This window comes from Prionailurus bengalensis, chromosome A1 (assembly GCF_016509475.1).
Source record: "Prionailurus bengalensis isolate Pbe53 chromosome A1, Fcat_Pben_1.1_paternal_pri, whole genome shotgun sequence".
NCBI lineage: Eukaryota > Metazoa > Chordata > Mammalia > Carnivora > Felidae > Prionailurus > Prionailurus bengalensis.
Window position 1 is genome coordinate 94,683,574 of NC_057343.1, and position 72,089 is coordinate 94,755,662.

Below are 72,089 nucleotides of genomic sequence, written 5' to 3' on the forward strand. Positions count from 1 at the left end.
TCCAACTCAAACTTCATGTATTAACAACTTGGAGTACAAATTTATAGAAGAAAATTGTTCTCATCCAGCCGCCGAAAGCTCAAAATCAAAAGCTCTTTTCTGCTTGGAATCTCACAAGAAGATTCAAGGTTCAAGATTCAGGGACGTCAGGTTCAAGGGCAATGTCTGTGATTCTCTGGTGTTAGTTCATTCCTGTTAGTCTTTGGCTTAAGGATGTCGATTTTCAGATGCTATGGTTTCATTTCGTCAAGTGCTCCGCAGCTTTCTGAAATTTCCTCCATGACCTTCTGACCTTCCTGCAAATTCAGAGGGACGGTCACATCCTGGGACAGCCCAGCAGCAGGTGGCATAAGACCAGGCTACGCAAGACTGTGCTGAGGAGGAAGGACACAGACGCAGCACTGGCCGCCCAGGGACAACAACACTAAACCCCACCTTGCCCTCAGTGCACACCCTGCTCACATGACGTGGGCCAGCCCCACCCCAGTTGTGGGTCAACAGACTTTGCCTAAAGTCAGAAACAGCCAGACTCAACAGTGAACTGTGACCAGTGGTTTCTTCACCTGCACCACGACGATGCCACTGAACTGGATGTTTATACGGACCCACCCTACATCCTCAACACCTCGGATCCCAACTCCCATTTCTCCACAAGTCTGTGAAAAGCACTTTGACCCCTCTCTTGTGGGGTCCTCCGCTGGGGAGATAGCTTGGCAAAATGTCCTCTGCATGTGAATTTAGCATTTACTACTTGAAGATGAAGTGACTGGGCTTGGTCAGGCTCTGGAACCATGCCCACCCTCAGCAACCAGCCTTGGGGGTTAGGAGCGGGCCTCAGCTCACGAGAAGACGCAAGGAAGGTTTCCGAAACTCCTGTTAGCTAGTTGTACGGATCCCTTCCCTATACATGAAGTGGGGGGTGGGGGTGCTTGATGAGAGGTTAGGGTGCCTTCCAAGGCTCACCCAGTGCTTTAGGATCTGTGAAAATGAAGGACTGAAGTGGGAAATGGCTCTGATTGGCACTGGAAGGGAGTAAGCCCAGCCAGCAGCCTTAAATTCAGGGTAGAAATAGTGTCAGGACAGGAAGTAGCAAGGCAGAGGAGTGTAGGAATTGATCCCCCTCTTCTGCTAGAGGCTGGCATCCCCTGGGCCATCCATTCCCCTGAACTGGCTTCAGGACTGGCACTCCCAGACTCAGCTTTCCTGCTCTCCTCATTGATGGCCCTATTCCCCCCAAGTTGCCAGAACCCGTACCAGCTGGTCCACAGCCACCGCGGCCATGAACAGCTCACACTCCTTTCCCATCAGCGGCTGTCCTCAGTTTCCAGTGCCTGGATGGGAACCATACTGTACAGGGAGACAAGACTCACTTTCTGTCTTTCTCTTTAAAACCTGTTCCCTACAAGTTGCAAGGGTCCCAAAAGTCGGGTTGTGGCTAATGGCATTTGCCCTCTCTCCCCTTTCATGTTACAGACTAAACACGTGTAGCAACAACAAAGCTGTCGTAGTGCAGTTATGCGGGAGGTACTTCCTGTGGGCTTCAAGGGCTTTATTTCATTTAATCCTCACAATGATCCTACCAGGGAGATATTACTATCTTAATTTTTGGATGAGAACACGGAGATCCAGGAAGGTTAGGGGTCTTGCTTAAAATCATTAATATATACAGGGCAGGGGTGGGGTTCACATCCAAGTGGTCTGACTCCACAGCTTGAGGGAAGGGAAGCTGGGATGGCGTCCACTGGGGTGCAGGTAAGGAAAAACTTTAAAATATAATAAAACCAACTAGAAGTCGGATGGGTTTTTTTTTTTTTAAGTTAAAAAAAGTTTACTTATTTTGAGAGAGAGCACAAGCAGGGGAGGGGCAAGGCAGGGGGTGGAAGGAGAGAATCCTAAGCAGGCTTCACACTCAGCACAGAGCCTGATGCAGGGCTAGATCCCATGACCCTGGGATCATGACCCGAGCCTAAATCAAGAGCCGGACACTTAACCAACTGAGCCACCCAGGCACCTCAGAACTTTTTAAGGTGGAGTAATATTCCACTGTACTCAAGAACTTGGGTTTTTAAAGACACCTTGGAGACACCGTACCTTAAGGGACTGTCTTAAGTTCAAGAAGTTTACCTTACGGTGTAGGTCACGGGCATTGGGTTTTCTGTGTCTTACAGCTGAAACAATTCTAATTGGCCTATAAGGTACAATTCAGGTTCTTCTGTGAAGCTCCAGGGTGGGCAATGAGGCCCAGAGAGTCCTTAAACGGAAGCCCTCCAGCATGTGGCAAAATGTTACGGAATTTTTGCATGCGCCTGCGTGTGCGTAAATCTAACCTATATTTACATACACACACGCACGAATGTACAACTAAGGGCACATCTTTCATTCTTTTCATTCTCCCTTTCGCTATTTCGATGACTTTTTTTTTTTAAGTTTATTTTGAGAGTGTGCGCTCCCATGCCAGTGGGGGAGGGGCAGAGATAGAGGGAGAGACTCCCAAGCAAGCTGTGTGCACGGGGCTTGATCCCACAACTTCGAGATCATGACCTGAGTCAAAATCAAGAGTTGGGTGCCTAACTGACTGAGCCAGCCAGGTGCCCAGTAATTCTTTTTACAGCTGTTAATTTCAACAGTTATTCAGTACTTAACATTCTCCTTCATCATAAAAAATATATGTAACTCCAAACTGAATGAGACATGGTACCTGGTGCTCTGAGGAGCACAGATTGATGGCTCTCTTCAAAACACTTTTCCACAATCCTCCCTGGAGTTGGAAATAATCAAGTGTAGTCATGGGTAAAAAATAAAAGCATTTATTTAAAAAACGCCATCCAGCATCAGGAGCTCCAACTTTGGTAATAAGCATGAAGGGTGGGTGGTTAATGGTTTTTTTAGTGGATGAAATTGATGATACACGAGGCTGCATGGTTAAAAATCCATATATATATATATATATATTATTAAACTGAAAAAGTGAGTAAGCAAGCTACTATGAAAGAAAGGGGCCTCAAGTAAAGAAAACAGCACCGTGCAATGAAGACAATCTCTTCCTCAATAAGTACTAGCAAAGCAGGTTTGACTTCCTTGCAGGATTATGGGAAAAGCTCCTCATGGAACATTCAGTCATGGCTACGAAGAGGTGGAAACAGAAAGATGTGGGCAGACCCCTTGTACTCATAAGAGATACAGGGAAGTGAGGATAAGGAGAAAGAAAAATCGAGCAGAATGTCTTTGCTCAACGGTCCCCATAAAAAATGTATTTTAAAAGAATCTGAGCAAGCGTGGATTGTCATTCTTTGGTGACCATAAAAGTGTTAACAGATAGCATTAGAAATCAATTATGCTGTCAACACATCAGAATAGCCTTTCACTGTAAGTGTATCTAAAGCCTCCTGCAAATTATTGCACATTGCATAACAAAATTGTGTTGTTGGTTTTTTGTTTTTTTGGTTTTTTTTTGCTTGTTCGCTTTTCTGGTTCCTAGTTGTTCACATTCTGGGAGAGGACAAAGGCCTTTAGAGAGCCATCAATTCAACGCTTTCATTTCACATATAAAGGAGGGTAAGGTCACACTCGGCCTCAGTGGCAGAGACTGGACTAGAATCAGGTGGGGTGCCTTCCCCGTTACGACATGACGTGATTCGCACTCCACCCTGTCCCCAGTCTGTACCCGATGGCTCTTGTTCAGATGGCTACTCTGAACACCCAGCTGAGAAATACTTCCTGGGTAGAGCACTGTGATAGGAATTTCTTTTTTTATTACTTTTAATGTTTACTTATTTTTGAGAGAGAGACAGCACGAGCAGGGGAAGGGCAGAGAGAGACAGACAGACAGATAGCGTATCCGAAGTAGGCTCTGTGCTGTCAGCACACGGGGCTCAACCCACAAACCATGAGATCATGACCTGAGCCGAAGTCGGACGTTCAACCGACTGAGCCACCCAGGCTCCCCAACAGGAATTTTTAAAGGCTGCCTTAAGAGAGATTAAGGAGAACATCTGGCAGAGGACACTCCAGGGGACATGGAGACACGGCTCCCTGGAGTCCCCAACCAGGATGCCATCGAATGGCGTTACTAGTCAGTGGTAGGCACTGTGTCCAAATACACAAATTCCAGCAGAAAGAAAAAATACATTTGATTGGATTCTTTTAAAAAGGCCACCGTTCTCATATCTGCTTTTAATTTCCTATTTATCACGACTCAACATTCTAAATGTTCTCGAGGGGCTCTCTATCCTTCTGGGTGGCGATACCAGTAAGGCTGGGCTGCAACATTTCTGAGAGGTGCCTCAAGAGTGAGGGTGCTCACATCGCCCGGGGACGCCTTCTTCTGCGTGTCCTTGGAGAACAAAATGCAGGCGTTACCGTATTTTTACAGTGTCTACCCTGTGAGTTTGGGTTCAAGGGTTGCTGCAAGGAATGTGAATTAAGGATAATCCTCTGTGATGTTCATGAACTAGGAGAACTGCGATGGGAATGTTCTTAAAACTCTGACGATCTCTGGTTTATCGAAACAACGTTGCAAAGGACCTCAAGTCTGCACAGGGTCCAGCAGAAACTTGGCTTTCTTGGTGCTCCTAGGTTTCTGGAAGAGCCAGGTTCTCTTTTATTTAAATTCTTGCCAGGAATGTGCTTTCTCAAGGGAAGGCGAATCATTTGCTCTAGAAAACAAGAGCCAGCCGTGGGTGGGGAGCTCCATCTCAGGCGATCGATTGCCTCTGCAGGGTAGTTCTGGTCTCTTTCCATATAGATTGTTGTATCTTATACACAGACTCCTGGAAAATTCTTTCCACTTGTGTAGGAAAGCCACGGCTTTCTTCCTCTAGGGCATTGATGGTTCGCAGAGCAAAGGGAGTCCTTTCTCGGGGCAGGGGATTATTCAGGGGCCGCAGGGGTATGACGGAGTTGTACTTGTGCTGCCTGTTCACGGAGTTCATGAGGGACGTGTAGAACTGGAATTTACACCAGGTGTCTCTTAAAAAGTTTTCGGTCAACAGTAGGATGGTCCAGGCAGACCCGTTTACAGCGTCGTCTAGGTTCTGCAGGTGCTGTCTGCCGCACGGCATCTCGGCGAAGATTATTCCGGGTTTGATGCCAAAGTCATTTTGTAGCAGATTCTGGACTCTGAGGGCCTCGTCTGTGTCATCTTCTGCGTGCAGTATCACAAACTTGAGGAACACCTCCTCTTCATCTTCTTCGGGCACCTCTTCTGTGGCCTCAGTGCCCTCCCGCTCTCCAGAGGGCGTCAGGGCACCGTGGCTATGCTCGGCAATGTCACACAGGGAGATGTCGTCGGATTTCTTGGAATCTGCCTCATGAGGTCTCTGACTCATATCCACACTGGGACTTTTACCCCAGGGCAGAGAGAGAGGGCAGGGGTCTATTTTAGACTTCCCGACACCCATTATCAACATCCAGGTCAGGAGAGGAGGGCTTCACTTCTTCCTCAACATCTCTTTTCATCTAAAGAGAGAAGAAACAACAAAGCAGACGAAAGGTTGTAAAGGTGATCAAAACACAAAAAATGGAAACTATGTTCTTCATTCTACCAGAAAACCTGAAAAAGATCACAACACGTGGACCCTGAGAAAGAAATGCCAATCAGCTCTTGGGGCAAGGAGACCCCCTGTCTTTGATGAGCGTCACGAGGGCCGCCACAGGTTAAGCCAAGGGCAAGTTCAATAGTCAGTTTATGTAACAGGAGACATTTGGAAATCTTAAACGGTTTTACGTTCGCACTGTAAACCTCCAGAATAAAGTCAATGGCTTTGGTGTTTTACTGAGATGGTACCATACCACTCTACCCGTATGGAGTTTAAATCCAACTTCTTCATTATCCACTTACTGTGTAAACTAGAAACAGAGAAGTGGAAAGCAACAGAATACTCAAATATTAAATATAAAGCTTATTTTTGCATCAAATACAAATACAAAACAGAACACAAATTTCCCAAAGATCACTAGCCAGCAGCTCTAACCCGGCACAAAGAGATCAGAAACGTCAAATGAAGTGATGGCTAAGGTTCACCGGCTGGGAACTTCTCTGTCTGGGGTCAGGCATTGGTGTTGGGGCCGGCGGGGAAATTGCAGTAAGGTTGTGAAAAGTAAGGAATACCTTTTTCTAGCTAATCCTGGGAATACTTTGAAAACTCCATGTTCATCTAGGGAAAAATTAACATCTCAGTTTGGCGTGGGATATGGAAACAAAGCCTAGTGATTTTCTCCAGTGAAATCAACAAAGAATCATTACAGTCTCATCCTCATTCTGTTGTTTTAAAAATTCTAAATTCAGAGTGGAAGAATTAGATCAGCTGTGAAAAGAAAAGTACTTCACGTGAGTCTAGTTTAAACAAATCTTCCGATAACATTGGCAATGTGGTGAACAGGACTCCCAAACAGGCAGTTTCAAGGATTCTTTTATCAAAAGATAGAAAATTTATAACAGATAAATAGAGGTTCCATATTTTCAAATAGGGGCCCAGAGGCTCTATTACAGAGGTTTTTTTTTTAATATATATTTTTAGGGGTGCCTGGGTGGCTCAGTCGGTTAAGTGTTCGACTTCGGCTCAGGTCATGATCTCACAGTCCGTGAGTTCGAGCCCCACGTCAGGCTCTGTGCTGGCTGCTCAGAGCCTGGAGCCTGTTTCAGATTCTGTGTCTCCCTCTCTCTCTGCCCCTCCCCTGTTCACGCTCTGTCTCTCTCTGTCTCAAAAATAAATAAACATTAAAAAAAATAATACATATTTTTAAGTGTATTTATTTTGAGAGAGAGAGACCAACCCAAGCAGGCTCTGTACTGTCAGCACAGAGCCTGACGTGGGGCTTGATCTCAGCAACCATGAGATCGTGACCTGAGATGAAATCAAGAGTCGGCCGCTTAACCGAGTGAGCCACCCAGGTGCCCCTCTATTCCAAAGCTTTTCAATGTATTGTTCATGAACAAAGACCAGAGTTCAAATCAAGAAAGCAATTAGGTTTATAATTATAATGACATAAATAACATATACCAAGATAATTTAGGTTTAGAAAAAAAAACATTCAGCAAAAATGGTGGAAAACTGTTATGGGAAGAAAAGATAAGGGAAAACAGAAAAATTTTTCATGTACTTAGAGAAAGGGTTTGCTACTGTCTCTGAAGAGTGAGGGAATTGAGGGAATTGCTAGCTACAGCTTCTCCTTTATTTTGTCTACACTTTAGCTTCTACTCAGCAGTATGTTATGGCAGCTACCAAGAGGTACTCTACGGCATAACTCCAAAACGCTACACGCATCCATCCCAAATAGCAAAACCACATGAATTTGGAATCTCTTCGCTGGTTAGAATTAACTGCTAACTTTGTTGTTGTGTAATGAAAAACAAAAGGTGTTTCCCTGCAAAGTTGCAGCAAAAAGCTTCTCCTGTATAAAAAAAACAAATTGTTGAGTGACGTACATAATTGTTGAATTACTATATTGAGTATATATATCATCAATACAGTCTGAAACTGACTGAAACTGACACAAGACTGTATGTTAACTACACTGCAATTTCATTCAGAGAGAGATCAAGCTCTCGGGAGGGGCAGAGGGAGAGGGAGAGAGAGAATCCCAAGGAGGGTCTGCACTGTCAGCACACAGCCAGACACGGGGCTTGAACTCAAGAACTGTGAGATCACGACCTGACCGAAACCAAGAGTCAGATGCTTAACTGCCACCCAGGTGCCCCATTACACTACAATTTCAAAAAACTGTTAACCATTTAGAAGAATCTACTTATGGTGTCAATTAAAATGAGCTTCACTAGGGGCGCCTGGGTGGTGCAGTCAGTTAAGCGTCCGACTTCAGCCAGGTTACGATCTCGTGGTCCGTGAGTTCGAGCCCCGCGTCAGGCTCTGGGCTGATGGCTCAGAGCCTGGAGCCTGTTTCCGATTCTGTGTCTCCCTCTCTCTCTCTGCCCCTCCCCCGTTCATGCTCTGTCTCTCTCTGTCCCAAAAATAAATAAACGTTGAAAAAAAAAATTAAAAAAAAAAATAAAATGAGCTTCACTTATGTTCACTGAGATAAGTTTGTGAAACCAACTTAACACCGTTATCTTAATCACTAGTGGCTGCAGAGAAGTGCACTTGGAGGAACAGAAGAGATATTCATAAAATGCTTCTAAAATAAGTAGGGTAAAATGGTATGCCAAGCCAGAGTCAAAAAAATCTCTTGGCATAAAGAAAAGTAAGTAACACAAGAACTGACTTTATATCTTAGTTTTCTTAAACATTGGTCAGCAGAAAAGAGGAAAGCCTCCAGAAATCTATGATGGCGCTGTTTCAACATCCAAGCCCTCCTACCCAGCCCCACCCTAAGCAGCCCAGAGAGAAGAAAGCGAGGGACACTGTCTGGAAAACTTCACTGGGACCTTCTAATCTGGAGGGTGGGTGTAAGGAGAAAGCCCAGGAGGGGAGATGGGAGACCTGCCTTTCCTACCACCCAGTGATTCCTAGACAGGCAAATGGTCTCCATCCAGGACTGTGGTTCTCAAGGAAGAAGGAAGGAACATGACTGTGCTCTTGCCAAGCCAACAAACTCCACCTATAAGAGGGCTTTCCCACAACACAAGGCAGGTGTGGGATAAAGAACCCAGGGAAGCCTTTGTAGGTCCCCTTCCCATCGGCTACAGACAGATACAGGGTGAAAACATTTTCTTCCCCTCAGTGAAACAGAAGGCGAATGAAGGCAGCCGTGGGGGAGAAGCACACGAAATCACTGGTCACAGGAAGAAAAATGCCCGTGTGTACACTTTTTCATTTGTGCTTTTTTAAAGAAAAGGTAGTAGCTGAAATACATGACGACTCTGAGGACGTTTTTATAGTGAAAAGTCTCACTTTCATCCTTGTCTTCCCCATCCATCCTGTTCCCCCCATGGCCTCCTACTGGTGACCACTTTTATTAGTTTCTCCGGTACCCTTCCATTGTTTCTTTGTTGTTATTGTTGTTGTTGTTTTTAATTTTACTTTTTAAAATTTACACCCAAGTTAGTTAGCATATACTGCAACAATGATTTCAGGAGTAGATTCCTTTGTGCCCCTTACCCAGTTAGCCCACCCCCCCCCAACAACCCTTCTAGTAACCCTCAGTTTGTTCTTCATATCTATGAGTCTCTTCTGTTTTGTCCCCCTCCCTGTTTTTAGATTATTTTTGTTTCCCTTCCCTTATGTTCATCTGTTTTGTCTCTTAAAGTCCTCATCTGAGTGAAGTCATATGATTTTTGTCTTTCTCTGACTGACTAATTTCAGTTAGCATCATACCCTCCAGTTCCAGTCACGTAGTTGCAAATGGCAAGATCTCCTTCTTTTTGATTGCCAAGTAATACTCCATTGCATGTATATACCACATCTTCTTTATCCATTCATCCATCGATGGACATTTGGGCTCTTTCCATACTTTGGCTATTGTGGATAGTGCTGCTCTAAACATGGGGGTGCATGTGTCCCTTCGAAACAGCATACCTGTATCCCTTGGATAAATACCTACTAGTGCAATTGCTGGGTCGTAGAGTAGTTCTATTTTTAGTTTTTTGAGGAACCTCCATCCTGTTTTCCAGAGTGGCTGCACCAGTTTGCATTCCCACATTATTTCTCTATGAATATATATCCTTTTTCTCTTTCCTTTTCACAAAAAAGTGTCATCACTTATGCATATGTATGTATAACACACACACACACACACACACACACACACACACACACTGAAAAACAGCAGCAGAGACATGTAGCACATAATTTCTCACTCTTGTTTACAACAAAATTTTCGACCATGTGTATATACCATAATCGTTCTCTGTTCTTGGATATGCAAGTTGTTTCCAGTTGGCTCCTATTATGGACAATGCTGCAGAGAACAGCTCTGAATAAAAGCCATTTCATAATGTGTGCAAGTTCATCTGCAGAATCATTTCCCCAAATGGGATTTCTCTGTCAAAGGACAAATGCATTTGTAATAAGAATAGGTTTGGCCGAATTACTCTAATATGGAAACTTCTGTGTGTCTGCTTTTAACCTGATAGAATGACATCCCTACCCCCACCCTTAGTCCCATGAAAGATCCAAGATCAAAGCTACAGTTACCATTGACAACAGCCCAACTGGGCTCATTACATCCCCTCAGGGCAACAATTATGTGGAAAAACTCAACCCTTCAGAATGGAAGGGAAGCTGAGGTTCTGAAGGGGAGATCAGGGGGTCCTAGATAAGAAGGAAGGAAGGTCCAGAGTATACCCACCTAGTACCCAGCAAAAGAGGGTCCCAAAAGGATCCTCCACATTAAACAGGAGTACAGTGAAAAGGACAAAATGACAAATATGCGTTCTTGGCAAGTAGGCATACAGATCTACAGAAAGTGAAAAAGAATATAAAGACAGCAGGCAAAAGATAAAAAATTCCAGGGCGCCTGGGTGGCTCAGTCGGTTAAGCCTCTGACTTCAGCTCAGGTCATGACCTCACAGTCCGTGAGTTCGAGCCCCACATCGGGCTCTGTGCTGACAGCTCAGAGCCTGGAGCCTGCTTCGGATTCTGTGACTCCTTCTCTCTGCCCTTCCACCTCTCATGCTCTGTCTTTCTCTCAAAAATAAATAAACATTAAAAGGCAAAAAATTCCATTTTCATGAAGACGAGGTGCTCTGGACGGGCGCCTAGGTGGCTCAGTTGGTTAAGCATCCAATTTTGGCTCAAGTCATGATCTCATGGTTCATGGGTTCAAGCCCTGCATCAGGCTCTGCACTGACAGTGTGGAGCCTGCTTGGGATTCTCTCTCTCTCCCTCCCTCTCTCTCTGCCCCTCCCCCCTCCTCTCTCTCTCTCAAAATAAATAAACTAAAAAAAAAAAAAAAAAAGACTATGTGCTCTTGAATCTGCCTAAATGTAAATCCCAACACCCTGCTATAAAAAAAGCCATGTGACTTTAGTACAAGTTACTTGATAACTCTGTGCTTTAATTTCATCATGTGCAGAGTGGTGATAATCACAGTACCCACCTTTAGGGTTTCTATGAAGATCACAATGGCTGAGCACAGCACTCCTTACGTGTTAGTGGCCATTATGGTTATGACATACATAACAAAGAAGCTGAAGGAACATTTCATTTACACAACCAGGGCTTACGCTCTGGGGCAGGGCTACTCCAAGAGCAGTCCATGGACAAGCTGGCCATCTCTGAAATGTCTGGTGCCAGTCCACCCCAAGATGGGGACACCGTGCCAGGATGTAAATCAACCACATCAGGTAGGTATGCTTTTCAGTTCAGCTAACATTTTTTCATAGCAAGACATTTTCAATGCAGAGAGCCACACGGTTTACCTTCAGTGCCTGCTTCTTCTATTACGAGACCAGCGTTCTGAATAGTGCTGCCCCAGGAGACGCTAAAGAGAAGGGTAACCAACGAAACAAAAGTATCGAAGCTGAGAGAACAGAATTCCCTGAAAAGAGAGACTGCAGACAAATCAAGGGTCTGACACCATTACAAAAAAACAGAAAAAAGGCGGCAAATGGAATAAACAGGATCAAAACCAAATCAGTTAAACGTGGTGGAAAGGTGTGAAGAAAAAAAAATCCAAGAATGCAGAATGGAAAAAAGACCATTGACAGTAAAGCAATAGGAAAAAAGATATAGCTATGGAGATTTGAAAAAGAAAAAAAAAAAGCAAATGGAATGAAAACCAATGCATCTGAAATAGAAAATTCGATGAATGTCAACACAAAATTCGAAGATGTAACAGATTCACCAGCCTCAATCAAACGCTCAGCCTTACTGAGCCCAATCAGACATTATGTGCCTTCCGATGTAATTCCATATGATGTACACAGCATAATGCATGAAGCAGTCTTGCCAAAAACGTTGAGCCCGACTCTAGCCAAGTCTTTGGATATAATTACCAGTTTACAGAAATAAGGAGGATGTGAAAAATGTCCACCAAGAGGGGAATGGAGAAAAAATTGTTTCATGCCCATTATCACAGAATACCAGTCAGCAACATGTAGGGAAGAACTACTGATAAACGCACGGATGCGGATGAATCCCAGACTAATTATGTTGTATGAAGGAAGCCAGACCAAACACAAGTACAGATTTTTATTCCATTTATATCAAAATCGAGAGAATTCGAATTGATCTATAGAGACAGAGAACATTCCTTTCGGACCTGCTTAGGAGAGAGGGAGCTTTGACACTTCTCTTCCTTATAGTATTTAGTCCTTGTCCCACATGGCATTCTTGAGAAATGCTTTGCCCTCTGTTTTCAAAAATCCACAGTACTTATACAGCTCTGTTCTAGACAGTTATGAGTTACAAGTCAGGCTACACTCTCACTAGACTTGGGTCCATCCTCTCACAACCGTGGAGTAAAGATTTATAATTTGAGGATACGCTGAGGCAGAATCTAAACAATACAAACAGGGGCGCCTGGGTGGCTCGGTCGGTTGAGCCTCCGACTTCGGCTCAGGTCATGATCTCACAGTCCGTGAGTTCGAGCCCCGCGTCAGGCTCTGTGCTGACAGCTTGGAGCCTGGAGCCTGCTTCCGATTCTGTTTCTCCCTCTCTCTCTGTCCCTCCATTTCATGCGTGTGTGCTCTCTTTCTCAAAATAAATAAATAAATATTTTAAAAATAATAATAAATAAATAAAGACATCGGTGAGGGAAGTAAGCCATGCAGGTACGTGGAGGAAGAGCATCCTGGCCCTGAGGCCAGAGGGTGCCTAATGACTGATGAGCAACGGGAGGTGGGGTACGGTGGGGCTCGAGAGCGCAGCGTAGAGAAGGAGGAGATAATGGGGAGCGGATGCCAGAGGAGGGTTTTGAGCAGAGGGATGCCACGGCCGGACTTTGGTGTTTGCAGGGCGGCTCTGCTGCTCTGAGAACAGAACGGAGAGAAGCAAGACCACTTGTTCGGAAGCTGTTGCAGGACCCAGGAGGAAAACAGTGGTGGCTGGGACCAGCGCACAGTGGAAGTGGTGGGCAGGCGTTGGATCTGGGGTATATATTGCAGAACTGGCAGGGTTTGCTCACGATGCTGAGTGGGCAGAGAATACAGAGTTAGGAGTTTGGGGGACAGGCCCAGCCAGGAGTTGCGTATTTGGCTTTTATCAGTGTATTGACTGTATCTGAAGTTTGTACATTTATTTATTTGAGAGAGACACAGAGAGCACAAGCTGGGGAAGGGCAGGGAGAGGGGGAGAGAGAATCCCAAGCAGGCTCCACGCTGTCAGTGCAAAGCCCGATGTGGGGCTTGAACTCACAAACCATGAGATCACGACCTGGGATGAAATCAAGTCGGACGCTTAACCGACAGAGCCAGCCAGGCGCCCCAATGTATACAGACTGTTTTTAAAACCTAAAGACTGTAGGGGCACCTGGGTGGCTCTGTCGGTTAAGCATCCGACTTCGGCTCAGGTCAGGATCTCTCGGTTTGTGAGTTCGAGCCCCGTGTTGGGCTCTGTGCTGACAGCGTGGAGCCTGGAGCCTGCTTCGGATTCTGTGTCTCCTTCTCTGTCTGCCTCCCCCACTTGTGCTCTGTCTCTTTCCCTAAAAAATAATTAAACATTGAAAAGAATGGAAGGGAGGCACCTGGGTGGCTGAGTCAGTTAAGCATCTGACTTCGGCTCAGGTCATGATCTCTTGGTTCATGTGTTTGACCCTTGGGTGATGCTGTGCTGACAGCTGGGAGCCTGGAGCCTGCTTCAGATTTTGTGCTTCCCTCTCTCTCTCTGCCCCTCCCCCGCTCATGCTCTGTCTCTCAATAATAAATAAACGTTAAAAAAAATTAAAAAAAAAAACAAAACCTAAAGACTGTAGGAGATGGTTAAGGGAAGGAGTAGAGATAGAAAAAGGAAACGGTCCAAGGGCCGAGCCCTAGGGCACTCCAACAGTGTAAGGTCAAGAACAGAAAGGACCAGCAAAGACAGAAAGTGAGCACTTAGGAAGGCCAGAGGAGTCCTAGGAGAGTGTGGCGCTAACTCAGAAGCTAAGGGGAGGAAGCGGTTCAAGGAAAGACAGCGTGCAGCTGTCTTCCAGAGCCTCCAAAGGCAAGATGGGACAGGCTGCTGGAGGAGCCACGGATGCAGGACCTACTGATTCGGTAAGAGCGGCTTCGGTGGGCTTGTGTCAAACATGAGGGAGGGGAAGCCTCACCGGACAGGGTTGAAAACAAAAGAAAAGAAGTTCGAGGCTGAGTATAGAGCGTGACGTGGAAGAGTCCTGCCATAAAGGAGAAAAGGGAGTAAGAGCTGGGGGGAGGGGGCCTGGAGCCCTAAGAGGATTTGCTACAAAGATGACTGCTCCAGAGAGCGAGCTAGCGGAGGTACAGTTTGGTGATGCCGGAGGGAAGGAGGGGAAAAAATGAGGGAAGACCCATGTAGGCGAGGCGGGGGTGGCATCCAGTGTCAGTTAAGAATCTTGATATTGGCTCAGGTCACGATCTCGCGGTTCATGAGTTCGAGCTCCGCATCGGGCTCTGCGCTGACAGGGCAGAGCCTGCTTGGGATTCTCTCTCTCCCTGCCCCTTCCCCGCTTGCAGGTGCTCTCTCTCTCTCAAAATAAAAGCATAAACTTAAAAAAGAAATTAAAAACAAACAAAAAAAAGAAGGGTGCCTGAGTGGCTCAGTCGGGTGAGCATCTGACTTCAGCTCATGTCACACGATCTCACAGTTTGTGAGTTCGAGCCCCGCGTCAGACTCTGTGCTGACAGCTCAGAGCCTGGAGCCTGCTTCTGATTCTGTGTCTCCCTCTCTCTCTGCCTCTCCCCCGCTCATGCTCTATCTCTCTCTGTGTCAAAAATAAAGATAAACATTAAAAAAGAAATTTAAAAAAAAAGAGAGAAACAGGCTTCGTGTGAGTTGATTTTTCACAACTGTAGGCCCATGTACGTGTTCTCAGCATGCAGAGGGTGGCCGTGCTAAGCTGCGACGTTCGGTCCGTGGGGTGTATTAAACGCACTTTCGACTTAGGAAACGTTCAACTGACGATCGGTTCATCAGGATGCAACGCGAGATCGTTCAGTCCGGGAAGATGTGGACTCAGGTTCCACCAAGAAGGAGTTCTGCCTCCAGGTGGCGACGCAGAAATTGTGCCTGAGTTTCCAGCCTTGGACTCAAGATGCAACACCAGCTCTTGCCTGGGTTTCCAGCGCTGCAGACTTCAGGCCCTGGAGCCCCACAACCACGCAAGCCAATTCCTTAAAATAAATGCACCCTGACCCCACCCTCCGCCCTCTCTACAACCTACCAGTCCTTCTTCTCTAGAGAACCCTACCATAACCTTCCTTAAAGGTGTGTTGCCCTAGAGTTAGGAGTTCATCTTTGCATTTTTTTCCTTTTTTATATTTATTTATTTTTTAAATATAATTTATTGTCAAACTGGCTAACATACAGTGTGTAAAGTGTGCTCTTGGTTTTAGGGGTACATCCCCATGATTCATCATTTACATACAACACCCAGTGCTCATCCCAACAAGTGCCCTCCTCAATGCCCATCACCCACGTTCCCCTCTCCCCCACCCCCCACCCCCCCTCAGTTTGTTCTCTGTACTTAAGAGTCTCTTACGGTTTGCCTCCCTCCCTCTCTGTTTGTAACTATTTTTGCCCCCATATTTGACCACATGGGAAGAGGGTACCAAAACAGTAATAAGTGAAATAATGATCAGCAATAATTTGATAAAATACGAGAACATATACAGTTTTCAGGGTGTCCATGTATTTACCCGAGAAAAAGCTTGTTACTGAGATTACTGCCCCTGAAATGTAATACATTTAAGATTAAGGCCCCTAGTGCTTGACTCCTTCAGCCCTGAAGGTTTTCCCTATCTGAACAGCACCATCTTGTGGCAAATACGCATAAAATCAACAGTGTCTTCCCTCGTTTAATTACTACAGTTTCATCGGTATTAACAAATAAGTATTGTGGAAAACTTACTCTGTACCAAGACCTACTGGGTTTTCGGGATGTGAAGCCGGGATGAGTAGACGATAAGTAGACAACCACTGCACTGCTGCTTTGTCCAGGACACCAGGTGCTACGAAAGCGTTCAGGAGGGACACCTGCATCGGACGACACTTACATGAGTAAGGCTGAGGGACGTGGACACTTACCAGGCAGGGGGAACAGCATGTGCAAAAACACAGAGCCAAGTACATTAGGATCATTTCGCACTAGGTGTTTATATGCCTCGAGTCTTAGTAGGAGGAGGCGGGGGGAGCAGTACCAGCAAGAGGTAGGGATGGAGATACACAGGATTAATGAGGGAGCTACCTAATATATTGTTCTGGACTTTGAATGCGATCGTGTTGGCAGACAGAGAGCCCTTGGAAGGTGGTAAGTAGGAGAGACATGATCTGACTTGTGCAGGACAGGTTAAAACAGCTGCAGGTATGGAGACCAGGCTGGGATGTGTAAGGCTTAGACTGGGAGAACGATGAGCTGAGAGACTGCTGCCGTAACCTAGGTGAGGGAGCAGAGCTCTGTACTAAGGAAGTGACAGGGACACGAAGATATGCAGGGAGTCACGGGGGCTTACAGAGAAAGAACCAGGTATGCCCCCCCAAGCGGGTGCCCTGTGGAACTGGGTGGGTCATGCTGCCATTTGCTGTCATGAACAGGGCGGGGGAGAGGGTGGGGTATGACCTATTCATCTAGTCTGGGACACAGGGAGCTTGTCCCGGGACCTGGAAGAGCAGCTGGCCATCAGGCACTCACATGTGTAGGAGGCTCGGGAGATCAAATCTTGAGCATCTGAGAACAGCTAGAAAGAGGAGAGCAGAGAGCTGAAGACACAACCAGTGCCGGGAGGGGCATCCGGAGGAGGAGGGGCCGTAACGGAGCGGGAGGAGGGCCGCCTGGCTGGCTCGGATGGTTAAGCCTCCTGATTCTGGCTCAGGTCATGATCTCATGCTTCATGGGACTGAGCCTTGCACTGGGCTCTGTGCTGACAGCAGGGAGCCTGCTTGGGATTCTTGCTCTGCCCCTCCCCCATTCGCACGCTCACTCTCCTTCAAAATAAATAAACTTAAAAAAAAAAAAGAAAAAAAAAAGGAGGGGGGGGAAATGGCAACGGAGGAACGGAAAAATCAGACATGTGATGGTGCCAGGAGTGGGACCATCTGGTCAGTGTCCACAGCATCTAGCACCTCGAGGTCCACTGGGGCAATTACAGACGCACGGTGGCATCACCAAAGGAGACAAGAGTATACGGGATGTGAGGGCAAGCCTGGCCAAGAAGGAGAGGAGGGGCCAGGAGTTACAAGGGAACGCAGGGTCCAGAGGGGATTTCTAATGAGATCTCTTAATAAAACTTGGAACGTTTACAAATAGAGGGAATGTGCTAGTAGAGAGACAAAGGATGAAAAACAGGGGTGTGAGCTTCCTGTTAGCCTCTTGGTCACTGGGCAGCTTGACCTCGTCTACCTACCCCCTCCTGCTCTAGGAAAGGAGAGAGGCCACCCAACGCCTGAGTCTGCTAGGTCCCAGCACAACGTCTGTGATGAACACTGCAGAAGATGTCGTGACTTACGGAACCTGTGGGGACAAAGCAAGTGCCCTTTTGTTTCCATGAGGGGGTAGCTGCATTGCACTGGAGACAGCGGGCCGCTTTCGCTAGTGCTGTCTGGAAGCTCAAGTGTGGAAACACAGCAGAGAGTGTGGATGATAAGCAGCCAGAGGGGTGTTCTGTAGCAGACTCTGCAGATACTCGCATCCAACATTTCCTCCCACCTCCTTTTAGTGGACCTTCCGTACTTCCTGTACCACAAGGGCTAAGAGCTGTATTTCCTAGACTCCCTTCAAGGTAAGATTCCAGGCGTAACTTAAGTTCTGCCGATCAGATGCACTTACGGGTCGGGTCGGAGGGAACTAGGCAGAGGCGGAGCACAAGGCGGCTGTTTTGCTGCTTAAGGCTCCGGCAGAGCTGCTGTGATTCAGGAGCTGGCAGCCAGCTGATTCGGCAAGAGCCCAGTTCCACCAGACCAGCTCTGCTCAGCGGTGCTATGAGGGGTTCTTAGAAACTCAACCTACAGTCTAGTTCTTCAACTTTCCCAACAATACTGTAAATCCTGTAACGGCCTCCAATGCACGCCTTTCTGCTTCAACCAGCCAGAGTAAGTTGTGTTCTGGGCAACTAAACTGTGAGGGACACGACATCCACATTCATGACCAAGCGCTACTGCAGAGGTAAGCAGCAAAACACAACCGGCCGCCTGTTTTTGTAAATAAAGTTTTATTGAAAGAAAGCCATGCACATTCACTGATGTGATGTCTCTGGCTAACTGCATGCTAGAGAGGCAGAATTGAGTAGTCCCAACAGAAACAGTATGGCCCGTAGAGCCTATGATATTTACTGTCTGGCCCTTTCCGGAAAAAACTGGCCGAACTACAGCAATTCCCTGAACTGCAACACGGGGGTGCCAAGCTCCATCAGGCTCCGTCATACAAAAGAACAGACCTATGCCAGCCAGGTGAGGAACATGTGTACTTTTCTTTGACTTCTTTACATTGGGAGTCTTTTTTTTTAATGTCTATTTATGGGAGACACAGACAGAGAGAGAGAGAGAGACAGAATGTGAGCGGGGGAGGAGTAGAGAGAGAGACACATAGAATCCAAAGCAGGCTCCAGGCTCCGAGCTGTCAGCACAGAGCCCGATGCAGGGCTCGAACTCGTGAACCCCTTGACCATGACCTGGATGCTTAACCGACTGAGCCACCCAGGTGCCCCAGCTGTTCTGGTTTTAACCTCTTCACTCTTGGCTTCTCCTTAACTCACCTACTCTCATCTTCTCCCTGTTCCTTATTCCAAATGCCCTCATTTTAAAATGTTATTTCATCGTCTATTGTACGTATTTATTCACGCATCTGAAATCCCAATGCTGAAATGGAACATTTTTTTCCTTCTCTTTTGAAAGAGGGGAAGGTAATAAGTACACATGTTACTGATAACATCACAGAACTAGTTTCTTGGGATAAAAATGAGAAATAAACATTATAAACAGTCTTTTATCCCCCAACAGCTTTTCATAAAGATAAAAATATTATTTTTCACTCCCATCCCCACCTATTGTAAAAAGAGAACAGAATGTTGCTATGAAATCTTGACATTCTGATAGTGGTTTACTCACCACACAACTTAAAAACTTGTGTAATATTCTCTGAACCTGCTCCCACACGTTTCTTCTTCCCATTAAAACTACCTATTCCTGGTACCATTCAAAAACTCTCCAAGTGAGGGACTGTTGTTTCCTAATGATAACCAGGGACGTTCCAAAAAAAAAAAAAAAAAAATTACTGCACATTCTTTTTGATACGTGGACTATTTTTCTTTCATTTTCTATATTTAAAAATGAGAACTGGCCTTAGCAGGCAAATCTTCTCCAAACGAGGAAGAACGTTTTCTAAAACTGCTGAATGTAAAAACAGCAAACTGCACATCTTATCAAAATGAGTCTCAAGGCAAGCACGGGGGTGCGTTTTGAATATTAGAGAGAGCCTCGAAACCAGCAATGATTTAAGACCCACCACAGGCTTTGTGGAATTGTGGAGAATAACATTCAGTATCCAACAGCAACCCACACAAAAGGTCAGGAGCAAAGGGCTGTTCAAAAAGCAAAAAAAAAGGCAGTAACCCCTGGGACAGTATTTCAACAGGGAGGCGAGAGAAGGTGAAGGTGCAACAGCTTGTGAGAGTCAAGCCAAGGCCGACCACAGGCAAAAACAGCAGCGTGATCAGTGTCACTAGTGGAGTAAGCAAGGGAAAAGGTGAGAGGGAAACGGTGAGAGAGAGAGGTTAGATCACATAGGGCGCTGAAGCCATCATAAGAGTTCGGTTTTTCTGCTTTTGATGAGAAGCTACCAGGTTTTGAAGGGAAGTGAAAGTTCTGATTACATGTTTTTTGGTTTTCTGTAATCACTGCTGTTGGGAGAAAGGCTGTAGGGGAGCCAGGGCAGAACCAGGAAGACCAAATCAGAGACTTACAGTCATCTAAGCAAGAAGGCACTGTAGTTTTTGTTAGAGAGGGCGGGATACGTGGTCAGACTTGAGATATCTTTTCAAGGTAGAGTTGACAGAATGTGCTGGATGCTTGGATGTTGGGTCAGAACTAAAAGGATGAGTCCAGGACGATTCCTAGAGTTTTAGCCTAGATGAAAGACAGTAACATTTACCGTGATGAGGAAGGTAAATGAGGGAAAAACTAAAGGGAGGGCTGGGTGGGTGTGGTATTACGAATTCTGTTTGGACACACTACATTTATTTTTTTTTTTAACGTTTTATTTAAAGAGAGAGAGAGAACAAGCAGGACACGGGCAGAGAGAGAGGGAAACACAGAATCCGAAGCGGGCTCCAGGCTCTGAATTGTCAGCACAGATCCGGACACAGGGCTCGAACTCATGAACCAGAAGATCACGACCTGAGCTGAAGTCAGACCCTTAACCGATTCAGCCACTCAGACACCCCTGGACGCACAACATTTAAATGCCCATCAGACTTCCAAGTGGAGATGCTGAGTAAACAGTTGGAGATAAGCATCTGGAACTCAGGACAGAAAAGTTAAAGATAAACATTTGGAAGTTGTCAGCTTAGAGATGTTATTTATAGCCATGGACTGCCCCTTGGGAGGGGTGCCTGGGTGGTTCAGTGGGTTAAGCCTGGGGCTGCAGCTCAGGTCATGATCTCACGGTCGGTGGTTTTGAACCCTGCATCGGGCTCTGTACTGTCATAACAGCTCAGAGCCTGGAGCCTGCTTCAGATTCTGTGTCTCCGTCTCTCTCTGCCCCTCCCTGGTTCGTGTTCTGTCTCTCTCTCTCAAAAAATAAATAAAGATTAAAAAAAAATTTTTTTTAAATAAAAAGAAAGAAACTGCCTTGGGAGAAAGTATGCCTAGGAAGAGAATATGGCCAGTACTGAGTGCTGTAGCACTCTGAACACTCAGTGGTTGGGAAAAAGAAACCTAGAGACACAGAAGGAGTGGCCAGTGAGATGGGAGGAAATGCAGGAAAATGTGGTAACCTGGAAGTCAATGGAAGGAAAAACGTGGAGAAGGGAGCAATCAACTGTGCCGTATAAGGTGAAAACTGGCACAGACCCTAGATTTCCCGAGGACAGGTGGGGAGACAGCCTGACTGAGATGAGAGGGGGTTGGAGGAAAACAGGAGTAGACCTAGAAACTTGGGAAGCAAGTCTTTCATTCAAAAAGCTGGGTTTTTGTTTTCTTCTTTAAAAAAAGGGAGCAGAGAAATGGGTAGGACCTAGAATGGGGATGTTCGGTCTAGGGGGTGTTAAGGACGAGATTTATCTGCAGATGTTTGTTAAATAAATAAATAACACCACGAGGAACAAATGACAAGACAGGAGGTGCCAATGATTCAACAGTCTAAACGCAGTTTATACTTCAAGTTCCATATAGCTGGACACATGAGTGACATTTACTGTGTTTCAAAGGAGATAAGGTGGTTTTCTATACCTGCTCATCTACTTTCCGATTTAAATGAGATATATGGAGTTGGAGAGCTTTAGAATCAACACACTACTTCAAGTGTTAAAATGTATCAGATCTGTAAATATATACTTATATATATAAACAAATATATCTCTTTAAAAATATATGTAAAAAAATATATATTTTTTTAGTTTACTGCCTAAAAACTAGATCACAGTTGCCAGCCCAAATTGCTTTTATCCAAATTAGCTTTTAGCCAAATACGAAAACCAAAACCGAAAGCTTCAGCATTGGTTCCGTGTGTGTCCAGTTGAGGCTCACGGAGAACCTCTCGGCCACTTGGTTATATTCTGAGGTTTTTCCCAGAAACAGGTTTTCTGGTCAAAGGGAAACCTATAAGCAAGGCAGAAGGCTGCGCGGATTCTCCCTGCAAGGGGAGGCAAGCACCCACCGAAGGGACGGCGCCGCGCCGGCCAGCCCCAAGCTCGCCCCGCGCCCCGATGCCGCTCCCGCCCGGACGCCCGCTACTCGCCTGGATGGGGCGGGGGGGGGGGGTGACCCGCGCGGGGCCCCGCGACTCCCTAGTCTTCCTCTCCCTCTAGGCGACCCCGCCGGCGGCGACTTCCCCACGCGCCGCAGGGAGGAGGGTGTGCGGCCAGGAGCGCAGGCCCCGCCCCTCGCGTGTCCACGCCCACCGGCCCCACTCGCCGCGGAGGGAGGGTGCCCGGCCAGGCGCGCAGGCTCCGCCCCTCGCGAGCCCACGCCCACCGTTCCCGCATGCCTCTGGGAAAGGGAGGTGTCCGTGTCCGGCGCGCCAGCTTCTCTCCCCAGAGGCGCTGGGATGCTAGTCCCTAGAGGTCAGCCCCGCGGGAACAAGTCCTGGGAACCTTCCTGGGTCTCTGCGCAGAAGGAAGAGCCGGGCAGAGGACTGGCAGTGGCGCGGGGGGAATGTCACCGAGGCGAACGGGCACGTTCTGTGCGCTGCTTTGTAATGTCCCCGGACGCCCGGGCTTGGAGGCTTAGGTGCGGGTGACGCTGTTGTGTTTGCTCCGTACAGACCTGGGTGCTGGGATGAGGGGCGCAGCCGCTGCCTCCACGCCTCCCAGACAGGAGGAGCCCCTAAACTCAGAAGGAAGGAAACCCTGGGCTTACCCAAACCCTAGACCTTGCCGATATCCAGCTGTTCCCGCGGTCCCCCTGGCTTCTCCTTTGCCTTTAGGGCCCTTTCACTGACTAGTGCTATTGTCAGCTATATCCGTGCGCGGCGCATCACCCGCTCCTCGAAGAAGCCACCCTCACAAAGTTTCCTCTCCACGGTCCCTTGTCACAACGGAAACAGACTGAAACAACGCTGAATATGAAGAGAAAAGAAAAAAAGCAAAGAAGAAGAAGCATAAAAAGCCTTATACAGCCAAATGCCTAATCCCACTCTGTCCTCCTCAAGCTCCCAATCCTAGTCATAACCCTATCAACCCAGTTCAGAAATTCTCTCCACCTCCATTTCTTTTAATTCTCAGTCAATTCCTACTCCCTGCCCAAAGTTTCCTGCCTGTACTTCGTCTGACAACCCTTCCAATCCCTGCTTTTTAATTATTCATCGAAAAAACACCGATGACAAGTGAGATAAACATTGATTTCCCCCATTCACCATCCACGTGGCATGCATAAATCAGCCCGGAGTCACCAATGTCAAACTTACTTGAATTGTTCCCATTTTATATTTTAAATTGCTCCAAATTTTGCATTCTTCTTCACGAATATTCACGTGGTGTAGTAAGAAAACATTTTTAATTGGTCACGAGTTTAATAATTTGAAATTTCTCTCCAAATTATCTAAAGTTACATTTCAAGAAAGTGCACCATTTATGCTACAAATATTTAGTGGCATGTATGTACAGGCACGAGGGATATACTGTCAAGAAGACACATGGTCCCTGTCCTCATCGAGATTTTGTAGTCTAGTCCAAAAGACACACAATAGATATGTAAACAAGCAAGACAACTAGGAATATTCATTGTTGGGGCTCCTGGGTGGCTTAGTGAGTTAAGCCTCTGACTTCTGCTCAGGTCATGAGCTCACTCACTGTTCCTGGGTTCCAGCCCTGCCTTGGGCTCTGTGCTGACAGCTCAGAGCCTGGAGCCTGCTTCAGGTTCTGTGTCTTCCTTTGTCTCTGTCCCTCCCCCACTTGCTTGCTCTCTCTATCAAAGATAAACATTAAAAAAATTTTTTTAAAGAATATTCATTGGTGATGAATGAATGAAATAAGCAAAGTGGGGAGGAGTGCTAATTAAGTCAGAGAAGAGATGGCTTTTCCAACATGTAAAATATTTTCCTGTGGCTTAACACCCCTGAAACGCTTGGCATTAAATACTGGTATGTTCAAGGTCTTGGGCCTCTGACCTTTTTAGTTTGCTCTACAACTTTCCTGGATAACTAACATATGCCCAGACACACTCACATAACTCAGTAAGGATATAAATGATGAACATGATTAGTGAACCTGACCTGATCGACATACATAGACATCAAGTACACATGGAACATTAACAAAATTAGACCATATTTTTGGCCATAGAGCACATTTCAACAAAGAAAAATAAAAAAAATCAAGAGTGAAATACAGACTATGTTCTCTAACCTAGGTATTAGTGTGAAAAACAAAATAAAAAGATAACTAGAAAAACCCCTATATTTGGAAATTAAAAAACATTTCAAAATAACCCATGGGTCAAAAAACAAACAGAAATCATAAAATATTTTGATCTGTTACTAAAAATACTATATATCAAAACTTGTGGGACATAACTAAAAACATAACTAGAGGGGAATTTCTAGTCTTAAAAGTACATATTAGAGGGGTACCTGGGTGGCTCAGTCGGTTAAGCGTCCACCTTTGGCTCAGGTCATGATCTCATGGTTCACAAGTTCAAGCCCTGCGTTGGGCTCTGTCCTGACAGTGCAGAGCCTGAAACCTGCTTTGGATTCTGTGTTTCCCTCTCTCCCTGCCCCTCCCCCACTCAGGCTCTGTCTGTCTGTCTCTCTTTCAAAAAAAAAAAAAAAAAAGTATACATCACAAAACAAAGCCAGAAAAATAGAAAAAAGTGAGGATGAACAAAAGCAAACGATGGTTCTTCAAAAAGACTAATAAAATTAATAAACTGGTAAAACTAATCTGGAAAAATAGGATAGAAGCCACAAATAATACTAGAAGTAAAAAGGAAACATTGCTACAGGTCATAAGAAATCTAAAAGATGAAAGGTATTATTGGTAACTTCATTCCAGCAAACTAGGTAAAATGAGCTGGAAAGACACATTGGTCATGTGTCTCTTGTGTTCCTCCAATACTTGATGGGTATGCCAAAAATGCAAGACAGTGCCTACTCTTTCCCTCAGCCATTTCCCAGGCTGGCGTTTAACCTGTTTATCTCAAGTGAGTAACCTTGAGATATGAGGTGATGCCTCCCTCCAGGAAAAAGAACAGGCTTGCTTACTGCTTGCTATAAAAGTGGTGGATTCCTCAAGTTCAGTGTTCCTCAGACATGACATAAACCCACTGCATGTGTAGCATCTACCTAAGCCTCTTCGTGTCACCCCCCGTGGGACTTGTGAGCAAGAAGAACCCCTGCAAATATGCTGACAGTAGCACTTGTTGCTGTGCCATTGGGTAACAAAGTCCTTTGTCTCTGTTCCAGGAGTTTTGTGTTTTCTGCCAGCATCCATGAAACAGTAACAGGTTAATTGATTAGATTGTAAGTGGGGTAAAATCAAATCCAAGACCTAACAAAATGTGTAGATGGCACTTAGGTAGGATTCTAGTGATGGTAAAGATATCAAATCCACACTCTATCCCTGCCGCAAAAAAGTAATCTGGAAAAAATTGTCAAAATAATCATTTGAGGGCTCTGGAAATTGACCGAAGGCAAACAAATTGCGAATCATTTATTCATTTTTTCAAACCCTGCGAATTTCGGGCCAGAGTAGTGGGAGTCTGTGGCATTCTTGCCAGAAGCAGACTCCCCAAATGGGTTGGTGCAACGTTGCCACCAGGGTGAGGTCAACATTCAAAGCCAGGAGCTCCACTGCTAGAGGGAGCTAACTTGAGTTGGAGTGGATGACATAAAGGCCATACCTAACAGTGCTGGCAGTAAAAATTGCAAACCTGGGAGGAAATAAATGGGGAAAGCCCATAGCTCTGTGAGCCTGAAGTTTGTGCTCTCATATGAGGTAAGCAGCAGACCAGTGGACTAGCCAGAAAGTTAACAGGGAGACCTTCAGTGGCTCAAGATAAGCTCTTCACATATCTCTGCATGACTAGGAGGCTACATATATGTATACACAGGGGAGACACAGCCTGCCCCTGTAGATATTTTGCGTTGGAACCCTGGTTCTAGCACCATGTGACTGTGGGCAAGTCAACTTAACTGCTCTGTGCTTTGGTTTCTTCATCTATATGATGGGACAAAAAAGTATTAAGAGGAGTAAGTAGATTCGGTAGCATAAATATAGAACATAGAAGAGCAAGTGTATAGTATTACAAAAGAGTTTACATTATCATTTCTTGAAATGGGGTATAACACTTGGCCAGAATCCTTAGGGAGATTTCCAGGATTCACTCCAGATCTATGGAATAAAAATCTCAGAGTCAGGGGAAGGAACCTGAGAAAGAGGAATACTTTACAACAGATCAGTTGATTCTTATATATCACCAGTGTTTGAGAACTACTACTTTCGGGTAAGAGGTTATAATTTTCCGTATAGTGTCTGTGTCAAGATGCCTTGAGGACTGAAACTATCATATTTATATCAGTACCTCCATTGCCTAGCACACAGTAGACATGTAGTCAAACATCTATTGAGTGGTAGAATTTTATTTAAAGCTAATCAACCTCCAACCCTCCAAGTCCTACAAGGTAGAACAAATAACAAATTGGACATAGAATTTAAATCTTTTTATTAATATGAGAAAGCTAAACTTACAGTAATATCATATAGAGCACCGATTCTTTAAAACCCTTTGAGTCACAGACTCTTTCCAGGATGTGAAGAAAACTACAAACCCTCCCGAAGACTGAAGATACATGTAAAATCTTCCAAATAATTTTAAGGGGTTTACCCCAAGTTAAAATCCTCTCATATGAAAACTGACTTGTCTATCTCCTAGAACAGAACAGTAAGTTCTTGTTTACCACTGAGTCTCTAGTTCTAAGAAAAAAAGCATAGAACATAGTTGGCACTGAATAAATACTGGTTGAATGAATAAGTGAGTCATTCATGGATAAAAAGATATCATCTAGGGTCATCTGAAACTCCTTGAGTGACTCAGGGGTGAGGTGGAGAACCAAAGTACAGGTGTTGCACATTTTATTCATGACCAAGATGTAACCTTGGATTTCTGGAGGTGGTGATGAGAAAAGAGGTCTTTTTTTTTTTTTTTTTTTTTTTAAAAAGGGCTTTTTGTATGTTTTTGAGAGAGGGAGATGGGGGAGGGGCAGAGAGAAAGGGAGACAGAGGATCCGAAGAGGACTCTGCACTGACAGCAGAGAACCCGATGCGGGGCTCGAACTCACGAGCCATGAGATCATGACCTGAGTCAAAGTCAGACACTTAACTGACTGAGCCACCCAGGTGCCCCAGAAAAGAGGTCACTTGGATCAATGTTCTCACCAAAGATAAAACTAAGGAAACACAATAAGCATCCTCTCGAAGATGTAAAAGATGGAATCTACCAGGTCAAACTAAGGAAGGAGGATTAGAGTTCAGGAAATAGTGCCAGCGCTGCGTTTGCCCTTGTGCTGAACTGCCAATCTAGAGGAGTCAGTGGAGAGGCAGAGTTGTATTTTCATCAACAATTAGAGTTGGAGAGACAAAGGTTGCGTTTGGTATCCACCCAAAGACTGGAGCCCAAGGGCTGTAACCTGGAGTGGGGATACATGGTGCAGTGGATCATGTGGAGGAGAACAGAACATCTAAACCCTAAGTTCCAGACTGCTAGTGACCTCAGGCACTTGGCAGCAAGAAACAAAAACCTCTTAAGGAAGATGAAATCATCTCAGATCTTAAATTATTTCTGTATTCTTTTCCAGGTTTTTCAAGCAAACCATCAAAGATAATGCCAGACAACATGAACTACAAGCAACATGAACTACAGATGACAGGAACAGAACTGGAGCAGGCTGTAGATAGTGGAATTAACAGACACAAAGGATAATCCATGGAAATAAAATCCTCATTTAAAAAATGCAGCAAGGAACCAGATAGCATACCAGTGCAGATTAAGGAAAAGAACCTCACCAAAAAAACAGAATTAAAAATATAAAAACAGAGGGGCAGCTGGGTGGCTCAGTCAGTTGAGCGTCTGACTTCAGCTCAGGTCATGATCTCACTGTTCGTGAGTTTGAGCCCCGCATCGGGCTCTCTGCTGATAGCTCAGAGCCTGCAGCCTGCTTTGGATTCTGTGTCTCTCTCTCTCTCTGCTCCTCCCCTGCTTGCTCGCTCTCTCTCTCTCTCTCTCTCTCTCTCTCAAAAATAAACATTAAAAAAATAAAAATATATATATATATAAACAGAAATTATGAACTCAGTGAATGAGTCTCCTGGCAAACTAAAAATAGCTAAAAAGTGACTTCATGATTTACAGGCTACATAAGAAGAAACTATCTAGGATGACACAGAAAAAATAAACACAATACACACAGAAAAATGAAGACAGAGGAAACATACCAAGAAGGTCTAACATGTGTTTACTTAGAATCCCAGAAGTCAAGGACAGAGAATACTGGGCAGAGGAAATACCTAAAGAATATAATTGAGAGTTTTCCAGAACTGATGTATCAATCCACATATCTAAGATGCCAAACAAAACCCAAGTGGAAAAATAAAATGAAATCCTCACTTAGACACAGCATAATAAAACTGCGGAAAAGCAAATACAAAGAAAAAACCCTGAAAACAGCCGGAGGAAAAAGACTCTACTAGTTTCAATGGAGTAAGAAACTAACAGTTGATTTCTTCATGGCAATGATAGGGAAGCCAGAAGACAATGGGAAGGTTATCTTCAAGATCATCACCCAAAGAGAATTCTATGTCCAGAAAAAATTGATCGCCTTTAAAAATGAAGGCCAAATAAATACATATCTAAAACAATTTTTTTTCAAGGGTAATCTATTTTTGAGACAGAGAAAGACAGAGGGAGACACAGAATCCGAAGCAGGCTCCAGGCTCTGAGCTATCAGCACAGAGCTCGACACAAAGCTAAACTCACGAACACAAGATCATGACCTGAGCCAAAGTCAAACGCTTAAGCAACTGAGCCACCCAGGCGCACCATAAAGACATTTCGGAAAAAAAAAAAAAAAGTGAATCTGCCTCCAGCTGAACTGCACTAAATTATCCCAGATGGTAGTTCAAAGACACAGCAAGGAACAGAGAGCAAAAATGATGGCAAATATAGGTAAATCTAAATGAATGGTGACTATACAAGACAATAAAGACTTGTCTTTAAAGAGATACAAAATACATGACAACATATAAGTTGAGAGGGAGGTAAATGGAGTCATGAGGCAATTGTTATCCAATGTCAAATAATTTAAATCACACAGAGAACATATTCTCTAATAACAGTTCAATTATAACTTAAATAGCTATGTTTGAACATGAAGAACTATAGCTCCAAATAATATCTGTGGGTCAAATTATAAGTAATAATGAGAGCAGAGTATTCTTTGAAATTATCGAGTAACTAAACTAGATATCTCCGCTTGGAGAATGGAGGTTGTGGTTTGCAGAGCTCCAGAACAGCCTCTACATTCCTTCCCCATCCCCAGATCCATACCCTTGTGAGGGCAGAACATATAACTTGCTTCTTACCAACAGAATAGGGCACAGGTAAAAGGATTTTGGAGATGCAATTAATGTTCTTATACTGTTGGCTCAGAGTTAGTCAAAAGGGAGCTTATTCTGGGTAGTTTTGACCTAATCTGGTGAATCCCGTCTGGCCTTTTCTGAAAGAGACTCAAAGTAGCAGAGTCTCTCTTACTGGCCCTGACGAAGCATACAGTGGAGACGTGGTCTGGAGAGGCAGCCTCTAGTGGCAGAGGGCTGCAAGGAACTGAATGTGGTCAACAATCTGAGGAGTTTGGAAGAGGACCGCAAGCTCCAGCTGAGAACACAGTCCAGGGTAGTAACTGATGCAGCCTTGTGAACCCCTGAACAGAGGACCCATCTAAGCTGTGCGTAGACTCTTGGCCCATAGATACTGTGAGATAATAAAAGTATGCTGTTTTATTTTTATTTTTTTGAGAGTGTGTGCATATCTGTGCTTGTGCATGAGCAGGGGAGGGGCGGAGGGAGAGGGAGAGAGAGAATCCCAAGCAGGCTCCGTGCCCAGCATGGAGCCTGATGTGGGGCTTGATCCCACAACTTTGAGTTCAAGACCTGAGCCAAAATCAAGAGTCAGAGGCTGAATCGACTGAGCCACGCAGGTGCCCCAAAGGTATGCTGTTTTAGATGGAAAAATTCGTGGTCACTTGACACAGAGCATAGAAAATGAACATACAGCTGAAGTAGCATTTAGAAGGAGATCTACAGTTTTAAATATATAGTTGACTAGAAAGGTGAACATTTGAGCTAAATATCCATTACAGTACTACAGAAAAGTGACAAACTCAACCTAGAAAAAAGGAAATCATAAAAAGCTGGAATCAATGAAACAATGACAACAACAAGAAACCAAAATATTGGTTCTTTGAAAAAAAATAATACAGATGACACCCCTCTGAAAAAAGGCTGGGCAAGTAAAAATGAAAGATGATCAAAGAAATAGTATAAATTTGTATGCCACAAATAATAGTATCAGGAATGACAAGGGGGGGACATCATTACCGATCTGGCCTATGTTAAAAAGAGGGCAGGAATAACACTGTGCTAATAAATTTGAAAATGTAGATGAAGTGCACAAATTCTCGGGAACATTCAATTTGCCAATATTCTACATGAAGAAATACTCTTATTAATAGAAAGAAAATTTCAGTGCCTGGGTGACTCACTCGGTTAAGCGTCTGACTCCTGATCTCCCATGACCTTGCTCAGGTCATGATCTCGTGGTTTGTGGGATGCAGCCCCGCATCAGGCTCTGGGCTGACAGCGTGGAACCTGCTTGGGTTTCTCTCTTTCCCTCTCTCCCTCTGCTCCTCCCCTGTTCATGTGCTCTCACTCTCTCTCAAGACAAATAAATAAACTTAAAAAAAAAAAAGCTATTTTAAAAAAACAGAAAGAAATTTGAATTGGTATCCCACAAAGATGCCAGGCCCCACACATACTTCACCTAAGATTTCTAATAAACATTTATGACAGGAGTAATGCACATCTTAGAGACACTCCTCCAGGAAACAGGGAAAGAAAGCCACTCTCCAACTCATTTTACAAGACTATATCATTGTGATATTAAGCAAAAATCTTAAAATAAGCCAAATCAAAAACAAACCAATCAAATTATGGCCAGGTTGGTTTTACTTCAGGAAAGGAAGGTTGGTTTAACAATATGAAACCAATCCATGTAACGAATCATGTTAATGATTAAAGGTGGAAAAACAACAATTTTTTGCAATACAGAAAGAGCTTTTGAAAAAAAATTTTTTTTTCTTATTTATTTTTGAAACAGAGAGAGCACAAGCAGGGGAGGAGCAGAGACAGGGACAGAGGACCTGAAGCAGACTCTGCACTGACAGTGGTGAGCCCGATGTGGGGCTAGAACTCACAAACTGTGAGATCATGACCTGAGTCACCCAGGTGCCTCCAGAAAGAGCTTTTGATAAAATTCAGCAACATCTGTGATTATGAAAACCTCTTCACAAACTAAGAATAGATATTTCTCAATTTAATAAAAATACCATAAACTGCTTACAGAACACCTGGAGTGCATTCCCAAAACAAGCATGCCTATTATGACCACGTCTCTTCAACAGCGTACTGGGGGCCTGCCAATGTAATTAGACAAGAAAAAGAAAGAAAACCACAAAAGTTATGAGGAATGGAAAGAAAAGCAAATCTGTTCTGACTTGTAGGTGATGTATTTGCATATTTAGAAAGTTCAAATGAATCTATAGAGAAATTACTAGAATTGATAAGCGAATTGCAGCAAGGTTACCAAACAGAAAAATCTGTTTAAAAATTTTATTTCTGGGGCATCTGAGCGGCTCAGTCAGTTAAGCGTCCAACTCTTGGTTTCGGCTCAGGTCATGATCTCAAGGTTCGTTGGTTCGAGCCCCACATCGGGCTCTGCACTGACGGTGCGGAGCCTGCTTGGGATTCTCTCCTGCCCCTTCCCTGCTCACTCTCTTTCAAAATAAATATATATTGAAATTTTTTCAATTTCTGTGCACCAGCAACAAACAAAATTTAAAGACATCATTTACAATAGCATCTAAAATATAAAGAAAACAATTATTAATGTAACAAAATTTATGGAATGCTTTATGAAGAAAATCACAAAAGTGTTATCAAAAGATCTAAGGAAGTCCTTATCAATGGAGAGATGTTCATTCAATGGAAAATGCACTATTACAGAGAGGATTAATTAATTAAGTATAATTCCAACAAAAATCCTAAGACTTGTTTTGTTGAAACTTGGGCAAATTCCAAACTTCGTACAAAAATGCAAAGGATAGGGGCGCCTGTGTGGCTCAGGTGGTTGAGGGTCTGACTTCGGCTCAGGTCATGATCTCATGGTCTGTGGGTTTGAGACCCACGTCGGGCTCTGTGCTGACAGTTCGGAGCCTGGGCCCTGCTTCAGATTCTGTCTCCCTCTCTCTCTGCCCCTCCCCCGCTCGTGCTCTTTCTCTCTCTCAAAAATAAACATTAAAAAAAATTTTTTTTAAATGCAAAGCATAGATGACAAAGATGACAGCCCAAATCTTGGAGAAAAAGGTTATAAAGATGCTTTACCTAACATCAAGAATTTTTTCTTTTTATGAGAGAGAGAGAGAGAGAATACGAGTCGGGGAGAAGGGCAGAAGCTTAAGCAGGCTCCAGGCTCAGCATGGAGCCCAATGTGGGGCTTGATCCCATGACCTTGGGATCATGACCTGAGCCGCAATCCAGTAGGGACACTCAACCAACTGAGCCACCCAGGTGCTTCGGAAATTATTTTCATTACCAGAACATTGCTGATCTCTAGTGGGGAAATTCAGGGATGTGATCAGGAAAGGATACCCAAAAGCCTTCCAGGGTGCTGGCAAGGTGGCATTTAACCTGAGCATTGGTGATATGAATGTGTGTTACATTATTCCTCTTTATATACATCTAATAACTTTTTTTCAGGCTTATTTTTTTTAAGTTTGTTTATTTTGAGAGAGAGAGGGGAGAGAGAGGCAGAGAGAGAATTCCCAGCAGACTTTGAACTGTCAGCACTGAGCCCGATGCAGGGCTCGACCCCATGATTTACAAGATCATGACCTGGGCCAAAATCAAGAGTCAGACACTTAACCTACTGTGCTACCCAGGCACCCTTAATAACTTCTGCTATTATGTCCACTTTTATTTACCATTTTAAGTTTAAAATTTTGTTACAGATGATAGAATACCAGTTCTTAAAATGTAGGGACACCTGGGTGGTTCAGTTGGTTGAGGGTCCAACTTTGGCTCAGGTCCTAACCTTGCAGTTTGCTGTCAGTGCAAAGCCGCCTTTGGATCCTCTGTCCCTCTCTGTGCCTCTCTCAAAAATAAACATTTAAACACATACACACACATACACACACGCACACACGCACACACACACACACACACACACACACACACCTGAAATACATCTAAGTGGACGGTGGGATGAGTGGACTTTATTCTTCGAATTATTATTTCTCAAATTCTTGTGCTGCCTTTTCTCTTTAATTAAAAAGATTGTGCCAGACCAGCGTTACTTCTAGTAGATCTTGATTTCAGTGAGTAATAGGATCATTTCTAATAATGTCTTATGGATAAAATGGAGAAATGTAGAATGAAAGACAGCACATTTGGTGGTTAGGGATAACATCCTTGTATTTTCTTCCTGGATTTGGAAACAACCATGACAGAGAAGTCAGACCAAACATCCCTTCTATTGTTAACAAAGTAAAAGAATGTGTTTTTTTCAATATGCAGCAATGGGGACTGGCCAATAGTCCACCTGTCTCTGAATTAGAGATTAATCCACTTAACCACTGGCCTACCTAGACAACCATGAGTTTCCCCTGTGGGGAGACAAAGTTAAAACTCCTCGGGGAGTAAATCTTTTGATCTACATATTCTTTTACTTCTAGCACCCTGAAAGGTCTTAAGCCTCTCTGAGTCCATTCCACTTCACTATTTACGTAACATTAGCTGCTCAGAGACCTATCCTGTCTCCCCAACTAAGTTATGTTCCTGATGGTCAGAGTACTGTACTCATTTCTGAAATCAGAATTCTAGATCATTCATGCACATGATAAATACTTTCATATTCGTGTTATGTATTTACTTAAGAGCCGTTAAGAATACAGGCTGCGGTAAAAACTTCAGAAACTCCAGACAGATCAAGAGACTAGAACTGGACCAATGAGGAAAATACAGCATTTATTAAGGGCTTGTATAGGGTGGCTACTGATCCTAAGTGTTTCGTGAACATCTCATTTTATTCTCTTTATAGCAGCTATTACCTTAGCGACAGGCGAAGACACAAATAAAGTTAACACAATCACTTGTGTGAGGGCACACAACTATAATTTGCACTTGGCGGTGACGCCAATGCTAAAGCCCTGAACTGCTGCTGAGCTATAGGGAAACCATGAGAGCTAAGCCTCCTGAGATCTCTCCTTGGTTGGTGTCTGTAAGGCAGTACTGACTGCACCGTGGTCGCGGGAGAGGCCTCGGGAGCCAGAGCGCAGTGCTTCACACTCAGACTGTGCTAATGATACTGAGATACAGGGGGGTTTCTTAACCTCTCAATGCCTTCTTCATCTCCTTGTCTGTGAAATGGGAAGAATATCCTCAGTGCACAGGATTATCGCCAAGATGAAATGTGTCCATGCAAGTAAAATACTTAGCGCGGCACCTGACTGCACATATCAACCTGTATTTACTACTGGGTCTCTGCTACTTTTGTAGAATTTTGCCCCAGAACCCAAATGTCCCCTGTGAGTACATCATGAAGGGTAAGAAAACAATTGAGGAAACTTGGCATTATACAACCTAAGGCTAATTTACTTAAAAACAAAGAGCTTTTTAGGGAACTGAGGACTTTACTCCCTTTCACCCAAAACTTCCAGTGAGAAAATGCAAAAAGGTTTAAAATGAGGTAGTTTAGAGGTGGTATTCTTCTTCTTTATCATTCTTTCTTGGCCAGTCCCTGAGATGTCTAGATGAAACACCCAATAAAAACCACTCTCTCGCTACAAACTGTACTCCAAGCTGCAAGTTTTTAAGAAGCTGTAAAAAGACAAATCCTGACAGAAACAAGTGAAGTCAGTTTGTTGAAAGATTTTTTTTTTATTCTACAAGAATTGATTGGTGCAATCCTGCAGGACCCACATGTGTTTAGAGAAATTTTTCTTTTCAAAAGTAAATGAAAACCCCCTTTGAATTATTTATATATTAACTTCTGAAAACAATAGTCATAGGGTCTGCTTTGTCCTATAGAACTATAAATGTTACACAAACTGAAGCAAAAATGGATGTACAGAGATTTAAATGAAACCTTCCAAAGAACAAAACCGCTCCTCGGTCCACTGTATTTTCAAAGTTGATTATCATCAAACCAGGATGAGAGCTGTGAACCACAAACCGTTTGTGTCTTTAATAGAAAAAACCATGTTTAGATTAATTAGCAAAGTAGTATCTTAAAATGGATCTTCACACAGTTGATATTTTAGTAATAAACCTGTATATCAAGGCCCTTTCCATTATTTATTTTACTTCAAAAATATATACAGCTAAGGATGTTAAATATATATTCTGAGCCATATGTCTAAACATAAATATTTGGGAAATTCAAACTCTTCCAACAAGTTACGAAAGGATTAAAGAAACGAGAGGAGCTACAAATTATACAGCAGGAGGAAGAAAAAAAAGTTCTTAAACATTTAGGTCTGGATAGATAGGTATTTTCTGATTTCAATATACATACCCAGTTGAGAATAGACAGCTGTCAAACTTGAACCAGTTACAGAGAGTGTCGACTACGCCTGTACTATTTTCTACAACAGGAAACAACGGTGACTTCAAAAATTTCAAGACAGCTCGATAGTTTCATCAGAAGTTATTTGTAGTAATCGTCTAGTATCGTGTAGTTCTGGGAGGCGCAGACTGAATGACTGCATCACCTAAGCCAAACCAGGTGCATTGATGCTGCCTGACGGGGATTAATTATGGTGGAAGGTATCGGAACACAACAGAGCAGACAGGCAAGCGGAGAAGGACAGATAACATACACCCGTGCGGATCAATCACGTTAACGCTAGTGTTTCAAATCTAAATATACAGGGACACTTATAAAAGCTGCAGGACAATCCCGATACAAAAACCCAGAGATAAACCTGCAAAATGGTCAACTTCAGTTCCTAGTCTGCTGCTGAATAGCTTAAAGAGTAGCTATTTGGTCTTCGAGCATTTGAGAATGAAAGGGGTGGAAACGTGTTCATCCCTCACTGCACTGTAGCATCTGAAATGAGCGAGCACAACACCTTTGAATTTGTTTTGCTCTTACGTGCAGAACCGGTTCTACTTTTTGAAGACATTTAAAGATAGCTTTGCACTGAGTTAACTTCTAGTCCACAGTGGTTAAGTGACTAGAACTGCCATCCCATTAGCATTCTACGGGACAGTCTTGTTCAGCACTCCTCACTCTGGGGTGGGGGTGGGAGGCATGGCAAAAAGCAGCTGCAATTCTTTTTTTTTTTTTTTTAACAGCAGAAAAGCTTGAAACACCTACAGAGTTTTGCATGTGTCTTGTATTCTATTCTGGAACACCTGAACAAAATCTTATTTCAGTCAGCTCGATCTATACAAGTTATAAAATACAAACACAGTCTAAACCCTATAGCGTACAGGATATGCACTGTTTAATATTCATTAAGTGCAGTACAACTGATGAAGATTATCAAATAAGAAACACACGGCATTCTGAAGTTTTAGATCATCTTCTGGTCACTGACCAGAAATGTACAAATTACATGTGCAAGACAAAAAACAAACCAAAACCAAAACACACACAAAAAAGAAAGGATAAAATCCAAAGAAACCAACTTCTCAGTGCAGCACCCCCCTCAGGATATGGCACTTTTACATGTGAGTATTACAGCGGTCAATTTAAGCCGGGAATGACTCAGACAGTGAAGCCACATTGGGGCAAGAACCAGCCCATCAAAATGTTAAAGTAAAACAGATGAACTTTTTTCTCTGTAAAAGCACTGAAAATGTAATATGCGCAGACAACTCACTAAAACTTTTCTCATTTCATTTGCCTCCCGATGAAGGATCTTAAGTTATTCTGTAATTATTCTACTTGTTTTAACAGACTGATTTTTAAGGCCTGTATAAATGCTGTTACGTTGCTGAAACCTACTTTTTTCTCTGTGGTGAGAACGTCTTCGTGGAAAAAAGAACGTATCGGCTTAAAAATCACAGAATGGAGACAAAAAACAAAAGACTGACAGTTTCCAAGCTAGTAAGAAATAAATTATACCATGATCCATCGATTTAAAATTATATCAATATTAACTAACATTTCCAGGGTGGCTCCCCCATGCTCAAATTAAACAGTGCAGACTAGGGCCTGGTACAGTGAATCACATTTGGTTTTCTGGAAAACAAAACTTTACTATAAACAATTAAAAGGCAATTCTCTTCCTCCACAACACACAGACATTAAATGGAAGGTTTTTAAAATATCCACTACCTATAAGAAAAGTACTTTTAAATGGCTAAAAGGAATCAAAATACCAAAGTTTAGTATGCGAAGATATAAACAACCAAGAAAAGATCATTGGTGCTGAATATTGAACATGAATAGCCCAAAATAAGTTCCGAAGTTTTGTCTACCTTTACAAATTAAAAAAGGTGTCCTTTCCACAGTTTGGGGATATGTGCTGTACATCCCCCCCAACAAGTGTATGAGTAAGGTTTAAAAATGTTGCCAATAGTAAGTTCTTCGGTACCTAAAATTAACCAGAGGACAGCAATATTAATGGTGGCAATGGTGCAGCAATTCTCAACACGTAGTTACGATCCAACACGAGTTGTGGTGGTTCTTTTATCTGAGAAAAAGCTTTTCAGAAGAAATACCTGCCCTATGCTAACCACCAGAAGAATGAGGGCTTCTCCTACTGACCAATAGGCCACTCTCGTATTTAGATCTTCTGCTCGGCTTCGGCCTTGGGCTTCTCTCAAGCGGAAATGAGTCTGATAGTCGATGACAGACTTTAGAGCTTCGTGAATTGAAACACAGGCAGATTCCATCTAAAGAGAGATAGGTGCAGTTAGTAGGTGGGACACTTTCTGCCCTATCCATCTAATATATTCATCTTCCAGTTAGATCTCAATTCCACATCTGATTAACACACCACTGAACTGGCACTCACTCATTCACCCGCTCATTTACGCCACTGGTTCCGGCAATGCAACCGGCCCTTCCCTTCATCCCCACTAGGACAACTGGTGAGGCCGGAGATTCGGTGAGGCAGCGGCTTGCCCCGAATTGGAAAGTCACAGCGGTGGTACCTGCCATGTGCTAGACAGAATGCTAAGCTGACAGCAGCACAAATACTTATCAGTGACAGTGGGTGGTTACAGAATTTCAAGTTCAGGCTCCCCCAGGAGGATGAATTAGGAGGAAGAGAATGGCAGGGCAGAAAATTTGATCAATAGTGAGTACAAAGTCCAAATAGATACAAAAATAAAGCAAGCACCAGACAAAGTTAACCATCTTAAAAGCAGTTGAGTCTGAAAGTGATAGGTCAGGGCGTCAGTGTCTTTCTTTAATTTATCAATTTGCTAAACATATGTCCTCCCTCCTGCCAGTCAACCAACACATACATTCTCAGTGGGAGGAAGTTTCAGTTTCACTGTGTAATCCATTTGCCAGCCTTCATCTGATGACACCTTACCTTTCTATACATTCATCACACTATCTGCTTTGAGAAAGGGTGTCTAAATTTTTTGTTTGTACAGCAGAGTTTAATATTTTTCTACTGCTGAAAACTTAATCCTAGTGATGAAATACCTGCGTTATTATTATACTTATTCTACATCACAAACCATGTATTAAGAATGTTACAAACAATCTGAGGGTTTTCTCGCCCTTATCGCTAAGGAAGGAACTGTTGATATATACTGTGCACAGCCACACAAAGGAAAAATATCTTTATGATATAGGACAGTGATGAGGGCCACGGAGTATGGGAAGCAGAGGGAGGAAGATGGCGAACATTACTACTTTCCTGTATTCTGGAAAGTTCTCCAATAAATGAAGTTTATTTTAGCAACCTTCCCATTTTCCTTTCTGCTCCTCTCTCCTTTAGACCCCAAAACTGTCAAGCTAACTCAGTCACTAGAAAACCCCCATGTCACAAAGTTATTTGGGCTCCTCTCTACTAGTGTTTACAACTTGTATAACTTCTTCCCTCCTTTCACTAATAAACCCACAGAATCTCTCAAAAGATTCTGGGATTTCTTTTTTCTGGTCTTACTTTTTGTGAAGGAATAGAGAACTAGAAAAGAATTCAAACATTTAATAAAGTTTTTGCCAAAGTAAGATGAAAGAAATCACTTATAAAAATATTCCATTAAAGGTGCTTCTACAAAGTACGAGAAATTACGTGGTCCACGAAGTACGAGAAATTACGTGGTCCACAAATTGCATGTACCTGTTAGATGGACACCCAAACGTTTTTCCTGTTCCTGTTTTGTCGAGGGCCCTAAGAATCAAAGATTAGCAAAACGGTGCTAAAATGAATAATCACATGTTCTGATCTGTGGTAGGAGGCTCCGGAGGCGCTTCTAGACTCTCTCTCCTTCTCAGGCGTTCTCAAAGCGGGACGGAGGCTAATCCTGGGAAGCGTGCACAAAAGCGAGGATCTGATACAAATTCAGAATGTTTAAGGATTCCTGGAAGTCTGACACGGAGTAAGGGTTAAGAAGCGCTGGATGAAAGAACATCACAGAAATAAAGGGACTAACCGCACGGATTCGTATAATTTTTGAGAGGTTTCCCTTTTTTCCCTACCTCTTCTAATAAGGAGAAGTGTTCAGATTTAAGTCCATGTTCAAAAAGTTCATATTCCAAAGAACGTGGTACAGTGAGCCCCCAGGTCAATCATTAACACGTGGCTAATCTTGCTTCACCAATATGTACGTATTCCTCACCTATTTTTCTCCCCACTCCAATTAATTTGAGGCAAATCCCTGAGCTGTTATCATTTTAACTATACTTTTATACTTTATATTCATTTCTGCAAGGCAACACTACACTAAAAGCTACAACGCTGGTAACATTAGCACACGTAAAACAATTGAAAAATGGTTCCTTAGAGTTTTCAATATAAACTCGGTATTCAAATTTCTCTAAATATCTCAAAAGTTGTTTCCAAATCAGAATCCAAACAGCTTCGACCCCAGTCGTCTGGCTGATGTGTCCTTCAAGGGTTCTTGAATCTTTTGGTTCTCTTCCTGTCTTCCCTTCCCACTTGAAGAAACTGGGTTCTCTGTCCTGCAGCATTTCCAACTTCCTTCTAACTTCCAATGTTGTGCACTTCATTAACGCATATTATCAGAAGACACACAATGCCCAGTTACCTCCCCATCTGGAAATGGCCATTAGATTTGGTGCTATCAGTGTGATCTAGCCATGGTACAATTCCCCCACAGCTTTCCACCACTGGCTTTAGCAGTGACTGGTAACACTGTCTACTCCAGATCCATCATTTTACTAATAGGTGAAAAATGGTGATTTACTACAACTCGGTAACTTATTCTGCATTTACCAGCTGGTACACTTTTCTATTCTAAGATGTGAACAACTGTGTTGTGAGTGTCACCAACCGTAGGAGGTATGAGGGACTCATTAGCTTTTCAAAAGTAGAAAAATAAGATTAAGATAAAAAATGTGATACAAATAAAGGAGATTAACAGCTATTAACTGCTTTATTACCACTCACATGTTATATTTATCTATCTGGCTTGTAGAGCAAGCTACCTTATACAAATTAGAATTCATGAAGCTTATGTTACAAACAAGGGCCCCAGAGAAAAACCTTTTTACAAAGCAAAGCGCCATTCACACGGCATGGTAAAATAAAAGAACATTTCTAAAAGTAAGAGTGTATGAATACATCCTGTTAATGCTCATAGTAGGATTATGAGTTAAGGCTCCTGTACGTTATTATTGAGGAGGGCACTTGTTGGCATGAGCACTGGGTGTTGGATGTAAGTGAGGAATCACGGGAATCTACCCCAAAAACCAAAAGCACTCTTTACACACTGTAGGTTAGCCAATTTCACAATAAATTATACTAAAAAATAAAGATAAAATAAATATACATTAAAAATAAATAAACATTTCAAAAAATTTAAAAAATAGTAAGTAACAAATAAAAATGGCTTCTGTCACCACATGACTTGGGCCAACAACCTAACTAGAACCTGGGAACAATGAAATACCACTTTAAGGGCTTAACAAGTAGAATTAACAAATAATTCCTTCGGATACCTAATTGAGTACCTTTTAGATAAGATCTAAGCTCACATTCTGTTCAAGCTGGAACGAAAATGGCCCTTCTCACCACCTGAGCCGCATCTGTTCACAGACTTTACATCTCTTTCCTTCTCTTTCTCTCGTTAAGCTCTTCTTCAACATAAAGTCCAACCTGCCTTCCTTAATTATTTTTGTTAGATGGCTTACCACTGATCTTTAATATTTTGCCCTAAGTTCTAGCAAACATTCTAAGAGCAGCCTGAATGAACACTAAACACTGGGAGAACACTACCAGGTGGCATATTGATTATAGATTAACGAAGGCATCATTTTGTTTCCAGTTATACCAACCTGCCGGGTTATGGAAGCCATATTCCTCATGAACCACAAAAAATGCTTCCGAATGCTGGAGCACTGTCCAGTCTTCCTAAATTTCCTTTCCCACTGAAGGGATCCTCCTCCTTACACTTCAAAGTTCATAAAATCCTTTCACAGTGGTCTCCACCAAAAATGTCTGAAGTTCCCTGAAATGTCTAATCTACTATAAGAATTAAGATGGATCTGAAAGACTGTGTGAAAGTCTCAAACTCTGTGTTCATCAGTGGGTGAATGCGTGTGAAATTATGCTTTCCCTCCGTCTCAACACACCATTCTGTTGCTTTTCATTTACCTGGGTAAGAGCACTGACTCGGTTCTCACTAGGAAACAAAGGCGGGTCTTCTCCAACTTGAAAATCAAAATACACGGTTTTGTGTGTGAACGTGGAAAATTCATTGCTGAAACAAAACTTGTATGTCCCGTTTTTGGAGGCGGTGAAGGTAAAACTATCATACTGTTTCTTCATCTCTTTGTATAACACGTTACCATCAGGATCTTCTAATCGACAGTCTACATCATAGTGTCCACCAGTAATCACCTATGAAGACAGAGAAAAAGGGAAGAAAGATATCACTGCAACTCACAAGTCTGACAAAGCAACCAGACTTCCTGTTAAAAGGATAAGACTCCTGGCAGTGGACTTTTACTATCAAGGGCAATTTCACATTTTTTAATTCCCAGCAGTGGATGGAATTTGGGAGGCAGATTTCAGTTCAACCAAAGCTTTACAGACACTGAACAAATTTCCCCATGATGGGAGAGAGAAACTACCTAACCAGCCAAATAACCATTCTAATTAACGCAGGTCTCTTAAATCACTTGAATCTCCCAACAAACCTACAAGAGAGGGTTTCTGCCCTCCATTTGACAAACTGAGAAACTGAGTTAAGATAAGCAAGCTACCCAAGATTGCTCATCTAGTAAAAGGCAGAGACAGAATCTGAACCCCAAAGTCACACTCTTGACCCTTAAGCTCACTGCCATGTAGTATTTTCCTTCCCTAAATTTTCTCCCCTCATTTCCTATGTGCACCATCCAAGCACACGCACAGATAGTGTAGTGCAGGAGGAAAGTACACCAGTCCTTAGCGTAACACCCCAAGCATATATCTATTATAGAACTTAAATTCACTTTAACGCCAAATTTAGGTTTGTTTCTTAAGTGCTTCTCTACGTCAGTTATATGGAATTTGATACACCTTTTGTTTTGAACAGCATTATGGACTGAACAGACCTGTGGGCTACTGATTCTAACAGTATAGCCTCATTTTGCAAATTTGTTTCCCAGAGAAATATCAATGATTAAACTATCCTGTTTATACACTTGTGATTAAAGCAAAAACAAAACAAAAGCAAACAAATCTTTTGCTTATCTGGAAGCCTGTATTAAAGGGCAAGCATATTTGAAAGGAAAGCCAGGGGGGTAAATGAAAAGTTCTGAAGAGGACTTTGGAGTTATTTTCAAGAGCTTGTGCTTCATCAGTTACAATTTAAAGGCCCACTTGGGTCGTACAAATGAAGGGGAGGGAGATTCTTCCTGAGGTAAGTAGACAAGCATAATGAGAGAGGAAAAGGAGAAAAGGATTAAAGAGGAGAAAGGCCTCCTTAGAGGACAAAGAATTAAGTAGGAAGAAAGAGGGAGGGGAGATGTAAGAAACAAAGGGTGCAGGCTGAAAGAATGGGAAAGAAGTGAGGAAGAAGAGATGCGGGTTTGAGGGTTCCCAACCCCCATGAGAGCAGGTGGCACAAGCCTGTACTTTCAAGTGTGAACTCTCCCGGTGAGCACAATGTTGCCATTCTAGATCTGCAGAACAGAGATCAAACCTCACACTTCGAAGAAGGATCAGCTGCTAACGTGACCTTTTGTCACTTAGGAAATACGATGAATAACTGAACTATGTTACAAGATCACTTTGACAAATAAATGAAATATAACTATGTACTGAGGAAACTGCTAAGGAAACTGTTAATATGTAAATATTAACATACAGGTACGATGTTTCGACTTAAAAAGTGTCTTATCAACTGGGCTTTTACTGCCTCTCCAATGTCAACAACTTTTCCTCCAGGTGAAAGTCATGACTTCATTTTTATGTACCTGATTATTCGTACTTGGCCGTTGTGCTGTGAATGGTCAAATACAACAAAACTGAACAGGACCAGAACAGATAGATCACATGCCACTCTTCCTCCAGCAAACTTCCAAACAAATCATCTTATTTCAGATAAAAAATACCCCTTTAGAATCTGTCCGGTCACATAATGTAGAAACTGGGAATCATCCCAAACGAAGTCTCCCTACTTGTCCGGTTGGTCACACAAATTTCTTGACGTTGCTGCCTCCCTCAAATTCATCCAGCCTCTTCCACTCCTAATCCAGAGTCTAGACAGGACTGAAGCCACAACTTCCTAAAAGGTCTTCCCGTAACCCAATCTCTCTTCCCTCGAAACCCAGGGGTTCTCAGTCTCAGTTGGTTTAGGGATGGATAATTGTTTGTGGCAGGGGGTTGTGTTGCCCGGGGCACCGTGGCATGTTTACAACCATCTCTGGTTTCCGTTCACCAGATGCCAGTAGAGTCGCCCCTCCCACGTCTCCTGGCCTCCCCATCACCCGTTCGCTTAAAACCTTGTGATAAATTCAGAAAAATCCCAACCTGTTAACAGTGCCATACCACTCCTCTGTGTCTCCTCAACAACCCTTTCTCTGTGTTCCAAAAATAGCAGACTGCCAGAAGTTCTCTGAACAGATCTTTGTTTTACATCTGCTCAAACAGTGGTGAGTTAAACAGGTCCTGTTTGCTCAACAATCACAGGACCCAAAACGACGATACTTACAGATCTACGGCTTATTACAGGGAAAGAACAGAATATAAAACATCACAAAGTGTCCACCAGAAGGGGGTCGGGGAGGTGAGGCATGGGCTCCTTTGTCCTCCCTCTGTGAGGACTGTAGCCAAACAAAGACTCTCGACTAGGAACCACACAAGTGTGCAAGGAACACCTTGCAACCAGTGAGTCCCAAAAAGAGGCCTGTCACTGGTCACACAGGCACATCCCTGCTATATTACCAGTCTCAACAGCACAGCCTTTTGGGGGGCTGGGGGATATCTCACCAACACCAGGTACAAATCATCAATCTCACTATTACCAACAAACAATGCTGACAAACTGGGACAAATCACCCCTGAAGCCCTTGGACCCACAGTTAGAAAGCAACACTATTACTCACTGTACTTCAGTGTGGGCTCAAGCTAATTTGAGGAACTGAGTCTCACAAACACAATCTACCTGCCTAGGATGCCCGTTCCCCTATGCCATCTTGTAGAGTAGCTCCTCTTTCTCCTAGACACAATTCAAACATCAGCCCCTCGGTGACATTTCCCTGGATGAGCCCTCTCCTGCCCAGCATTGTACCTAGTGTGTACCTTCACTGTTGCATTTAACACTGTATGACTGCATGTATCCATGTAAGCTCCCTGAGGTCAAGGTCAGTCTCACTGACCTTTGGGAGGTAGTGTATAGGAGTTAAGAACTTAACCTGGAACTGCATACTCATTCTGCCACGTGCTACGTTTTGCAACCTTGGGCTTAAAGCTTTCAAAGCCTTAGCTTCCTAAGTAAGGAAGAAGTAAGAACTCTACCCATTTCCTATGGAGGTGACCTGAGAATTAAGTAACACGCCTGAAATGCTTGGCGTGCTGTCTGCTACCTAACAGACGTAACAGCCCATAACAGTAGTGGTGGTATTCTCGGCACCAAGCACGGTGTCTGACGCTGATACCTGAAATACACAGACATTTTTATATTACGATTCCTGCTATCTTCTTTTCAGTCCCCTCGTTCTAACCCATGAAGTTAAACAAACCAAAGGGTGATCCTTAGCCTCCCTTCCCTTACTCGCGGTAGCCAAAACATCATCAAGTCCTGTTGATTTCACCTACTGGCTTCTCTCCAATCCTTTCACTTGTCTCCTCCTCTACAGCTACCACCCTTGAAGCCTGGACCACTATAATAGTCTCCTACAGCCATCTCTCCAACACCCTAATACTTTCTCTACCTGCACAAGTGAACATACAGTTACCAAAAGCGCGTGAATCATATCACCGCACTGCTCACAACGCTCTGATGGCTTTCCCATACTCTGAGGAAAAACTAAAATCCTTAACTAGGCCAGCAAGGCACATGGTCTCACCCCTGACCTCTCTTCCTCTGGCTCCTTATTCCCAAGTACATTGGATCTCATGATAGACCTCAAATTCCCAGCCACTCTTAACACTTTTGCAAAGGCTATTCTATTCCCTCACCACTCCCCTTACCAAAGTATGTACAACTAATCCTTTACAGTTCAGCCTAAAATCACTTCCTAAAGGAAGCTCTCATAGATCCCAAAGATTAGACCGTTTATCCTCTATTTTCTGCCTTTTTTAAAAAATTATTTCTTTATTTTGAGAGCGGAAGCAGGAGAGAAGCAGAAAGAGTGAGACACAGAATCCACAGCAGGCCCTGCACTGTCAGCGAGGAGCCTGATAAGGGGGCTTGAACTACGAACCGTAAGATCACGACCGGAGCCGGGATCAAGAGTCAGACAGACACTCAACCGACTGAGACACCCAGATTTTCTGCTCTTAAGGTAGTTTTGATGAATGAGCAGGTACTAATTAAGAAAAGGGTTGGATGCAGAAGGAATCGAGAATGATGGCAGCGAAACAATCTATTTGTACCACTTCCTATCACCAGCACCTAGCATTCAATAGCTGCTCAAATAAGCTAAACGAGTCTACCAACAAAACAGAAATAAAGACTGCTGGGGTGCCTGGGTAGCTCAGTTGATTAAGGTCCGACCCTTGATTTCTGCTCAGGTCATGATTTCATGGTTGGTGGGACTGAGCCCCACCATGGGCTCTGTGCTGACCACATGGAGCCTGCTTGGGAGTCTCTCTCTCTGCCCCTCCCCCCACACATCTGCTTTCTCCCCCTCTCTCTGTCAAAATAAATAAAGTAAAAAAAAAAAAGAAAGAAAGATTGTTGTAGCAAACTTAAGAAAGTACATTCTGTTAAATAAAGTTTCTTTCCTATTAAAATCCCAAAGATGAAAAGGGTCCTCTCATTTATCACAGCTATTCGTTCAATGCCTTTGGCAGATGGTCTTCTACCCTCGAAAGGAGCTCTTCCTGTGACAGGGACAGCATTAACCAAAAGTCCTAACATCAATGGAAAAACTGAAAAACAACGGAATTAGATATTGGCAGGACTTCAAAACTGATTCAAGGGGAGGTGTCAATCAGAGAGCAGGGGACCGGTCACTGAGCACTATACAACAGGAAGAAGTTCTTTTTAAAAGAAATGCTTTAAGGGGGAAAGTTCAATAGGCCTTAAAACGAAGAACATTTTGGAGCATAGAAGGAAAAGTCACAGGAACCATTTCTGGAACTCCTGTATCTTCATATTTCGTCTAAAATGGCTCTCGCCCAAGATGTGTAACAGGAAAGGCAAATGCCCTGCATCAGCTACCTAGAGGTGATTCTTGACTCAGCCCAAGAGTGGAGAAACCCAGACAGGAACGAGTCACCAAGCAGGATGCAGCCCCGACCCTGGAACCGTGAGCTGGGGCCCCTGGACTTTCAGAGCTCGTCGTACCTGGAACTCGAGGGTGCACTTGGTGCCCTGCGTGATGTCCTCGTAGAAACACTGCTTGGCATTGTCCGGCAGCTCGAAGGTGATCTCGGAGGCGCCGCCGGGCCCCGGCACCAGCAGCAGCAGCGCGAGCAGCCTGCAGCTCCAACGGCCCGCGGCGGCCGCCCAGCGCTGCGCGGACCCCGGCCCCGGCATCCCGAGGCGACCGAGGCGGCCTCAACCGAGCTGCGGGGAGACTCGGGGTCACGTCTGCGCGGACTCACCACGAGCGGCAGGCCTCGGTCCGGGCCGCCCGCGAAGACGCACGGGAGTCGCTCCGGGCCACGGAGAGATTCGCGATGAGCGACGAGCCGCTGGGAGCTAGGGAAGGGCGCGAGAGACCGGGGCCTGGGGCCGGGAACGACCTACAGAGCAGAGATAAAGCCGGCACAGCACTGGCGGAAAAGGCCTGAGATGGCCGGAAGTGGGGCTAGCGCCTGGCAAAAGGGGGCGGGGCTTGAGGCACCTGCTCCAGCAACCCGGATGTGCTCGGCCCGGGCAGTGGGGAGAGGCCTTGGAGTGTGTACGTGGAAGCTCGCGAGACGTCTGCGTGGTCTCCGTCGGCGCCAGAGGCGAGGGGCGGGGCCAGCGTAATGAGCGTGGCAGGGCGGGCCCAGAAAAAAGGGTGTGTCCAACCGATGTCTAGATAGGGCTTGTGGCCGGCTGGTACAGCTCAGCGAGCATAAACTACAGTTTTTCTTGTTCCTGTGAGAACTGATCGCTGGGCGGGAGGGGGGGGGGGTTCTCCGAAGGAGTTATGAGGAGCTCATTTTACCCTACGGGGCTAATAACTGGTAGTAGAGCACTTTGCAACTTGCTGAGAGTTTTCTCATAAATAATAACAAATATTTGGGGGAAGCAGTTTAGCCAGGAGCTTGAATACTGGGACCACTACCCTACAGGACTTTTAATCCCTGTTCTGCTACTTACTGGCTGTGTGACCTTGGGCCAGTTGCTTAACCTCTCTAATTCAGTCTTCGCAACTGTAAAATGAGGATAATACTACCTAACCCAGACGATTATTACAAGACCTTAATATTTGCAAAGAGTACCCAGGAGAATGATCATCATATAGTAGGCACTCAGTAAGCTTTTGTTAAATAAAAATAAACATCAGTTGAGGGTTCATTATCAGCATAGCTTCACCATAGCATATGCTATGGCACTATGCTAAGCCTATTACCCAGGGCTTTTGATCCTTCTCCCGTAAAGGAAGGTATTATGACTCCTGTTTTACCGGTAAGGAAATCGAAGATCTAAAAAGTTGAGTAACTTACCTAAGATCACACACTGGTTTGTGTTGGAGTGCTTAAAAAAATAGTAGGTAATTAACAGGTGTTGATTTCTTAAATTATACATTTTCTTGTGCATAAAAACACAAATTAGGTATCATTCCATTTTTTAATAAATGACCATGGTGAGGCTCGTGCACTTTAAGATGATCAGCAGAGGGTGGTAGAGGGCTTGATGAGAAGTAAATACAGATTCGGTGGTAGGAGCCAGGCGGGGAAGTGAGGGAGGTGGGTGCCGAGGTCAGGTAGGGGTGAGGGATATTGTTAAGGGGTGAGGGGAGGACGCAGTAACTCCTGTGGCCTTTGGGGGCCCAAACCCTCCGCCTGCGGGAAAGGAGCTCTAAGGAGATAAGATCTGGGGGAGACTGCACTTTCCTGAGAACTGGGCCAGAAACAGAAAGCTTATTTGTGTCTGTGAGTGGAAGGAGGAATGAATTTCAAAGTAGGAAAGGTGGGTTCTATTTTCTGACTCGTGAGTTTGCACACATACACACGATGTGACGTGATACAAACCACTAAAAAACAGTGTGGCATTATCTAATAAAGCAGAAGATACATACATATGCCTAGACATTCCACTTTGCTTCTACTTAATATATACTTTAGAGCAGTGTTTGTCAGAGTGTTCTCCAAAGAACCACCCCCCAAACCCTCCCAGGGGGTCTGAGATTACCTGAAAGAGGCTTTTATTCATCATATTTTTCAACCAAAACAACAAATAATGGATTGAATGTAAAAGCAGATGAGCACCCAGCTTCTTGTATGAATCCAGATATTAAAGAGATTTACAAAAACGTATAGCAAAATGTATAGCAATACATAGAGCAATAACATAAAAATGTTTATTTACTTTTGAGAGGGGGGGAGGGCCAGAGAGAGAGGGAGACACAGAATCAGAAGCAGGCCCCAGGCTCTGAGCTGTCAACACAGAGCTGGACATGGGGCTCGAACTCACAAACTGTGAGATCACGACCTGAGCTGAAGCCTGATGCTTAACCGACTGAGTCACCCAGGTGCCCCTTTCATTGTTATTTTAAATGAATTATTCAATATGAATTTGTAAGTGTCTTGGATCTCAATAATTTAAAATTTAAAATTTTTAAAATCAATTAATTCATTAAATGTAATTTATTTACTTTTTAAATTGTAAGATTTCAGGATCCAGAGTTGCTTTAGAGAAATTCCTGCACAAGTATACTAGGATACTTATATAAGAATGAAATCAAAGCCTAGTCATAGTTCTAAACTGGAAATACTCCAAATATCCTTAATCTGGGATATATTCATAAGATGAGACATTATGTAACAATAAAAGTGAACAGATTATAGTTACCTAGGACAATATGGGGATATGGGGGGGGGATCTTATAAATATAATGCAAAATAAGCTAGGCTAAAAGCAAATCATACGCAATATAAAGGCTGACAATAGTCAAGACTGAAGGATATGGCTTTCCCTGATATATGGTGAAGCTATCCAAGGTATCAAGGGAATGATTATTTCAAATGTCAGGATAGATAGTCAGGGGGTGGTAAGTGGGAAGCAACATTAGATGGGGAAGGTGGGGGGCTTCCTCTGTGCTGGCAATACTCTTTTCCTTGATGTAGGGGGTGGCTTTTTCTAATGTTTATTTATTTATTTTGAGAGAAAGAGAGTGAGCAAGGGAGAGGCAGAGAGAGAGGGAGACAGAGAATCCCAAGCAGACTCTGTGCTGTCAGCTTAGAGCACAACTCCGGGCTTGATCTCACCAACCTTGAGATCATGATCTGAGCCGAAATCAAAAGTCGGACGCTGGGGCACCTGGGTGGCTCAGTTGGTTAAGCGGCCGACTTCGACTCAGGTCATGATTTTGCAGTCCGTGAGTTCGAGCCCCGCATCGGGCTCTGTGCTGACAGCTCAGAGCCTGGAGCCTGTTTCAGATTCTGTGTCTCCCTCTCTCTGACCCTCCCCCGTTCATGCTCTGTCTCTCTCTGTCTCAAAAATAAATAAACGTTAAAAAAAAATAAAAAAAAGTCAGCTGCTTAACCTGAGTCACCCAGGCAGCCCTGACCTGTATTTTCATTTTATTTTAGTATTTGCATTTTATAATTCCTTGTTAAACTTATATATTTTATATACTTTTCTGTATATTATATTTCACAATCAAAGAAGAAAAGATTAATAGCAAAAGTGGGAAGTGGGTATATGGGGAAGAATTGTGTTTATTTTTGCCAATCAATCTACCCCTCTAAATAAAAGCAGAAAATGAATAAAACCAGATTCTTGCCCTTGGAGTGTTCATAATCTAGAAAATATCCATTTAATTTTGTTCCAGATTTTGAGTTTTCCCCTCATTTCTCAGAATTATTATAAGAATCAGTGAAGGCATATGTGAAATATCTTTATAAAATACACAAATTGATATGATCTCTATGTCAGGTACACACTCTTCCTAGAGACTACAAAATATAACAAGGAAAAAATAAACTGTGATCTGCTCAGCTTGTAGTGAACACAGCAATGGAAATTTTGACCCGAACCGTCTTTGAGCCTCGGTAGTCTTAAATTCCTTCCTAATGGAGGAAGTATGGTGTAATGTGGGACAAGTTACTTAACCTTTCTGAAGCCCAGTTTCTTCAGCTATAAGAGGGAAATAATAATACCTGTTTTGAAGGTGGCTGAGAGGATTGAAATACATAAGATCCAAATAGCACACTTGAAACTGCTCAGAATGCAGTAGAAACTCTGTAATTCTCCTTCAAAAGACTACTATTTTGGGGGGGTATGGTGTCTGGGTGGCTCAGTTGGTTAAGCCTCAGACTTGGTTTCAGCTCAGGTCATGATCTCACAATTCGTGGGATCAAGCCCCGCATCAGGTTCTGTGCTGACAGCTCAGAGCTTACTTGGGATTCTCTGTCTCCTTCTCTCTCTGCCCCTCTTCAGCACACACACACACACACACACACACACACACACACACACACTCATTCTCTCTCTCTCTCCCCACTCTCAAAATGAAGAAATAAATATTGAAAAAAAACCCAAAGACCACTATTTTCTTTAAAGTTATATTTCTTATGAGTCTTTTTTTTAAAATCAGGATTCATGCCCAGCACAGACCCCAACGCAGAACTTGAACTCAAGACCCTGAGATCAATACCTGAGCTGAGATCAAGAGGTAGAAACTTAGTTGACTGAGCCACCCAAGACCCCCTTATGAGTCCTTATTGATATGGGGTCGCCTCTTCACTTCCTTATGTTACAGTAGGAGATTCAGATTATGTAATCAGATTAAAATTAGTGTAAATATAGAATCAAAGCAGTTTCATACTGAGGGGCTCAGGAATGGGGGTGGGGAGACACTGCTGTGACCGCATGGTGTCAGCATCACATGCGGATCAGGGAAGCTCTGAAATGAAGCATCTGCCCATGCAGAGCTCAAGATGGTTTGGGCAGCCCCTGACACAAGGCGGTGGCGACCAGAAATGTCAGCATCTTCGCTGCAATGCCTCTTTATCTAAGTCTAAGCTATTCCCGAAAACACGACGGGTAATAATTTAGGTGCTAGAGTTAGACTCTTTCTTAGTATTTTTAGAGGTGGTCTACATGCTAGTATTTTAAATGGGAAAAATAATCATGCATTCTATATCCCTACAAAAAATCCAGCCAATTTTCCCAAATGTCATGAACGTTGCTCTTTGACTCCTGTAACAATTTTTTAGTGCATGATTTAAGCATTTAAAATACTTATCATTCAGTTATTTGACAACTTCCTGAGCTCCCCAACAGTATGTTTCTGCACAGCCTCAAGGAGACTGACTATACACCATGAGATATGAATTATGGTTTCTTTTCCCACTGCAATGAACACGCTGTGCAGGGTAAATAAAAGCCATACCCTGCTGAGGATACATAAGGACACTTAGGAAACTAAAATTTGGTAAAGAGAGGCAGTTAAAAAATGGTTACTTTCTAATTGCCCCCAGGATGAGTGGGGTGGGAGGGGAGGAGGACCGTGGGCTTGGTAGATGTTTGGCAACTGGTGGGGTTTGAGGGAGAATGAACTAGTGAAATGTCAGTTGACTCAGGACCTGCCGGAGATTTGTCCAGGTCTAAAATCAAGGAATGGATAGACATTCTTCTCAACTTGGCAATCAAGGCTCAGTCAGTGACTGAGAAGCCCCACTTGAAACAAGAGGACAAAACCCAAAACCGCCAATGAAACAGCTCCCCAGGGGGCTCAGTGTCCGACTTTGGCTCAGGTTATAATCTCATGGTTCGTGAGTTCCAGCCCAGTGTTGGGCTCCATGCTGACGGCTCAGAGCCTGGAGCCTGCCTTGGATTCTGTGTCTCCCTCTCTCTCTCTTTTCCCTATGTAATTATAGCCATGTCTATATTTACATTTATGTTTGAATTCATAGGACTATAACCTTAGCAACATCTGTGACTTTTTAAAAAAAGTTTTTCAATGTTTATTTATTTTTGAGAGAGAAAGAGACAGAACATGAGTGGGGGAGAGGCAGAGAGAGAGGGAGACACAGAATCTGAAGCAGGTTCCAGGCTCTGAGCTGTCAGCACAGAGCCCGACTTGGGGCTTGAACCCAGTAGCTGTAAGACCATGACTTGAGTTGAAGTCAGACGTTTAACCTACTGAGCCGTCCAGGTGCCCCCATCTGTGACTTTTTGCTTTGAGATGATCCCTTCCCCCAACGAAATGGCAGGATCAGTTTCCTAGAAGACATTTCTTATTTAATGTCTTAGTCGTTGGGTTGCTACCACAAAATACAAGAAATTTATTTCTCACAGTTCTGGAGGGTGGGAAGTCCAAGATCAAGTTTACAGCACAGTTGCCTTCTGGTGGAGGCCCTTTTCCTGTTTATAGCCTGTGCTTTCTCACTTTGTCCTCAACAAGGTGGAAGGGGCGAGGGAGGGAGCTCTGTGGGGTCTGTTTTATGAGAGTACTAATGTCATTCATGCTGACTCCACCCCTCATGACCTAATCATTTCCCAAAGCCCCTACTTCCTAATACCACCACTTTTAGAGGTTAGGATTTCAATTTCCATTAATACCATCACTTTTGGAGGTTAGGATTCCAACATAAGAGTTTAAAAAAAATTTTTTTTACATTTATTTATTTTTGAGAGAAAGAGAGAGGGGCGCCTGGGTAGCTCAGTCGGTTAAGCGTCCGACTTCACCCGGGGCACGATCTCGCGGTCCGTGAGTTCGAGCCCCGCGTCGGGCTCTGGGCTGATGGCTCAGAGCCTGGAGCCTGTTTCCGATTCTGTGTCTCCCTCTTTCCCTGCCCTTCCACCATTCATGCTCTGTCTCTCTCTGTCTCAAAAATAAATAAACGTTAAAAAAAAAAAAGAAAAAAAAAGAAAGAGAGAGCACGAGTGGGGGTGGGGGCAGAGAGAGAGAGAGAGAGAGAGAGAGAGAGAGAGAATCTCAAGCAGGCTCCAGGCTCTGAGCTGTCAGCACAGAGCCCAACGTGGGGCTCAAACTCGCAAACCATAAGATCATGACCTGAGCCAAAGTCTGACGCTTAACCGACTGAGCCACCCAGGCGCCCCAAGGTAAGAATTTTTTTTTGAAAGGGGAAGACAGAAACATTCAGATTATAGCACTGAATAATGTGAAGATGATGTCTATAATGTATAGCCCACATAAATGTAACATAAACACCGTATATCCGGAAGGGTTCTGAGCCAGGTCTGCAGACCACCGTGCATCCTCTCCTCCAGATGTGTAAGCTAACATACATATTTCGGGTGACAGATCCCTACAGATCTGTTAGGTGAGTTTTGATTTAGAGTGAATTTGGAGTAAAACGGTTCGCAGTCTTCAGATAGTGAGAATTCGGGAGGTGAGGGATACCCACATTTTTTGCCCAGCCCCCACAGAGGGCTCCCTGGTAAAGGCTTATCTGCTATCTCTGTTATTTAAGAAAAAGTCAAATGGGCACACTGACTCATTATTCTTCACAGTTCCTAATCTATTTGAAGAGATAGTCACAGGTATGCACAAAGGACACATATTCAGACCCTTGGGAGTATCCGAGTCTGTCAGGACTCATGGCGGCATATCCTTTTTCCAAAGTGGTGCTAAATTTGAAGTTCAAAAATCGATGTGACCTCTTCAGAAAGTTGCTGGGTGTGACTGCCTACTTGATAGTGAGCAAAGGACAAAACCACAGGGAAACAACCCTGACGTTGACCAATCATGCAAGTTTATGCAATCACATGTGTGTTTCAAGGAAAGGACAGATATTCAGAAGCCATTCACCAGTGGAAATGGAAACACGAATTCTGTGGAAGCCAGGGATCCACTCCACCCCACTGTCACTGTTCAGAAGGCACTGTTTTCCCCTCTCCAAATAAATTTCTACACATGGTGGACTTACTATTTGAGGTTTTGAGCATAATATTAAGGTGCAATATTTATTTATTTATTTATTTATTTATTTATTTATTTATTTATTTATTTATTTATGTTTTGGGGAGCCTGGGTGGCTCAGTTGGTTAAGCATCCGACTTTGGCTCAGGTCATGATCTCACGGTTCATGAGTTTGAGCCCCCAGCCAGGCTCTGTGCTGACAGCTCAGAGCCTGGAGCCCACTTCAGATTCTCTGTTTCCTTCTCTCTCTGTCCCTCCCCTGCGCATGCTCTGTCTCTGTCTCTCTCTGTGTTTTATTTATTTTTGAGAGAGAGAGAGAGAGAGTTGGAGAGAGGCAGAGAGAGAGGGAGACACAGAATCCAAGGAGGCTCCGGGCTCGGAGCTGTCAGCAAAGAGCTCGAAGCCGGGCTCGAATTCATGTACTGACTGATCATGTACTGATCATGACCGGAGCCGAAGTTGGACAGTGAAGCGACTGAGCCCCCAGACGCCCCATTATTTTACGTACACATGAAAAATGTCACCGTGTTTTTAAAAAATGAAGTTGGAGACGGTAACAAACACACCACCTTCCCCGAGAACGTCAATTTTGCCTTCTCCAAAATGCAGGAAGCAGCGAAGGAAGAGGCCCTACCCGTTAAGTGGGCAGGTGGCGCTGTGAACACACTAGGCTTTCGGTTTCGGGTCTTCCCTCTCTTTTTATTCGGCCCCACCAACACCATCCTGGCCACTAGGGGGTGCTGCTGGCTTTCTAATATTTCTGCCCGGGCACAAACCATCAAAATTGTTCCTTTTTCAGGGGGGATTTGCAGCAGCAGCACAGCTGAAATATTTAAGCTAAACTTTGGTAAAGGACCAGGATAACAAAATGGAGATTAGGATGAAAAGTGCTTAGTGAATGGATCACAAAACTTCTGGAAAGCCATGTTAATAGGTTTGGACAGCAGCACCTGGGTGGCTCAGTCGGTTAAGCGGCTGGCTTCAGCTCAGGTCCTGATCTAGTGGTTGGTGGGTTCGAGCCCGCCTCGGGCCCTGTGCTGACAGCTCAGAGCCTGGACCCTGCTTCAGATTCTGGGTCTCCCTCTCTCTGCACCCCTCCCCCACTCGTGCTGTGTCTCTGTCTCTCGCTCAAAAATAAACATTAAAAATTTTTTCAACGTTTATTTATTTTTGGGACAGAGAGAGACAGAGCATGAATGGGGGAGGGGCAGAGAGAGAGGGAGACACAGAATCAGAAACAGGCTCCAGGCTCTGAGCCATCAGCCCAGAGCCCGACGCGGGGCTCGAACTCACGGACCGTGAGATCGTGACCTGGCTGAAGTCGGACGCTTAACCGACTGCGCCACCCAGGCGCCCCAAACATTAAAAATTTTTTTAAAATAGATTTGGACCTTTTCCCAGGGCAGCACAGAATGGTTGAAAAAGTTTTAAGCATGAGAGAATGCCATGAGGGTTGTATTGTAAAAGAACATCTGGTTGCCATATGAAGACTGGATTAGGGAGATGAAAATATCACCAACTGAAAGACCGTTACAGTATCCCAGAAAAAAAGATGGTGACGACCAGAAATAAAATAGTATGTCCTCTGATGGCTCACTAGCACCCATTGGGAGGGGTTTAGAATGGGAGAGGATATGAGTCAATACGGTAGGAAGTGAAAAGATACTGGTCAGTAATGACTGAGTAGAATATAGAAGATACTATGGGACAAGAGTGTCTGGGCGGCTCAGTCGGTTGAGCGTCTGACTCTTGATTTTAGCTCAGGTTACCATCTCCTGGTTCATGGGTTCGAGCCTTGCGTCGGGCTCTGTTCTGACAGTGCAGAGCCTGCTTGGGAGTCTCTCTCTCTCTGCCCCTCCCCTGCTCTCTCTCTCTTTCAGAATAAATAAACAAAATATAAAGAAGATATTGTGGGACAAAAATGGAAGGGGAGGGGAGAGGGAAGGAGAGAGGGAGGGAGACTGACTGAGAAAGAGAGAGATTTGATTGATTGACTTTTCCTGAAGTTGAGGAAATGTTCCCCTCGCTGAAGCCAACTTACTCAGGTATTCAGAGACATCCTGATGATGCTAAAAGCAGCCTGGCAGTAGAGAGCAGACAGCAAACATTTCTGAGAAATCTGCAAGGTGGCGTCCTGTGCATGAGAACCTCTGTTTTCTAGACACTGTGCTAGGTGCCTGATTATAGGGTTGCTAGAGCAACAACTGATAACATTTCCAAGTTGGCTCCTGACCCACAGAGTAGGGAAATACTGGTTTGAAATACCAAGAAGTCAAGCATCCTTATTGTTATTATAATTTCCTTCTTTAAAAAAGCACATCACGATACAGAGAACTGTCCTGTCTTTGCTGCGGTTATTAGGTATGTAACAGGTGTTAAATAAATCTTAGGTAAAGGATGGATGGATGGATGGATGGAGAATAAGAATGGTAAGTGTTTGGATGTACAGCACCCACCATTCAGAGCCCAGTTCTTTCCTTTTGTATTGTTACTTATGGCAATCTTGTTTTAACTACTGGAAAGTACTAGGATTCTAGAGCATGACATTTTCAAACAACTACATTCACTGGGTTATCATTCATCAGGTATGAGCATCTTTTTCATTCAGGGGAATATCATGGTTGGAAACAAAGTTACATTGACAAATGCAAAGGAACTGTTCCAGATGGGTGGTTAGGGCAGGAAGCAATTGGAGAGAATCTTTGTTCATTTGCATTGTGCTTAACTGGCGAGGCTTACAACATGCAATTTTCTTTATATCATATTATATAATTAGTTCTATATAAAGAACTAAAAATAAAACAATGTCATTTAGCTTAACGTTGGCACTTGGAAAGCAGCATTGGCCAAGGCCTTGCTGAATGAGGCAGACAACACAGTATTAAATGAGAAGAGCCTTGTCAGAATATCTTTTGATAATGTCACCCTCTATGAGCCTATAAACTACAAATTATTCTGGATTATACTGCCATATAAAATACATTAAACAGAAAAAAGAATGCTGGTCTGTCCCTGAGCAATAGTCTCATCCTATTGTTGTCATGTCTATTTATGTACACTCTAGGAATGATCTGTGGTTTCCCTGTTTTCCGCGGTATTGCTTTGATTTAGTGTTTCGACATTGAAAAGGAGCTCTGATAACTTCCATCTGATGCTTCTTGCCATGTCACCAATACTCCTTACTTTGAGGATGAGCCAGCCTGGAAATGTTATCAACTGTTACTGCTTCACCAACCCTATAATCGGGACCTGAGAAAATGACTGTTGAATGTATCTTGGACCCAAATGGGCTTAGAGCGAGGCACCCTTGAATCAAAATCCTATATTACCTGGTCCCATAACCCCCTGCTCTGAGTGATGAATCATAGTGATGTCTGGAGTCCCCAGAATTAATGTTAGCTCGCTAGCATTTAATAATCCTCAAAATTAAAATGATTTCTCCAAGTGTATGTTTTTGCAAGGTTAATGGCCAAGGTCCCAGGAATATGATCATGGAAAGGAACCTTGTTAAGGCTATCCAACATCTTACTCAAAACATTCTAGGGGTAGGAACAGACTCAGGTCCCCTGTGGACCCCATGAATTAACCACACCAGAAATCTGTGCATATTACACACTACTTTAGGTGTGATCAACAAACTGGTGGCTATTATTTTTTTCTTTTACTTTTTTTTTTTTTTGTAAATTTTGTTTCCAATTTAATTATTTTGAGAGAGCATGCGCACAAGCAGAGCAGGGGCACAGAGAGAGAGAGAGAGAGAGAGAGAGAGAGAGAGAATCTGAAGCAGGCTCTGTGTTCGCAGCACAGAACCCGATGTAAGCCTCAAACCCACAAACCATGAGATCATGACCTGAACCGACATCGAGTCGTAAGCTCAACCGACTGAACCATGTGGTGGCTATTACAATGAGCAGAACCGTTTTCTGTAGGGCACTGTCTTTAGGGATCCTCCTGACCTCACTGAGCTTAGGGAGCTCATTTTCACTCAGGTTTTCCTACCAGCCTTCCCAGCTGACTAAGGATAGCCGCTAAAACATGCTTTAATGGGGCTGACACTCTTCTCCCCGACCATCACGATGGATCTCCCCGATCCATCACGGCAGAGGCGAAAATCTTCAAGTCTGCAGTGGTAACAGGGTACTTTGGAGGGATGCTTTCATATCGAATCCAACATGGAGGTCCTCTGAAATCTCTGAATTCATTCCACAGCCGCGTGTAAAGGAATATGTTGCCTTTGATGGAGTTTAACACATTCATTTGTTGCAGGCTGGAAGCTGCTGGTCCAGCCAGCACATTTTCAGAGTCACATTTGATTTCCTGAGCCAGTTCAAAGAAGGGTAACACCTACATCAAAATATAAACTATGGGGGAGGAGCGGAGGGGCACCTGGGTGGCTCAGTCGGTTAAGCATCCGACTGCAGCTCAGGTCATGATCTCACGGTTCGTGAGTTCAAGCCGCACATGGGGTTCTATGCTGACAGCTCAGAGCCTGGAGCCTGCTTCGGATTCTGTGTCTCCCTCTCTCTCTCCCCTTCCCCCGCTCACACACTCTCTCTCAAAAAGAAATAAACATTAAAAAATTAAAACAAATATATATATATATATACATATATATGGTATCGGAAAACATTACCTCCTCAACTGATCACCTTCAAAAGCCATTTCCACTAATATTCTCCAAACTTTTGATGACGTGAGTTAGCAAATTCCTGCCATTCTTTGTAACGTCATTCTCGTTTTCCCTACTCTGGTTCTATATTTCACTACATTTGAGTTTGCATTCTGGCCGCCAGCCAGGCCACAGTGAGACTTCCAGCAGGATGTCGGAAGACTTCCAGCAGGATGTCGGAAGGTTTCTCTAGCAACCAAGATGAGCTTCCCCAGCAAAAGCAAGCAGGGCTGAATATTTCAGAAGATTTTGGGGGTTCTGGATTCTCCAGGTCCTAAGCGCATCCTGATAATTGGTTTTCTTGTTTCCACTAACATCATAATGAGGCAGCCCAAGAATTAATCTCTGGGTTTGGTTTTCAGAGATTTCAGGTTTCATCAGTCACTGGAAGGGTTTAGAGTTTCATGTGGTGCTTTGAGGAAAACATTTCGAGATGTGAATGCCACTCCCAGCTTTGTTATCTGGTGCTTTCAGGAACAATTAATTCTACTTCCTGGTACCCCAAAGATCTGCCCCAAAGATTGGTCATCTCACCACTGCACTCCGTGGGCGATTGGCCTCATACCCTGGAATCTGAACTTTTGTCATTTATTCAGTGGGACTTTTTAGGAAATATGTATGAAATATACTTTAGTAATCATTTGGGTTGGCTGTAGCTTATGATTGAAAACAAATGAACAGAGAGCACCAGGGTGGCTCAGCTGGTTAAACACCCAACTCTTAATCTCAGCTCAGCTCTTGAGCCCAGGGTTGTGAGCTCAAGCCCCATGTTGGGCTGGGTGTGAAGCATTCTTTAAAAAATACACACACAGATGAATAAAATAACATATTATTGGCCATTTTGATGTTCATGCTGATTATATGTGAGCTCTTGAACTTGTCTCCAAAGGTCTTAACGAGAAACGATAACAGGCCACCCCTCTGAGAATATTGCTCATTAGGCCATGTGATAACATGTACTAGGAAGTGGATATTCATTTCACCTTAGAGTATGACTCTCATGAGTTAAAAAGAACTCTGATAACTCATGACTCATACTTTGGTTACTTTTAGCTTTACACTGGATAGCTTATTCAATTTCTGTGACTTGTGTGATGTAGAGTCTAATCCCCATCATGAAAAGGCACAGAAGGGTTATGTAACGTATGTCACATAATCATGTTCAGAAAGTAAATATGATTAAACAAATTGCACACTGACCTTTCTACAGAGATAAAACAAAACGAAACGAAACAAAACAATTCGCTTTTTGGTCATGCCCGGATGGCAAACAATGGCTATGTGTCCAATATAGAAATTCTTCACCTGATAGTTGACTCAGCAAGAAGAAAAATATCCAGCAGTAGTTTCACAAATGTTACACATAATATTGAGTTCATGTTTCATATTTTATATACTTACTTAATCCAGATGGAGAATAGGGTAAAGTTTTATTTTGAAGTTATATTATCTGTGATGAAAATTAACTCAATCCTCATTCCTCACTCACTGGTTACATGTGATGATGTTAATCGTGAGAGTGGGTGAATTTACTGAGCTTCCCTAATGCTAAGCCATAGTGAGGGTTTTTTTTTTGAGATTTTATTTTTTAATGTTTATTTATTTATTTATTTATTTGAGAGAGAGACAAAGAGCAAGCAGGAGAGGGGCAAAGAGAGAGGGAGACATAAAATCCAAAGCAGGCTCCAGGCTCAGGGTGGTGAGATCATGACATGAGCCAAAGTTGGACACTTAACTGACTGAACCACCCAGGCGCCCCTAAAGATTTTACAAATAATCTCTATACCCAACTTGGGGCTCAAACTCACAGCCCCAAGATCAAGCGTCTCACCCTCCACCAACTGAGCCAGCCAAGCACTCCTCAAATGGCTCTTAAAATAGAATAGGATGCAGTTTCTGAATTAGGCTCTACCATACATGAGCATATATTTTGTTCCAATATTCACTTCAGAAATAGGACAAGGGAGAAAACAACAGCAGAAGCAAGATAATGTGTCAAAGGCGAAGATACAAGAGAAAAGCCTAGGGTCCGGATAGTAATCTCCCATGAGCTTTCTTATTATGCAACAATATAAGACAATATATTGTTTTTATATAGCTCTGGGCTAGACAATGTACTGCTGTCTCTCTATGGTACTATTCAGTACCGTGTCTCCCCCAAGCCCACCCATAATGATACTTTATACTTATTCCTAAAAAAAAAAAACCAAAAAACAAAAAACATGTTTCCAGGGTCTAAATGCAAGAATAAATACTACTGTAGGTAGATGAGCTGGGTTATAGAAACCAAACCAGGAAACTCTTTCTGAGGAATTTCCGTCACCATGTGTGGTCCTGCCACAAAACGACACAGAACTACGAAGAGCAAAGAGAATTGTAAACCTTTGGGGAAGGCGGACTGGAGAATTCAGTTTGGGTATGGAAGGCAAACCAAAGAATATGAATGAGGAGCAACCTTGAAGTGGCCTTGCCAGATTTAACTCATGTGCCAAACGTAAGTGTGGTCCTCTCCACCCTCAAGGTTGTGGCCGAAAGAGCCAGAGCTCTAGGGTACAAAAGATTCTCTTGGGCTCTGCCTTTGCTTCTTTGTTATTGCCCATATCATGTTCTTAATGACTATGCTGGCAGGAAAAACTTTTAGGTTTAAGGAAGGAGATTATTTTAAGAAATAACCAAATATCATTGGAATGGGATGTGAATAATTGAGGTAGGTATTACCTTTTTTTTTTTTTTTTTTTTTTTTTTGGAAGAAGGGGAAAAGGAAAGGAGATTATAAAATAATGAAACTTATTTTCTTGCACCTTTTGGAACATTTCTTTTCTTTTCTTTTTTAATGTTTATTTATTTTGAGAGAGAGAGAGCAAGCAGGAGAGAGGCAGAAATAGAGGGAGACAGAATCCCAAGCAGACTCCACACTGTCAGCGCAAAGCCGGAAGCAAGGCTTGAACTCACAGAACTATGAGCCAAAACTGAGAATGGGACGCTTAACCAACTGAGCAACCCAGGCGCCCCTGACAAATTTCTCTGAAAATAATTACATTGTATAGCATAGGGAATACAGTCAATGGTATTCTAACAGTATTGTATGCTGACAGGTGGTGGCTACATTTGTGGTGAGCATAAAAAATAATTACATTATATGACTCATCTATGTATGTTTCTGTGTGGCATGCACATCTACTCAAACATTTATGTAGCATAACCAAGTTGTTCTTCAAACAGGAAATGTAACTAATTTCAATTTGGACTACAGACTTTATGCACTCGATTCATACAGAATACATCCATGGTATTCATGTCAACTCTGAAGATGATTAAAATTCCTAAGGAAACAGGGGCTCAGTCGGTTGAGCGTCCGACTTTGGCTCAGGTCACCATCTCGCAGTTCATGGGTTCGAGCCCTGCGTCTAGCTCTGTGCTGACAGCTCAGAGCCTGGAGCCTGCTTCGGATTCTGTGTCTCCCTCTCTCTATGTCCCTCCCCTATTCATGCTCTGTCTTTCTCTGTCTCAAAAATAAATAAACATTAAAAAAAATCCTAAGGAAACAGAATACAGGGGGTAAGTATAAATCTTGGTGTCAACACCATAATTAATGGTAGCTTTAAATGCATCAAGGTATGAAAGATGTGAACAGGAGGAGAGCCTGGGTGGCTCAGTTGGTTAAGCGTCTGACTTCAGCTCAGGTTGTGATCTCACAGCTTGTGAGTTCAGGCCCCGCATCAGGCTCTGTACTGACAGCTCGGAGCCTGGAGCCTGCTTTGGATTCTGTGTCTCCCTCTCTCTCTCTGCCCCTCCCCCTCTCACACTCTGTCTCTCTCTCTCTCTCAAAAATAAATAAATAAATAAATAAATAAACATTAAAAAAATTTTTTTTAAAAGATTCTGTGTCTCCCCCTCTCTCTGCCCCTCCCCTACTCACTCTCTGTCTCTCTCAAAAATAAATAAACATTAAAGATGTGAACAGGAGCTGGCAAAAAACAGGTCTCAATACACAATCAATTGCTTTACGTACATTATCTTGTTTCTTTCTCAGGGCAGTTCTATTACATGGGTGTTACTGTGATTTACTATTAATAAACCTCTATTAATAGAGAGGTTAAGTAAATTAACCAAGTTAACTGAGGTCATGCAGCTAATTAGTGGCAAAGCCTCTTTTTGTAACCACATCTAACACCAGATTTTACACAACCTTTACATCTTTTTAAAATTTTTAAATGTTTTCTTTTTTTTTTTAATTTAATTTTTTGTGAAATGTCTTCTTAGAAAGCAAACAAGAAGGTGAAATGGAGGTGCTCTGTTTCCACTGAAACACCATTACACTAAAAGTCTATTCCTTGGTGTATGTACACGCACACATACACACACACACACACACACACACACACACACACACCTGGTTCTTACTGACTTGTGTACACACCCACCACATCAAGCTAGGAGTGAATTCTTTATCTTTTCCCTTTTATTGTGTGTTTTCCTTTACTTCCTTTCCATCAGGTTCTGCCTCAGCTCAGCTACTCACACCCCTTTCACCTGAACCCCACTCTTACTCCTCTCCTTTCCCAAAGACAAAGCCCCCAGTGATGGCGGTGGGGGTAAGAGAAAAGAGCCTTCCTCTGCCCCCTGCCAGTCAGGTCATGAACCCATTTATCTGTATCTGGGGATCCTTGTCTCCCCAGCAGCCTTCTTGCGTCCTTCCCAAAGCCGATCTCCAGCCCATAGTCAGAGACGCCCAGAGGAATCTTAGTGTTGTTTTCTTCTGAATTGTAGCCTACCCTCTCTCTTCCTTTGGGTCGTTCCGGGCATACCTTCGTCATCTGTTTTCTTTTCCTAAAGAGGTTAGGAAGGAACACAAGGAAAGGGGTGCAGGAGGAAACCTTTGCTACATTTAGAAGGATCTCAAGAGTATGTCACACTCCCAGATAGAAATACGTCTTGTTGAAAGAGTTTTCAGCAAGCGGCGCCTGGGTGGCTCAGTCGGTTCAGCCTCTGACTTGTTTTCAGCTCAGGTCATGATCTTATGGTTCATGAGATTGAGCCCGGAGTCGGGCTCTGTGCTGACAGCATGGAGCCTGCTTTGGATTCTCTCTCTACCTCTCTTTCTGCCCCCCTTCGTGCATGCATGCTCTCTCTCTCTCTCTCAAAATAAATAAACTGGAAAAAAAAAGGAGTATTCAGCGAGAGGGGCTGTTCACCTGATAATGCCATTCTGGGCACCTGAGTCTTGACCATATTAGGCAGGTAGGGCCCGTGACTATGTCCATATTCCATAGTCCTCTGGGGTGAGGGGGTGAAAAGGGTAGGAAGGTTCTCTAACTCAAGATTTCATTAAAATACCAGCAGGGTCTGTGAGAACCTACTGAATCCACACTGCAGAATAAGAACTAATTTAACCGTAAAGTGCCTTTGGTGGGGCGCCTGGGTGGCTCAGTCAGTTAAGCGTCTGACTCTTGGCCTCAGCTCAGGTCATGATCCCATGGTTTTGTGGGTTCGAGCCCTGCATCAGGGCCCTGTGCTGACAGCACAGAGCCTGCTTAGGATTCTCTCTCTCTCTGCTCCTTCCCCACTTGCACTGTCCCTGTCTCTCTCAAAATAAATAAATAAAACTTTAAGAAATAAATTAAATAGGGGCGCCTGGGTGGCTCAGTCGGTTGAGCGTCCGACTTCGGCTTAGGTCATGATCTCATGGTTGGTGAGTTCGAGCCCCGCGTTGGGCTCTGTGCTGACAGCTCAGAGCCTGGAGTCTGCTTTGGATTCCATGTCTCCCTCTCCTGCTTATGCTCTGTTTCTCTCTCTCAAAAGTAAACAAACATTTTTTAAAAACTTAAAAATAAATAGAATGAATAAAAATGCCTTGGCTGGGAATGGCAGACAGAATAACTTCTCTTTAGCTCTAGTCCAAATGTCTCTTCCGTAATTTGTTGACCAAAGTCTGCTTATCTTTTTTTTTTTTTTTTTTTTTTTTTTTTTTTTTTTATGATACTCAGGCTGTTCCCATTTCATACCGGAATGTCATGTTTCTGTGTCAGGGCCCTTATTACTAATCAGTAAACTACTTCTATCTCTAATTGCTTAAAGTTCAGATTTTAAACAACAGAGTCATCATCATGGAGTTGCCAATGTTTGTTTTCAATGTGCTCATGAAGATGCCAATGTGCTCATCAAGTAGTTTTTGCTCCAGGAGGAGAATCAGGCAAGGCCCAGAGGCCTACTGAAATGAGCTTCAGGGAAGAAAATGAGGCAGTTTAGTAGAAAGAAGCAGGGGTAGTTGATGATCGTGAAGTACAGGAGTACAGCCGGGGTTCTTGACTTGGACTGGAAGCAGGAGATGGAAAGTTTCCAGCCAAGAGTATTCTGTCCATGTTTACATGATCGCTCGTTGCTGCTTCTCTTTGTGCACGTGCTTCCTTCTCTCTCTTCTGGGATTGCTCTTTCTGCTTCTTCCAGCACACGGGAGAATACTGCCACCTCACCAGCCCAAGTTGTACATCCCTTCCAATTCATTCAGTTGGCGACGATTTAATGCTCTACATGACAAATATTTCCTCCATATTTGCAGGAAAGTGAAGAGACTGATCAGTGGAAATTAGGTTTCCACCCCCAGTCTAATGTATTTACATCGGAGCGGGCCAACATGGGGGCCAAATTTCTGAGAAGGAGGTGAGGGAAGGTTCTTTGAGGAGGAGCCTTGGGATGGGGAGAACAATGGCTTCTCTCTCTGGGGCAAATGGTTTCTCTGATGGTGTGGGGGTGAAAGGTTTCCTGCTACCACTTCCTTTTGCCTACTCTGTCCTTTGAGCTTCTGTACCCCTTGGGAGGACAATAATTTTCTGGCTAAAGTCCAAGCTACACACTGATCTGCCACTGGGCTTAATAAATGGACTCCAGGACATGTCCCAGGTATTACCATTAATCATGCCCCTAGCAACAACTGCTCAAGGGCATAGACGTTTAACCATGGTGTCGTCTTGGTTTAGAAACAGAAGAGTAGAAGCGAAGAGGACAGACCCAACCTTCTTTAATGAGTCGAGAATGAGAGAAACAGCAATCAGGAGATACTATGCCAGATCCCACGCTCTGGATGGTAATCTTCGATCAGGGTTTAAATTGTATCCAAGGGACGAGGCACCAGGTGGCTCGGATGGTTAAGTGTCTGACTCTTGAGTTGGGCTCAGGTCATGATTTTGTGCTTTGTGAGATGGAGTCCCGCAATGGGCTCTATGCTGATAGCACAGAGCTGGCTTAGGATTCCCTCTCTCTCCCTCTTAAAATAAATAAATAAACTTGATTAAAAAAATTGTATCCAAGAGAAGCTCTCTCACCCACAGAATGCGGGCCAAAAATTTGCCAATTAATGGAGGCAAAATATTAGTTACATGGGAAATTACAAAAAACAGTACATACATACCATGTACATTTTATTTTGACTTAAATCACATCACTGTATTTTTATCTGCAAATCTTTTGATGTGGGTCCAAGGCCTTTTTAAAATTTTTTTAATGTTTATTTTTGAGAGAGAGAGATTGAGACAGAGAATGAACAGGGGAGGAGCAGAGAGAGGGAGACACAGAATCTGAAGCAGACTCCAGGCTCCGAACTGTCAGCACAGAGCCGACGTGGGGCTCGAACCCACAAACCGTGAGATCGTGACGTGAGCCAAAGTCGGACGCTTAACCTACTGAGCCACCCAGGCTCCCTGGTCCAGGGACTCTTTAAAAAATATGTAGAATCATTGCTTGGTGTTCTGCTTCATATTTCTCACCTAAAACCATGCATTTTTGATAATCTCCAGATTTGAAGTGGAATGAACACTCAAAGGCTTTGGTGAAGCAGACTGAGGGCAAATCAGTGGATGTTTACTACTCAGCTCGCTCTTTCAAAACCAATTTTTTAGTGACTTGTCTTCATTGAATCTTTCTAAAAGATTGCATTTAGTTTTCAATAGAAATAACAATTCTCTTTTTTCCCTCCTATTTCGTTGGTAAATATAACAGTTAATTAAAATATGTAAATAGAGGGGTGCCTGGGTGGTTCAGTTGGTCAGTCAGCTGACTCTGGCTCAGGTCCTGGTCTCACGTTTTGTGAGTTTGAGCCCCACATTGGGCTCTGTGCTCTCAGTGCAGAGCCCACTTCAGATCCCTTGTTCCCCCTCTCTCTGTCCCTCCCCAGCTCTCTCTCAAAAATAAATAAACATTTAAAAAATATGTAAATAGGATGACCAGTATACTGCACATACATGTGTGGAAACAAACCCTCGGTGAGGCTGCAACCCAGCTGGAGAGAGTGAAGTTGCACTGTGCACGGGGCAGTGTTGTGTAAACTTTCGTGTGCATCAGAATCACCAGCAGGGCTTGTTAAAAACACATGTTGCCGAGTTTCAGCTGGTCTGGGTTCAGGCCTGAGAACTTTGAATTTCTAACAAGTTATCAGAGGAGGCTGATGCTTCTGATCCAGGAGACCATACTTTGGGAACCACTGTTCTGGAGAGTGCCTTGGTAGCTGGCATGGGCCACAAACAGTCTGGACCTTTCCGAAAGTGCCAGATAATCCAGGAAGCTGTTTAGATGAAGTTCTACTATGAGAGCTGTTGCTGTACTTCTGTCTCATTATGTTTTTCCAGGTGCTCTGTTTTGTGGTAGAGGCTCAGCTACCCGGGGCTCTGGTCTTGTCTCCGAAGGTAAACAACTGTGTAATCTGGGATGGTCACTCAACTTTGACAATCGCTTCACTTATCTGTACGAAATGGGTCTGATAATTTTTTTTCCCAGAGATAAAGGACTTATTACTCATTGCACAGCAAGCATCAGTAGCATCAACATGTTTGTGTTGTTCTTCATTGCCACCAAGTACCCTGGGCGTGACACAATATGAGCCAGATGGGGCTGGGCACACAGTGGCTTTGTGTTGTAGTTGAGGAGCACTGAGCTTGGAGGATCCACTGCTTTTATAGCAAGCACTAAACAAGTCTGCTCTTGATCAGAAGGACGAAGTTAACTTATCTCTCAAGTTTACCAACTGTATAAGATAATCCTGAGAGGGGCACCTGGGTGGCTCAGTAGGTTGACCAACTTCGGCTCAGGTCATGATCTCGTGGTTCATGAGTTCAAGCCCTGCATTGGGCTCTGTGCTGACGGCTCAGAGGCTGGAGCCTGCTTTGGATTCTGTGTCTCCCTCTCTCTCTCTGCCCTTCCCCTGTTCGTGCTCCGTCTTTCTCAAAAATAAATGAAAACCATTTAAAAAAATTTTTAAAAATAAGATAATCCAGAGAAATGGCCCCAGTGAAAGCAGTTGGAGTCTTGCAGTCTTAGGGCATGCCCAGCAAGAGGACTACCAGAGGCCCAACAAGAATGGTCTCTCCCAACACTGTGCACTTGTAAAAACAATGGAATTGTGACATCCAAGCATATTTTGTATTTTACAACTTGATACCCATTGCCAAAATTCTCTTCAGAAAACTTGCACCAAGTTACATTCCCAGCAAGACTGCACAAGAGGGCCCATCTCTCTATGTTCTTACTATCAACTTTTTACTCTTTGCTAGTTTCAGAGGTAAAAGGCAAAGTCTTATTTCATTTGTGTCTCTTTGATCGATAGTGAGGTTGAACATCTTTGTGTACTTGCTGGTTACTCCTATCTCTTCTCAGTGAACCACACGCACTTGTTTTCTCAAGATACGTTAGTTCTTCTCGTACCGAGGAAGAATCCTTCCTGGACCATAAGTTTTAAGCATTGAGCATCTATCATGAGCAAAACTTTGGCTCTGCCTTTGGGCTTCCCCAGAGTAGTGGGGGGAAATGAATCACACTCCAGAAAAAAAAGGGGATTTATGACACCAGCCTCTGAATGCTAAGGGTCAAAGGTGTAACATGATCATTTATTCACTCAGCCATCACCGAGCCCTTCTCAGTGCCAGGCATTTGTCCAGGTACTGGAAATAGAAGAATATCCAGATATAGCCACCGTCCTGAAGGCACTCCCAGTGCCATGGAGAACAGCTATGGAGGAGAGCTATGATAATAAAGGCAGACACAGGGTGCTTTAACACCCAATTGGCTTTCTAATTGGAAGTGATCATTTTTATCCTTTCTAACGTGTAGTTTTTGTACATAATGACAACACATAAGAAAATATAAAAATATATAGCCCTCAAAATATAAGATATTATTATCAGAGATAGCATAATACCATGAGAAGATTGTAGTTTGGGGAACCAAACCTACAAGAGTTGTTGTCCCATTTTAGCCACTTACTAAGCTGTGTGATCTTAAGAAAGTTCCTTAATAATGTTTTCCCCATAGGGTCAGTGTGAATCGTGAAAATACTGTAAATGAAGTCATGCCCAGCTTCATATTTGTGGGGCCTGAACACCTAGGTATCATATGTATAAACATGGAAAAGTTTAAATAAAATGAGCTACTGATGAAATGCACAATCTATCAAAATTCCAGTTCCTTTCTTTGCAGAAATCAATAAGTTGATCCTGAAGATCCTGTGGAATTTCAAAGAACCTCAACTAGCTAAAACTATCTTGAAAGAAAACAAAGCTAGGGGCCTCATACTTCTCAATTTCAACATTTACTGCAGAGCTACATTAATCAAGACAGCATGTAATACTGGCATCAGGACAGATACATACATCAGCAGAAAAGAATTGAGAAAGAAAGTCTCACATTTATGGCGAATGGATTTTCGACAAGACTGCCAAGACAATTCAATGGGGAAAGAATTGTCTTTTCAACTAATGACACGGGGAGAGCAGGATATCTGCAAACAATGAAGTTGGACCCCTTGCTCATATGTAAAAATAAATCAACTCAAAATCAATCAGAGACCTAATTTGTAAGAACTAAAAGTATAAAACTCTCATGAGAAAACACAGGCATGGGGCACCTGGGTGGCTCAGTCGATTAAGCATCCAACTCTTGATTTCAGCTCAGGTCATGATCTCATAGTTCATGGGATCACGCCCTGCGCTGGGCTCTGTGCTGACAGCATGGAGCCTGCTTGGGATTCTCTCTCTCCCTCTCCCTCTCCCTTTGCCTTCCCCCACTCATGCTCTCTCTCTCTCTGTCTCTCTCTCTCAAAATAAATAAATAAACATTCAACTCTTAAAAAAAAAAGAAAACACAGGTGTGATCTTTATGACCTTTGATTAGGCAATGGTTTTTTTTTATATCTGACACCAAAAGCACAAAGAATAAAAGAAAAGATAAATAAATTGGGACTTCCAATTAGAAACTTTTGTGCTTTAAAGGACACTATCAAGAAAGTGAAAAGACAACCCACAGAATGGGAGAAAACATTTGTAAATCATACATGTGACAGTAAACTTGTGTCTAGAACATATAAAGAACAGTTACAAATCAATAATAAATCAAACTACAAAGTGTTAGGTAAAATATGTTCCATTTTCTTACTTGTTCAGAAATAACTTCAGAAAGACAAAAAAAGAAAATTTTGCAGGAAGTGTGATCATATGTGATTGCAAGTTGGTAGAATACTAAAGACAATAAAATTTTAAAAGTGCTCATTGACATAAGACATAAATAATTTAGAAAGCATATTGATTTCATAAAACTTATTTTTTCTCTCATTTCAGCAAAATTATTTTTTTAAAGATGTCTTTTTTTTTAATGTTTTTTTTTTGAGAGAGAGAGACAGAATTAGCAGGGAAGGACAGAGAGAGAGTGAGACACAGAATCCAAAGCAGGCTCCAGGCTTTGAGCTGTCCATACTGAGCCTGACATGGGGCTTGAACTCATGAACCATGATATTGAGACCTGAGCTGAAGTTGGACGCTTAACTGACTGAACCATCCAGGCACCCCTCAGCAAAATTATTTAATTCTACTGTTAAATTAAGATATTTACAAAATTTGTATTCTATTGAAAGCAATGTTTCTGAAGAGTTAAACATGAAAATGTATTTGGACAGTACAAAATTTGAATATATTTTATTTTGCTAATGTTTATTTATTTTTGAAGGAGAGACATACAGAGCGTGAGTGGGGGAGGGGCAGAGAGAGAGGGAGACAAAGAATCCAAAGCAGGCTCCAGGCTCTGAGCTGTCAGCACAGAGCCCAATACGGGGCTCGAACCCACAAGCCGTAAGATCATGACCTGAGCTGAAGCTAGACACTTAACTGACTGAGCCACCCAGGCACCCTGAATATATTTTAATAAAAAAGTGAATTAAAATAAATGTAAAAATCAAAAGATTTAAATTTTAAACTTATTATTATGTTTCGAAAGTTACTTTTCTCCTAAAAATATTCAGAATGACCTATTAAAATATGAAACAAAATAGGATGTATGGTTAATATGAAAAATTTTAATGAAAATTTTTTAGTATTTTGAAAACAATTAAATTTTATCAAATACTGTTAGAAAAATAGGACTATTTGGAGTTTTAATATTCAATACCCATATAGATGCCAATGTACATCAGCATCAAGGATGTTTCAGATTACGCCTAAAATTATACTATGTAACAGAATATAAACTGTTTAATATCGCAACGTAATCTCAGTTGCTCTATGCAACTGTTGTGAATGTCTTGACTCATAGTGTCTCTGGAATGA

General features: G+C 43.3%; 2 protein-coding genes across 2 annotated transcripts; both read right to left on the bottom strand.

Annotated features, from left to right (window-relative positions):
- Window positions 1–2,791: 2,791 nt before the first annotated feature.
- LOC122470376 (TIR domain-containing adapter molecule 2-like) lies at window positions 2,792–20,188 on the bottom strand. Its single transcript, XM_043558248.1, has 3 exons — window positions 19,967–20,188; window positions 15,922–16,046; window positions 2,792–5,457 (listed from the first exon to the last, which is right to left on the bottom strand). The coding sequence occupies exon 3, from the start codon at window positions 5,406–5,408 to the stop codon at window positions 4,695–4,697; it is 714 nt and encodes a 237-aa protein (XP_043414183.1). The 5' UTR covers window positions 5,409–5,457; window positions 15,922–16,046; window positions 19,967–20,188; the 3' UTR covers window positions 2,792–4,694.
- A 16,290-nt stretch (window positions 20,189–36,478) lies between these two features.
- Window positions 36,479–47,752, bottom strand: TMED7 (transmembrane p24 trafficking protein 7). The gene is made up of 3 exons (XM_043557162.1): window positions 47,138–47,752; window positions 41,794–42,039; window positions 36,479–37,891 (listed from the first exon to the last, which is right to left on the bottom strand). The coding sequence occupies exons 1-3, from the start codon at window positions 47,327–47,329 to the stop codon at window positions 37,655–37,657; spliced, it is 675 nt and encodes a 224-aa protein (XP_043413097.1). The 5' UTR covers window positions 47,330–47,752; the 3' UTR covers window positions 36,479–37,654.
- Between the last annotated feature and the right edge of the window lie 24,337 nt (window positions 47,753–72,089).

Coding starts and splice junctions, on each gene's coding strand:
- LOC122470376 (XM_043558248.1), bottom strand. CDS start 5,408: ATGTTGATAATGGGTGTCGGGAAGTCTAAAATAGACCCCTGCCCTCTC.
- TMED7 (XM_043557162.1), bottom strand. CDS start 47,329: ATGCCGGGGCCGGGGTCCGCGCAGCGCTGGGCGGCCGCCGCGGGCCGT. Junction 42,040..47,137: donor AGTGCACCCTCGAGTTCCAG/GTACGACGAGCT, acceptor CTGTCTTCATAG/GTGATTACTGGTGGACACTA. Junction 37,892..41,793: donor GAGTCAGTGCTCTTACCCAG/GTAAATGAAAAG, acceptor ATCTCTCTTTAG/ATGGAATCTGCCTGTGTTTC.